Here is a 72,089-nt window from a genome sequence, read left to right on the forward strand (position 1 = left end):
CGTTCCATCTTTCGAATATTATCGGAGGAACGAATACTCGTATTCCAAAAATATTCTCAAGAGAAACTCTTATGAGTGTAGTATCGCATGACAATCGCATCAGAACTTACATCTGAACGATCTCCGCACTACGTCCTAAAAAATAGGCCAAGATGGGTTTGGTAAACTATGGTCCTTGGCTTCTGCGGCACATGATTGAAAGAATAATTCCTAACCACAAATAACTTGTGTGACATTATTAATCCAACATGACCTCCACCAAGTGAATGGGCTCGCAAGTCAACTGGCTAAGGAATACTCCACACCAGTTAACAAGACTATGCCATTCTCCTATCCTAGAGTGCACTCGAGTTCGGGTATAGAACTCATCTCACAGATCACCAAAGCAAACAACAATTGTATATCAAGCAATTCAAACATTACAATCAATACAGTTATCCCAAATTGTACAAAAATATGTCATATAACAAATAACAATATATCACACAACAAGGGTGAAAAGTAGGCAATACCACCATTCATTCCATCCCCAGCAGAGTCGCCACTTTTCTGTAGCGGTGTATTCGTCGCTATATGATTTATTGATTAAACCATAAGCAAAGCATACAATGAATTCGAGTCGCCACCGCACTTTTATTTATCCAAAGGATTGGCTAAAAAGCGAACAAAAGCCTAAGAAGTTTTACGCGTAGAAAACTAATGAAAAGATCAGAGAGTCTGGGTAAGGGGTAAAGTACGCAATGGGAAGGTGTTAGGCACCCATCACGTCCTAGGTACTCCTAGGGAGCCCTTTTCACACTTGTTGTATAAAATTGTTATTTGTTATGAAATATTTATTGTGCAAACATGATTGGGATGATGGGAAAAGAATATACAATTTTATTGTTTTTGTGTTCGAACGGATGAACCCGTTGCCTACGTACCTTCCATCAATGGTAAGGATCAAAACGCCGTAGTTCGGCTAAAAGATTTCCAAAAGTTAGTGGATTCAATTTTAAACACAAGCCCTAAGGTCTTACGTTATCCACCGGAGAAAACTCAACCTTATACAAACAACAAGTCCACCATGTGAGAACAGCTTCAACTTGCTAGTGAGGGGTTAACCCTATAATAAGCAAGGAAGACTTACAATTCAATCAACTAAGGACAAATAGGTGAGATTGACATCAACCAACTAGGATAAATCAAACCTATGACTAATGTATGAAAACTTAACAAGAATGGACAAAGCCACAAAACGATTGAATGGGTGAAGTTAATTGATTATGATTATTCACAAAAGGAGGGTCAAAGTATGATTAAGATTGATTCAAAAGAAGTATTATGAAATGGAGTTTGAAAAAAGTCAAGGACTTGGGGTCCAGGTTTTTAATTTGAAAGCATGAAGATGTTTGCACAATATTTATCTCAGGTTTTAAAAGTAATGTGTGAAAAGGTTTAGGACCAAATGGGATGAATGGATGAAGATGGAGTGTAAAACTTCCTAGAAGGTTCACCTCTTGAAATCATATAGAAGATGACTCAAGTGTGTCCTTTGGAATAGACAATGAGCAACAACAAACAAATAAAGCAAAGGAAGAAAAGTCAACAAAAGCGGATACCGGATGCCAATCACTGGACTTATACCAATTGTCGCATCACGCGAAAAACCGGCGGGAAAAGAAAGAAACAACAGAGCCGCCACCGTGCGTTATTTATCCCAAAAGATAGAAAGGAAACGCTCGAAGTAAACCTGGGAAAGAACATGGTCTCGCGACCAAAGAGGATGGGTTCGGGAGTCGGTTATGCGAAGGGAAGGTGTTAGGCACCCTACACATCCGTAGTACTCTACGGGATCCACGCACAAAAGGAAAGAATATTGGTTGCTAAACACTGCTCAAACTCACACACACTGGCTGAAAGAGACAAAAGAAACTGACTGAAACTGACTCGGCAGGATGTCGCATCCTGGGCCTACTTAGTCTATCAGGCATAGACATCAGAGTCGAAGTAGTTCGGACTGGGGAGACGACACATGCTCGCTAGGATGTCGCATCCTACGCATACGTATCTTCTCGGACGAGAGAAGAATCAGAGCATTCGTAGCTCGGCTGACACGCACACAAACAAACAAAACACAAGCAAACATGGAGCCCGACTGCCAATCACTGGACTTATGTCAGCATCCGAACCTAAAACACACACAAAGATAGATAGGGAGTCGGGGACTCAGCCTATAACTGGCAAACAAAACACAAAAAGAAAAGAAAGGCGCCCGGAGAGATCAGCTCAATCTCCTGCCTACATACTTCACCTGGTGTGAAGATCAGGGCGATGTAGTTCCCCTACGCAGGGACAAGGATCTAGCCTAACCAGATAACAGAGGGAGACACAACTCTAGGGAGACTACGACTCGAGCCTAGACGTTGTCATGCAAAAGTCAACCCTAAGTTAAGGTTTCTAGCTAGATGGCACAAGGGCCAACCTATCCTAAGCAGACATAGGAAGAAGCAAAGTCTCGATTGCAACTAGGGCAAGAGAAGAGGGATATCTCAATCACAACAGGGGTGAGAGAAAGGAAATCAGTGTTAGTGGTTAGTCAAACTCGGCAAGACATCGCGTCTCGTGCCTACGTATCTCATCTGAACATGAGAATCAGAGTTGCCGTAGTTCGGCTAAACAACTCTAAGCATGGCTCACACAGGGAGTAAGCCACACAGACTTGACTTGCACAGGAAGCAAGTCAAGCACAACCTACCTTGCACAAGGGCAAGTCCAAACTACACCTAAAGAGGCAAAGCAAACAGGCAATCACAGGAAGCACACTCTATATGCATACAAGAGGCTCACACAAGGGTTAGGCACTAGGGCCAACTGGGATAGGGTAAGTGTGCTCTTAACCTTGCCATTGAGAGGCTAAGGTGAAGCAGATGAAAGGAGATGAAGGGTGTGCCTCATTGCTTCTATCCCTGGCCTGGGAGAGCATTTGACAAGAATGTGTGGGTTCAGAAAGTGGGAACCCTTCTACACATTTGATACTGACTCAACTGTGCAATTGCACAAGATCTTGGGTTTTTATCTGAAATGCATCAACACAGTAGTGTGAGCAAGACAGAAGACACACTGAATAGCAGGGGATAGATTGCATATCCCTTGGTTCTGCCAATTGCCTCTTCACTTAGGAGGTCTTTGACTCTGTACAAGGACAAATTAAACATACACAAGCATCGCCTCTTAAGGAGGACTTCAGACAGTTTGCCCGGCCAAGTAACAGGCCGGGTCTCCAGACTACATGAAGAAGAAGTAATTATACCTCAAGCAAGTTGCTAAAAAGCAAAGCAAAGCAAGTTCGAAGAACTTAAGCAACTAAAGTACCTGAAAAAGTCAAAACAATCAGCAAACAGTTCAAAAGTTTAAATCAAAAGGAATTGGTAAACAGTCAACACAGATGGTCAACTGTGCAAGGCACAAGACTCAAACACATGAGTCAAACCTACAAAACAAAGGTTAGCATATGATAAACAATCAAGTTCAAACAAGTTTGAATGATCTTTGAGGCATTGGTGCTTAACCTGAAACATTAACTCAATTGTAAGTCCAAAAGACCCCTAGGACAAGCCTAGGGTCAAAAACAAATGAAAAAAGTCAAAACAGCAAAGAAAAGTCAACCAAAGTTAAATTCAAACATTTAAGAATCAATCTCAATTGGTCTCACATTCAAATCATGCATTATTATCATTTCATGAACATTTGAAGTCAAAGTAAGGCAAATGCAAGCTCAAAGAAGTCAACAGAATGACTTGCATCAAAAGTCAACCCAAACATTTTCAAAAATCATCAAATAAATCACACTCAATCCTAACATCTAGCATGGTAAGCATGTCAAATTTCATGGCATTTGGATGAGAGGAAGGCAGTCAATTAAAATCAAGAAGTTAAACCAAATTCAAGCATGCACAATGAAGGTCAACAAACATGAGTCAACTTCAAAAAATTAAAACAAAATGAAAACAGATGAGAAATGAATGAGATTAACACCAATGCAAAGCTTAAGATGTCTAGTTATCACATATGAATTTTCATGATCATACAATATGGTATGAGAATTTCCCAAAGGATTTGGCAACATGTATCACATAAAGTCAACATTTGACTAGGCAGGGAAGAAAATTCACAAAAAAATAGGAAATGGCATGATTAATTCCAGGAAAATTCATACACAAACTAGACATATGAGAGATCATTCATGCAAAATTTCAAGTTATTTGAAGGCCAGGAAACATGTGTACAAAAATCAAGAAAATGCACATCATTGGTGTGACACAAATTGTCACACCCTACTTCAAAAAATCATAACTCACACACCACAAATGATAAATCCACAAACTTTATACCAAAACAAAGATGAATGCGTCTAGTTTCAGCACAAAAAATTTCAGAACCAATGGATGCAACATGATTATTTCACAATGGTTTTGGCAACATGTACAACTTTTGGTCACATTTCACAAACCCTAGAGCCATTTAAAATCCAATGATCAGAAAAAATATTAAAAATCATGGTAAAATACTAGACATCCAACAGGTCATAATGCAAAAAATACCACAATTTTTGGAGTTGAAATGAGTTAGAAATGAATTGTTGAAGTTGATGAACAAATTGGATGAAACATGAATACATGGCATGAAAGGAAAGTCAAACGCGGTTGACCTGGTGGCATATTGGTAAATACGCGCTTCATGTGAAAGAATTCTTTAACTTGAATTAACTTTTAATGATAGCAAATTGTGTGATCATCATCCAAATTGATTGTGCATTGCATTACATGATATATTTGTGTTCTTATTTTGTCCATCATCCCACTTTATTGTTGCATAAACATACATATAAATCTACATTGAAAATTCCCTTAAAATAACTATTAAAATGCATTTTATAACAGTATGTATCAATACATGAGCCTTTGCATCGATACATGTAACCTGTGATTAATTACAAAACAATTTCTGCTCAGTATGCATCGATGCATACGAGCCATGCATCAATACATGGAAGGTCAAAAACTCCATGTATCGATACACACGATTCCTGCATCGATACAGGACTACTTGAGACTGCCTGTGCATCAATACATGAGCATTCAGCATCGATACATATCAGTGTAAAAATCACATGCATCGATACACACGATTTATGCATCGATACATGAGTAATTAATTTCACCAAATATTCACACAACTTACAGTATGCATCGATACACACTGTTATGCATCAATACACAAAGTTGTTTTAAGTCATAACAGCAACTGTTTTGCAGCATATAAGTACAGGTTTTCATAGCAGGTAGCAGACACGAATTCATTGAGCAAAAAGACAATTGAACACAAGATCAAAGAAGTGTTGGAGCAATTGTCAGTGAGCACATAGAAACCTGAAAGAGACTTCATCTTCTTCATCTTCTCAATCACTTTCTTTCAAGAACATCTACACATAACAATTCTTGTTCGTTGGATCAAAGAAGCATTGAGATAACATTCAGTGGTGTGATCAAGGATCTAGCTGTGGGTTGCAGTGGAACGATCGAGGATCTAGCTGAGTCGAAGATTGAAGGGGTTTCTAGGAAAAACCTACTGGTTTGTCCTTCAAGAACTGGTGTGTTCTTGAGGGTTTCGGAGTCACATTTGCAGAACAGATTCAGCCGCAGCGTTGCGTTTGGAGATCGGGGGATTTCGCAAGCAGGTCGTGGAACCGGTGAATTGTTTGCAACTTTGTGCAGGAAAATCTTGATCGAGCTCAGATCAAGTGAAGGTTTATACAAGAAGAGGTTCTTGGAGTTTAGAAATTCTGTCTTTGTATCAAAACCTTGTATCAACGGATTCGGCAATAATTGATAATCAAAGTTCTCAATTTCATTTGAAATTGAGAGGGAGACGTACCCACACGCGAGGACGACGTGGGGAACTTCCTTAACAAATCTCTGCGTATCGTACTCTTACCTTAATCTTCTTTACGTTTCAAAACTGTTTTGCAATTTCTGTTAGTGTGTGGTGATTGATCATAATTCTGGACAGCAGTGATAATAAAACCTTTAATCATACACCATTGCTGTTTATCATCAAACACTCACACACCAACTGTTTGACAAAACGGTTAACTAAATTGTGTTCATTGGAAATAGTATTTGAGGATAAGCGCATTCAATCTGTTAATATTCTGTGTGTATTATTTCTGTCATTCTCATTAAAATCCAGCAACTGCACTTGCGTGTCCGGCTTTCTAGTAGCAGTTCAGAATAGACGGAAGTCGATTCGGGACTGCTTTTTCCGCTGTTTTTGAAAACTCTGATTAAACGTTAAATCCGTTAAATTTTAAAGAGGTGATCTATTCACCCCCCCTCTCGATCACTAGCCACACCGTCTAACAAGTGGTATCAGAGCGCCGGTTCGCTGGTGCTCTGTGGCTGCCTGTAACAGTATGGATTCTGAACCAAAGGGGGCGTATAATAGAGCGCCTATTTTCAACCGTGAAAATTACGGCTACTGGAAAGACTGCATGCGAGTTCATATAAATTCTGTGGATAGGTTAGTATGGGCTGCCATTGAAAACGGTCCGTTTCAAATTACAATGACTAATGCGGCTGGCGCCATAGTACCTAAACCAGAAGATGATTGGAATGAGAAAGATGAGAAAAAGTGGTCGTGTGATTGGAGAGCTCGAAACATGTTAATTTCAGCACTTGGTGTTGATGAGTATTATCGAGTATCACATTGCACGACAGCTAAAGAAATGTGGGACGCTTTAGAAGTTGCCCATGAGGGTACTACTGAAGTAAAACAGTCCCGCATTAACACACTCAATCAAGAATTTGAGCTCTTTCGCATGAAACAAGGAGAATCCATCTCCGACATGCAAAAGAGATTCACCCATCTAACTAACCGATTGAATGCTCTTGGAAAACCTATTTCCAATGAAATTGCTACTAACAAAATTCTCAGGTGTCTTAGCAGGGAGTGGCAACCTAAAGTTACAGCAATCAAGGAAGCCAACGATCTTACAAGACTTACAGTTACAACACTGTTTGGAAAGCTGGAAGAACATCAGCAAGCTTTGGAAAGTCTTGAAAAATATGAGAATAAAAGTAAGAAGGAGAAGGAAAAGAAAAGAGACAAAGAGGGAGAGAAGAAGCCAATAGCTCTTGTGGCTTCTAGCTCTAAGTTCTCACGAAAAGAGCAAAGCGACAATGATTCAAGTAGTGACAAAGACTCGGATGATGAGGAAATGGGACTGTTTGTAAGGAGATACAATAGATTCATTCGAAAGAATGGAGTCAAGCATTCCGACAAAAATCTCATGAAGTTTCGAAGACAATCCATAAATTCGAAACAAGAAGAAAACAAGAAGAGTAGAGGAAGAGGATCATGCTTTAATTGTGGTAAATCCGGACACTTTAAAACGGAATGCCCTATGAAGTATAAGGACCAAAGAAAAGACTCACCAAAAGGTCACAGCAAGCAAAGGAGAGCGTATATTGCATGGGAAAGTGATAGTGAGTCATCAAACACACAAAGCTCAAGTGATGATGATGAAGCTGCAAATCTGTGCCTTATGGCTCACTCAAAAATTCAGTCCTACCACAAGAAGAAAAGCAATGACAAAAAGGTAAAACAAGCTTACTTCAATAACTTCTCCTCTATGTCTTTTTCGGAATTAAAAATAGCTTTTGAAAAACTGCATAACGAAGCTGTAGATGCTTTTAAACGACTTGCTTCCGACAAACATATCTTCTCCTTTTTGGAAGGAAAAGTGAACAAAGCTAAAATTGATTTAGAAGCATTGAAAACTAGTATTGCAGAAAATTCAAAAACTATTGACACTGACGGATGTAGTAGAGTTAGGTATTGTGACGCTTGTTATGTTTGGCAAAAAGAGGTAAACACTCTTAAGGCCAAATTAGAGAAAGCGCTACAACCTAAAATTACTTATGCCGTTGACCCCAAGTTGTTTAAGAAGTCATTGAATCCTCCATATGCAAAATACTCTTTTATTCTAAAGGATTCAATGAACAAGAAACAACAAACACATCATCATGGTTTATGTCATTATTGTTGTCATGCTGGCCATACCATTGAAAAATGCAAATTTAGGAGATTTCTAGTCCCTAAAGGTATTTATCAATGGAAGCCAAAAGGCAACCATGTTAACACTTACCCTCTTGGACCCAATGAAAATTGGGGACCAACTTCTCTCTTTTGATGTTGTAGGATGAGTGCCTTGCCTCCGTAGATAGAAGGTGGTTTCTTGACAGCGGCTGCTCAAGGCACATGACCGGTGACATATCGCTTTTTATAGACTTCAAGGCGAAGAAAAAGGGATATGTTACTTATGGAGACAACAACAAAGGAGCTATACTCGGCAAAGGTAGTGTAGGTAATCCCTCCACCACTACTATTTCAAATGTCCATTTAGTTGAGGGACTTAAACACAACTTGTTAAGCATAAGTCAACTATGCGACATGGGCTATAAAGTTTCGTTTACAAAAACTTGCTGCATAATTGAACATGCTGAACAAAACATTGTGTTTAAGGGTGTAAGAGTAAACAACATCTATATGCTTGACTTGTTTGATGTACCGTTAACAAACACTAAATGTCTAGTCACCTTGAATGATGATTCTTGGCTTTGGCATAGACGTTTAGCTCATGTTAACTTCGATTTGCTAAACAAGGTTGTATCTAAGGATCTAGTAGTTGGTCTACCAAAAATAAAATTTTCAAAAGACCACCTATGTGACGCGTGCCAAATGGGAAAGCAAACAAGGGTGTCTTTTAAATCTAAAAATGTAATTTCAACCTCACGACCCCTTGAGCTTCTCCATATGGACCTCTTTGGACCTTCTAGGACAAAGAGCCTAGGTGGAAACTACTATGGCTTTGTAATAGTTGATGACTACTCTAGATTCACTTGGACTATATTCCTTTATAGCAAAGATGAAACTTTTTCTGCTTTTAAAAATTTTGCAAATCTGTCCCAAAACAAAATGAATTCCAAAATAGTTACAATTCGTAGCGATCATGGTGGTGAGTTTCAAAATTATCACTTTGAGAAGTTTTGTGACAAGTATGGCATTGAGCATAACTTTTCAGCCCCTCGCACTCCACAACAAAATGGCGTTGTGGAGCGTAAAAATCGTGTTTTAGAGGAGTTGGCAAGAACAATGCTTAATGAGGGTGGATTACCAAAATACTTTTGGGCTGATGCTGTTAGCACAGCCTGTTATGTCCTAAACAGAATTTTAATTCGCCCTATTTTGAACAAAACTCCTTATGAACTTTTGAAAGGAAGAAAACCAAACTTGTCACATCTTCACGTATTCGGTTGTAAATGTTTTGTTTTGAATAACGGTAAGGAAAACATTGGGAAGTTTGATGCAAAAGCGGATGAAGGTATTTTTCTTGGTTACTCAATGTCAAGTAAAGCATATAGAGTGTATAATAAGCGTTTACTTACTATTGAAGAGTCGGTTCATGTTTCTTTTGATGAGTCTTATCCGAAAAATGTCGGAAAAGGTATTTCTTTTGATGACGCAGGTGTATCTACAGAAGACATACTCAAGGAAGCTGTTGAGGAAATTGATCAGTCCAAAACAGCTGCCCATGAGAAGGAGGAAGATACAAGTCATGAAGAAATTGAGGAAGAAAAGACAGCTGAAGTGAATGATCTTCCAACAGCTTGGAGATCCTCAAAAGACCATCCCATCGACAACATTTTGGGAGACATTTCAAAGGGAGTAATGACCCGGTCTAAGATAAGTAACTTTTGTTCTCACTTCGCGTTTGTTTCACAAGTTGAGCCTAAAAATGCCAAAGAGGCCTTGATTGATGAGTTTTGGCTAATGGCCATGCAAGAAGAGCTTAATCAATTTAAAAGAAATGACGTTTGGGAACTTGTCCCTCGTCCGCGAGATCATCATATCATAGGCACTAAGTGGGTTTTTAGAAACAAACTTGATGAAAACGGAGTGATTACTAGGAACAAGGCACGCTTAGTAGCACAAGGATATAACCAAGAGGAGGGCATAGACTATGAGGAAACTTATGCTCCAGTTGCTCGCCTCGAAGCTATACGTCTTTTGCTCGCCTATGCGTGTTCTAAGGATTTTAAGCTTTACCAAATGGACGTAAAGAGTGCCTTTCTTAATGGTGTCATAAATGAAGAAGTGTATGTTTCACAACCTCCCGGTTTTGAAAATGCTGAAAATCCAGATCATGTTTACAAATTAAAAAGAGCTTTGTATGGTCTTAAACAAGCCCCTCGGGTTTGGTATGAAAGGCTTAGCAAATTCCTAATTGATCATGGATATTCAAGAGGTAAAGTGGACAATACTCTCTTTATTAAACACAAAGGGAAGCACATTCTTTTAGTTCAAGTTTATGTCGACGACATCATATTTGGTTCAACTAACATACACTTGGTCGAAGAATTTTCTAAGGTTATGCAGGGTGAATTTGAGATGAGTCTAATGGGGGAGCTAAACTACTTCCTAGGACTGCAAATAAAGCAACTTGATGAAGGTACTGCAGTATGTCAAACAAAATACTGCAGAGAACTACTCAAGCGCTTTGGAATGAATGACTCAAAATCAATCGACACTCCAATGCCTACCAACGGAAATCTAGAAAAGGATGAGCACGGTAAGTGTGTAGATGTCAAAAGATTCAGAGGTATGATCGGATCTCTCTTGTATCTTTCTGCTTCTAGACCTGACATCATGTTTAGTGTTTGCATGTGTGCACGCTATCAATCAAATCCTAAAGAATCGCACCTAAAAGCGGTGAAGCGCATATTCAGATACCTTCATGGAACATCTAAATATGGGCTTTGGTATTCTAAAGGAAGTGATTGTAGCCTAGTAGGGTACTCCGATTCTGATTTTGCTGGCTACAAATCAGATAGGAAAAGTACAAGTGGTACGTGTCACCTATTTTCAAACTCCTTGGTCAGTTGGCACAGCAAAAAGCAAGTTTCTGTGGCTTTGTCAACTGCAGAGGCTGAATACGTTGCAGCCGGTAGTTGTTGCGCTCAGATTTTATGGCTTAAGCAGCAACTACAAGACTTCAACATTCAACTCAAACGTATTCCTATCAAATGTGACAACACTAGTGCCATAAACCTCACTAAAAACCCTGTTTTACACTCACGCACTAAACACATAGAGATTAGACATCATTTCCTTCGCGATCATGTTGAAAAAGAAGACGTTGTCTTTGAGCACGTTGACTCCAAAAATCAGCTTGCTGATATTTTCACTAAACCATTGGCAACGGAACCTTTCTTCAACATACGTCGTGAATTAGGAATCTTAGATCTATCTCATTTGATGTCATAAGCATGTTACATCTTAATTATATTATGCCTCACCGTGTGTGACAAGCACTGTTTTAGATGTCAATTATCCTTCACAAGATCTCTCCAACAGAGGTAATATCAAACCTTTCTACAATTTTCTTATTGATGAGTGATTGTGTTTGTTACAACAAATATGCTTACTCTAGTTGATGTAAAGTTTGCTTGAATATACTTCCTGTCTATAATGTGTGCTCATTAAAAATCTGATTTCTGAGCAAAATTATCATGACATAGTGCAACTGCATAATCATACTGCATAAAAACTCATTAAAAACCAGTTCAGCATCAGTATGTATCGACACATACGAAGCCTGCATCGATACATATGCTCTGAAATTAAATTTTTTGAAAAACTGATTCAGTATGCATCGATGCATCTATCGCATGTATCGATACACAAGGCAATTGAAAACACTAGGCATCGACGCATCCATCGCATGTATCGATACACATGATAATTTTGAAATACTTGGCATCGACGCATAACTCTCTGCATCGATACTTACTGCTGTCATCTGAATTAAATGCATTCTTTTTCTCTCTCATGCATCGACACATCAACCAATCATATCATCTCTTATCTCATTACTTCATCTCATCTGCCCTCAAAAACCCCAAAACCAGTGGCTAACCCTAATCCTTCTCATCTTCACTCTCTCACAAACTTGGTAAAACCCTAAATCTCATATCACCATGCCTCCACGCACCATTCCAGCCAGAGCCAAAGGAAAAGGAAAGGGAAAGGAAGCAGCCGGTACGTCTCAGCAACCACCAGATGTTCCTTCAAATGCCTTAGACATTCTTCATCCTACCATTGCTGCTGAATTTGAGGAATCCTTCAAGGCCAGGTTGGTAATGAAACCTCATATCTTTGATAAAACAGATGCTGTTCACCTGCACCTAAATGAAGTAGTTGAACTGTTACATGCACAAAAACTTGGGTCCTTTCTATCTACAAAAGATGACTATCATGAGGATTTCATCCGGGCCTTTTATGCTGGTTTACACACTGGTCCAGGCTATATGTTCCGGTGTTCTATCGAAGTCAGAACATATACCTTTGAAGCCTCTGATTGGGAAACGGTGTTTCAAATGCCGCTTCCGTCGATGGCTTTCAAGTCCTGGCATGACCTGCACTTTGATCCTGAATTTGACCTGAAGGACTTTACAACTTCTATCCTAAAGATTGATAGACCGTTGAGTGAGGACGAACACGTCACGTCAGGTATGATCAAACAAACTTCGCGTATTCTACACTGGATCATTACACACATTCTGCGTCCAACCAACAGTGGCCACTCTCGGTTGGATAGGCCTAGCATACATCTTCTCTACATTCTGCAAAATAAGATTCACTTAAATTGGGCGAACTACTTTGTAAAACGTCTATTTTATGTGCGAGACAGCAAAACTGTAGCGCTAGGGTATGCCTCTCAAGTCATGAAAATTCTAAAGTTTTGGAAAGTTACAATACCTATTGTGCCTCTCCTATCTCCATCTGCAGCTCAAGAATTTGATTCTGCCACTCTATCGCATATGGGATATCGATGGGACAAAGACCGCAAATGCTTCTACTTTTTTGAAAGAAAATCCAAAACCAGAATTTACAACTTTGACGTGCCTTCTGAACGCATCCATGTTGCTGAAGAACAACCTGATGAAGAAATGCAGGATGCGCCTGAAACAGATGTGCCTCAAGCTGAGGCCAATACTGGTTGGGGTGAGTGGGTGCCACGAAGGTGGTCTCCCACCAACTACGTACCTGAACCTACAGCCCCTCCATTCGCCGGTGGTACTTCAGCCTCAACACCAAATGCGGACATCACTCACATGCTTCAACAGATGGAAATCGTCAACAAAGAACGCCATGAAGAAGCACGGTACTGGCATGTCCAACAAACTGAATGGCACAACGAGCATCGGGACTGGCATGATGAGCATACACGGATGTATCACAATCAACACGCCTGGCACCAAGACTTGGTTAAATGGCATCAGGTTTTCTATAACGAAATGGCCGGCTTTATGGATGATTGCCGTGCAAACCCTGGGATTATGGACAGCTTTAGAAGCACTGAAGTTCAGAATCGATTTAGGCGATACTCCTTCATGGGCCAAAATCCAGACACAATGCCTCCTCCTCCGCCTCCGCCAAGCTACCGAGATCCTGACAGACATGATGAGGAGTCCTGTGGTGGCAACAATCCAAATTAACTAACCACTCTTTCATCTCACTGCATTTCATTTCATATTGCTCATGTTTTATTTTGTTGCACATTATATGGTTTAGCTTATGTAACTCTTAAACCTGTTCGCACACTTAAAATGCTTTTCAATTTCTGTTTACCTCTATTTTGTTATTACCCTTACTGTTTGAATGATTCTTTGTGAATGATTCTTTAACTTGCAGCTTCTTTCTATGTGATTGATAGCCTATTATCCATTCTTGCCATGCCCTGCTTCACTTTCTGCTTGATAACTATGGTTCTTCCTCTTTTTGATGTTGACAAAGGGGGAGAAAAATGCAGATATGCACAAACTCAGGGGGAGTATCACACATCTTGCCAAGAATTTGCCATCATCAAAAAGGGGGAGTTTGTGAAAGAATTCTTTAACTTGAATTAACTTTTAATGATAGCAAATTGTGTGATCATCATCCAAATTGATTGTGCATTGCATTACATGATATATTTGTGTTCTTATTTTGTCCATCATCCCACTTTATTGTTGCATAAACATACATATAAATCTACATTGAAAATTCCCTTAAAATAACTATTAAAATGCATTTTATAACAGTATGTATCAATACATGAGCCTTTGCATCGATACATGTAACCTGTGATTAATTACAAAACAATTTCTACTCAGTATGCATCGATGCATACGAGCCATGCATCAATACATGGAAGGTCAAAAACTCCATGTATCGATACACACGATTCCTGCATCGATACAGGACTACTTGAGACTGCCTGTGCATCAATACATGAGCATTCAGCATCGATACATATCAGTGTAAAAATCACATGCATCGATACACACGATTTATGCATCGATACATGAGTAATTAATTTCACCAAATATTCACACAACTTACAGTATGCATCGATACACACTGATATGCATCAATACACAAAGTTGTTTTAAGTCATAACAGCAACTGTTTTGCAGCATATAAGTACAGGTTTTCATAGCAGGTAGCAGACACGAATTCATTGAGCAAAAAGACAATTGAACACAAGATCAAAGAAGTGTTGGAGCAATTGTCAGTGAGCACATAGAAACCTGAAAGAGACTTCATCTTCTTCATCTTCTCAATCACTTTCTTTCAAGAACATCTACACATAACAATTCTTGTTCGTTGGATCAAAGAAGCATTGAGATAACATTCAGTGGTGTGATCAAGGATCTAGCTGTGGGTTGCAGTGGAACGATCGAGGATCTAGCTGAGTCGAAGATTGAAGGGGGTTTCTAGGAAAAACCTACTGGTTTGTCCTTCAAGAACTGGTGTGTTCTTGAGGGTTTCGGAGTCACATTTGCAGAACAGATTCAGCCGCAGCGTTGCGTTTGGAGATCGGGGGATTTCGCAAGCAGGTCGTGGAACCGGTGAATTGTTTGCAACTTTGTGCAGGAAAATCTTGATCGAGCTCAGATCAAGTGAAGGTTTATACAAGAAGAGGTTCTTGGAGTTTAGAAATTCTGTCTTTGTATCAAAACCTTGTATCAACGGATTCGGCAATAATTGATAATCAAAGTTCTCAATTTCATTTGAAATTGAGAGGGAGACGTACCCACACGCGAGGACGACGTGGGGAACTTCCTTAACAAATCTCTGCGTATCGTACTCTTACCTTAATCTTCTTTACGTTTCAAAACTGTTTTGCAATTTCTGTTAGTGTGTGGTGATTGATCATAATTCTGGACAGCAGTGATAATAAAACCTTTAATCATACACCATTGCTGTTTATCATCAAACACTCACACACCAACTGTTTGACAAAACGATTAACTAAATTGTGTTCATTGGAAATAGTATTTGAGGATAAGCGCATTCAATCTGTTAATATTCTGTGTGTATTATTTCTGTCATTCTCATTAAAATCCAGCAACTGCACTTGCGTGTCCGGCTTTCTAGTAGCAGTTCAGAATAGACGGAAGTCGATTCGGGACTGCTTTTTCCGCTGTTTTTGAAAACTCTGATTAAACGTTAAATCCGTTAAATTTTAAAGAGGTGATCTATTCACCCCCCTCTCGATCACTAGCCACACCGTCTAACACTTCATTTAACTAAACACTGCGTTTTGGAGAGGCTCATGAAATAACGTGATTGGTCCACTTCCAATGGAACAGTACCTATGCAGCAAAACAAAACATACAGACCAATGGCATTTGTGATTTCTGGGCAACGACCAACAGGTTTCATGCAACCTAGGGTTTTAATAATGGCAGGGCATTCTCATGCAAACGAAATTCAACATTATCATACAAATAGCATGGCCTTGGTGTAGTATGTTCATGCAGCATCTAATCAACAACACTCTAAACACGATCCTGTGGAATTTTCTGGGCAGGTGGTTCTAGGGTTTAAACAGGGTATTCATCATCAACAATCCATCATGAACGAATTTCCCAGAAAATAAAATCGAGCATGGCAATTGAATCTTCAAACAACAAGCATCACATATTCAGCAATCAAAATCATTAGAACAAGCTCACAAAAGAGAAATCGAAGGAAACAAGTTTGAACATAGAAATTCAAAGCCAGATTTCTCCTAACTCAGTCAATCATTTTCAATGGTTTAAGGTTTATTGGAATGAGCATACAAAGACCTTCATTAAACATGGCATAGCTTGGCAAAAAGAGCAAGTCGAAAAACTAACCAAAATGATGAGCAGTGAAGATTCAGCCACCTTTTGCTTGTAAATGCTTGAGACAGATGACCACAAAGTCCTCAAGTGCTGCATGAATGAAGTTGCTTAGCTCGAGGTAGCTTGGTTTGGCTTTAATCTTGAGCTGCCATGGATGATACCTTGAAGAACACAGTCGGGAAATAGAACTTCCAGCAGGGTTTTGAGGCTTTAGAATGCTTTCAAATGCTGGCCAAGTGATGATGGAAACAAGGAATGCTCGAGGTTTTTGAGAATTTGAGCAGAAAGTGCAATTGTGCAAAAATGCAAGAAGAGAGCATGAGATGTATTCTGATGTGCAAAGGCTGCTATTAGGGTTGTGAAATGGCAGAAAATGACCTTTATATTGTCTGTTTTAACTCTACTAATCCATGTGCTAACCAAAAATTAACTTAGTGAAACCATTTGCAATTTGCTAACTTTTGAAAAGATGAGAGTGGAGGTGTATGTCTGCCACGAAAATGGGCCTTGGCAAGCTGCAAATAACACTTACATCATCTGTTTTTGGTCTGCTCATGAAGTGCTTAGCTTGGATTTACTTAAATGAACCAAAATGCATCATTTTCCACTTGTGAACCAAAGGTGTATATGGAGGGGATATGATGGAATGCTGCTCAATTTAGGGCTTGGAACATCTTGCAAATATCATTTAAAATGAATCCCAATTGGCCAATTGTGTAAAAGATGCTTAAATCAAAAAGTCAAACTTGAGTCAAACTTGATTTTTAAATGGAACAAGTCAAAAAATGCCATTTTGATTGGCAAGGTTTTGGTTCATGAAACTTATATTTTTGGAAAGAGGAGGAAAAATGTGGTTTGTAGGAAAAAACCCCACCAAATTTGGCCTTATGGTTCATGAGATATGGCTTGTTGAAGTTCAAGATTTTGTGAAAATGATTTGATCATATCTTGACAACCATGCATGGGATTTGAGAGTTCTTGGACTTTTTGAAAATGGGAGAACAAGATCTTCAACTTTCATGTTGGGCAAAAATTCATTTGAAGCTTGTATCATGATGCAAGTTGAGGATCAAGAAGTTTCCATTTTTGGCAGTTGAAATTACAGGTCCACTTTCTATTTTGGGAAATTTCCTGATTGGCTTCAAATTCTTCAATGAGGTTGATTGCCATGACATATGAGGCCTATTAGGACATGAATAAGCTCTCTCAAACCATTTCCATCCATCAAATCCACAAAATCAACCACAGTTGACCAACTTTGACTTTTCTAGGGTTTTTGCCTGACTGTGCATGAACTGATGGCTTCTGAACATCCAACCCTTGACTTGAACACTTCAAATGGACCTCCAAGTCATGTGAAATTGGTGGACAAACCCTAGGGCTTTGATCCTTGAGAAACACCTTTGCTTGATTGGTTGACTGATCTCCTGATCAGTTTGACCTAATTCTTGCTTGCTTGCTCTTGAGGCAACTGAGGACAATGCAATGCTATGCAATGGATTCATGATATGCTATGACCTAATATGAGAATGGTATGTATAATGATAGGTGCAAATTTGAGGTGCTACACCAATCTCCTAAAACAAAACTGGATATCAGAGGCCACTCTATGGACTTATACTAATCTCCTCAACAAAGAAATAAAAAGTGGATACCGGATGCCAACCTATCTGGGCTTATACCAATCTCCAACAACAAAGCAACACTTGGATGTCAGATGCCAATCTATCTGGGCTTACTCTAACCTCCAACATATGATCATAGGAAAACAAATGCCAAATTACATGGACTTACAATTGTATTCTCACACACAAAAAACAAATGCATCAAGCAAAGAGAAGATGAGTGGCCAATGAAATGGTCTTATACTCACTTCCATATCATAGGAAACAATGGCCAATGAATGGTCTTACAATTGTCCTCAATGGGCAAACAACAAAGACATGTCACAAAGACATATGAAATGATCATGCATTAATGAGCAATTAATGATGATAAATGCATAAAGCATATAAGCAAACATGTGCATAAGAAGTAAGAAATCAATCAAATGAAGTCATTCGGCACACACTATAACCAAGCAATAAGGCTCATACAAAAGGGTTAGGCATTGAAGCCAACTGGAATAGGGTTAATGGTGCTCTTAACCTTGACATTGAGAGCCAAGGTGAAGCAGTTGAAAGGATATGAGGGGTGTGCCTCATGCTCTTATCCCTGGTCAGGGAGAGCTTTGAATATCAGAAAGTGTGGGAGTTCAGAAAGTAGGAACTCTCTCCACAAGTTAGACTCGATAGATCTTGGGTTTTTTACTCACTATGCATCAACACATGTGGTGTGAGCAAGGTGAGTGACTCACAGAATAGTAGGAGATAGGTTACATATCTCTTTTGTCTACCAATTGCCTCAAATGAGGACTTTTTTTGCTTGGGACAAAAGTAAACAAGCACAGACATTGCCTCTTAAGGAGGACTTCAGACAGTTGCCTGGCCAAGTAACAGGCCAGGTCTTCCAGACTACATGAAGAAAAAGGGTTCTACCTCAATGCAAATGCTATCAAGCAAAGCAAAGCAAGTTCTTAAAAGAACTGAGCAACTAATGGTACCTGAAATCAATCAAGTAAAATCAGTATACAACTCAAATTCAAAACCAATATAAGATAAGGATCAACACAATCAGTCAAATGTGCAATGCACAAAGCTCAAAGCACATGAGCTAAGCATTCTACAAAACAAACAAGTTATTTCATGATAATCAATCAAACTTAATAAACTTGCATAAGTCTCTTTAAGGCATTTGCTTCTTAACCTGAAAAGCAAACTTAAACATGAGAAACAAGACCACTAGGACAAGCCTAGGGTCAAAAGGGGATAAAAAATCCAAAACAGCAAGTGAAAGCTATCCAAAATCAAGTTCAAACAATTAATAAACAAACCCAAGTGGTTTCATGTTCATATCATTCATCATTATCATTTCACAAACAAATTAGGTCAAAGCATGTCATATAGAACCACAAAGAAGTCAACAGAATGATTCAACTCAAATCCAATCACAAACATTTCAATAAATTCTCAAATAAATCATGATCAAACATAATCCATAACATGCTAAGCATACCAAATTTCAGCTCATTTGGATCAAAGGAAGTAGGTCAATGAAAATCAGAAAGTCAAAGCAAGTTTAAGCAAACTCATACAAAGCATCAAAACATGCACCAACTTCAATAAATCATAAAGCAGTGACAACACATGATAAATGAATGGGACTAAAACCATGACAAGCATCAAGATGTCTACAAATCACATGTCAAATTTCAAGTCCATCCAATTAAGCATTAGCATTTCACAAATCATATACAAACATGTATCACAAGAAGTCAACAAATGACCAAACAGGGGAGAAAATTCCAATCAAATAGGAAATGACATCAATAATTCCAGAAAAATTCACATGTATTCTCAACATCCACAAGTATGTTCATGCAAAAATCCAGACCAATTTGAGTTCAATAAGCATGGAAAATAAAATCATGAAGTTGGACATGAATGGTGTGACACAAATTGTCACACCCCTAATCAAAAAATCATATCTCAATAACCAGCAATGATAAATTCACAAACTCTACACCAAAATCACCATGAACATGTTTAGTTTAAGCACAAAAAATTTCAGCCTTATTGGATTAAGTGTCATCATTTCACAAACAATTTGGCAAGGCATACATAAAATGGACAACATGAACAAACCCTAGCATATTTTAAAATCCACACATGCAAAAAATCTGGAAAAATCATCATAAAAAACTACGGATCATGAGGAGCATTCCACAAAAAATCCCATCAAATTTGGATTAAAATTGAAGCACTTATGATTTTTGGAAGATTGGCAATCAAAATGAAATAAAAAATGAAATAAGAAATGATTTAAATAAATATTAAGCACGACAGTGGCATTATGGTAATATGTTGGTCCCTTAAGTGAAACTTTGCGTTTCACTTAAGGAGGTGTCGCGCACGGATTGGTTCATGGCCAATAAAACAGTAAACACATGCAAAACAAAAAAAAACTCAGCAGCCACACGTGAATTCTGGAAACATGAAATTAGGGTTTTGGCTACAGTGCATCATGTTCATCTTGTTCATCATTTCCAAATTTGCAGCAAGAACAAAATGCAACGAAACTCAAAAATCGACATACCATTCAAACCAGCAAACCATGTACATCAATAATCCAACATTAATTTTCACTAAACCATGCTGAAATACAAGAATCGAGCAAAGTAAAGTTTAAACATCAAATTTCATTTCAACATAACTCTCTTAATACTCAACCATTTGCCACGATTTAAAGCTCAATGTAATCAGCATGGAAAGACCTTCAAGAAGCATAGCATGATTTGGAAAATAAAGAGATTCGAAATCTTACTTGATTTGGAGGGCAGTGATGAAATGAGGTTGTTTGGCTATGTTGAGCTAAAACAGATGCGCATGGAGGTTGGTATTGATGAATAGAAACAAGACTTGAAGCTCAGCTAGCACGATTCAGCTCCAACACAAAGCTGCCATGGAAGAAGTTCAATGGAACAGTGGTGCTTTTCTTGCTTACAGTTGTGAAATGATACTTGCTACAGCTTCCAAAAGGATGGCATATGATGAAACAATCAACCCAAGCTCGAGCTCTTTGAAGATTTTCAGCAAAAAGTTCAAGTGAAGCAAATGAGAGTTTTAGAGAGAATGAAATTTTGATCTGTTTTCTGAAGTGTGGCTAGGGTTTTCAGACCAGAAAATGATCCATATATACTCTGTTTAACATCCTTAAGTGTGGTTAGTGGAAGTGTAATCCAATTTGGCTTAAATGAAGTGTTTTTACCAATTTTGCTAAAACCACTCAAAAATGCATGGGGTGCATGTGAATGCACTAAAATGGGCCTTGAGCACATCCAAAATATAATTTCTGAACATTATCAATTGATAGAATGCATTGGAAATGATTATTTTGAAAGGTCATTTTTCACCTCCCTCATTTTTAATTCAAGCCACTTGAAAAAGGCCATTTTGATTGGTTGATTTTTGGTGAATTGTGATGAAGGATTTGGATAGAGCACATCAAATATGACTTGTAGCAAAAAACCTCACTCAATTTGGCCAAATGGTTTGGAAGATATGCCACTTTGAAGTTCAAAATTTTTGAGAATGATTTGATCATAACTCGCCAACCACACATGAGAAATGAGTGTTCTTGGACTTTTTGGAAATGGGAGAACAATATCTTCAACTTTCATGTTGGACAAAAATTTATTTGAAGCTTGTATGATGATGTAATTTTAGGGAGAAGAACTTTCCATTTTTGGCAAATTCCAATTACAGGTCAACTTACTATTTTTGGAAATTTCTTGTCTGACTTCAAATTCTTCACTGTGGATGTTTGACATGCTATATGAGGCTTGTATGGACATGAATGAGACCTCTCAAACCAATTCCCACCATCAAATCACTGATTAAATGCACATTTGACCACAGTTGACTTTACTAGGGTTTTGGTTGACTGAACCATGTTCTGATGAATTCCAAACCCTAACCACTTGAGATCTTGATTCAAAATGATGTCACAAATCAAATGAACTCTTGATGAATGATCATGGTGCCCAAATTCTTCAAGAATGGTCACCATCTATTGCTCAATGACTGATTTGACTGTTTTGACCTAGCTGGCTTCATCTGCAAGTAACATGGTTAGATGACAATATTTTTGTACTTTTGGTTAGTAAACATATGAAAAGCAATGATATATAAGTGCAAGACATGTTTGGTGATCAAGAACCACACTCACAAGATAACCCACCCACTAGGAGGGAAGCTAAGGTGCACAATGATCCTTGAGGCCATGATTTGGTATGATATGATGCCATGAGGGATCTTAGGGACAAAATTGGGGTCTTACAACGACATACATTCTGTGCTTTACGGTTCTTCTTCACATGAATACTTAGTAAATTTACAGAATTTTGTACATAATTTGACACACACTTTTATAACCGCTTTATGATTCTTCAATCATGTCGAGACACCTGGAGCCTTGCATGCGCGCATTCATCCACTATGCTCCACGTGTGCTCTCACGGTTTCCGACGAAGGCAAAATTCCCTCCCTTATTTGAATTTTGAATATTTGATCGAAAACCGTTTTCGTTTTTTTGAAGAACCCCTCTGGAGTCTCAGTTGTATGCTTGATCTTTATTCACCTGGCCAAGTCGACTCACCTCTAGCTGGTCGAATACTACTTCCTGGTCGAAAACAGTTGTGCATATAATTTCTAATTTTGGTAATTCTTAATGGGCTTCGAAAATATGAGCCAACAGAGAGCTTCTAGAAACTTTATTTGGAACAATTCTATTGATAAAAGTAAAATGGTTTTGTCTCTTGGAAGAAAGTCTACCAACCTATTTTCAAAGGTGGATTAGGATTAAGATCTTTAACGTCCCTCAATGAAGCCTCAAACATGAAGTTGTGTTTTGATTTTGATAAATCTGATGAAGATTGGGCCTTTGTTGTCAGGCATAAAGTTATGAGATCATATGGAAGAATCTCACACCATATTCCCTCTTTAATCTGGATGGAATCAAGTCTGATTTTACTATGGTGAAGGACAACTCTAGATGAATCTTAGGCCAAGGAACATACGTATATTTCTTGAAGGACAATTGGTATGATGGGCCTTTGGTTGATTGCATTAACATAAATTCCTCCATGTATAGTTCCATCAATTTCAACTATAAAGTGGCTGATTTTTATCTCTAACTATGTATGGAATTTTCCTGATGTTTGACATGATTTATTTCCATTCTTAGAAGAGAAACTAAGAGACATGGTTTTGAATGATACTAGCAGTTGGGACCAGTTGGTATGGAAACATGTGGACAATGATATTCTATCTTTGAAAGAGGAATATTCCTTCAAACATCCCAATCAATATAACAAACCTTGGGCTCAAATTATTTGGAGCAATCACATTCATCCCTCTAAGTCTGTCCTTCTGTGGAGGATGATTCAAAACAAGCTTTCCACTGATGAGAAAATGCAACACATAAGATACACATTGGTTTCAATGTGTTCAATCTGTAAATGTCATCTGAAAAACATTGATTACATCTTCTTCTCTTGTCCGTTTTCAGTTAAACTTTGGTAGTGACTCTGTAAGATTCTCAATCTCAACAATCACATCTCAAGCTCTGCTAAGGCTATTCAAACCCGCTCTACAAGCAGATCCCCTCAAAGCTCACTATTGATCAAATCTTCTTGTATCTTCTTTATCAATTCTATTTGGAGTGCTAGGAACATGGCCAAATTCAAAGAGAAATTGCCTCAATTCAACTCTGCTTGTGCGGACATTATGGCCCAGGTTCATTTATCTGTTTATAATTCCAAGCTCACTTACAAACACTCTTGGGATGATTTCTAACTAATGAAAAAATTTGATATTGCCATTAATCCTCCCCATCAGACAATATCCTCTGAAATTATCTAGGACCCTCTTAATGATGATTGGCTGAAATGTAATGTTGATGGGACTGCCTGTGCTAACTCTGGTGCTGGTGGTTGTGGAGGTATCTTTCGTGATAGGAAGGGTTGTTTCATTTTGACTTTTGCGGAATCGTTAAGTTGGTCTCAGCCCATCTTGGCAGAGTTTTGTGGAATTTTTAGAAGGATTGAGATTGCTAAGGATAAATATTGGAAGAAGTTATGGTTTGAATATGACTCCCTCATTGTTGTCAAAGCTTTCTCCTCACTTGATTTGACGTATGTCCTCTGACAACTCAGACGCATATGACATAGATGCATCAATATTATCTCCAATTTGAATTTCATCATTTTGCACATGTACATAAGAGGAAATAGTTGTACGGATTTTTTTTGCTCATATATGCCGCACATCTACCTCCTTTATTTTTTTTGATTTTTTACCTCATGACACTGGGAAGAATTATGTAAAGAATAAGTTAGGTTAGCCTTTTTTTAAAATCAAATAAATTTTTGTGGATTCTTGCCTAATCCCCACCTTTTTATGCTCCAATTTTCTTTACAATATATTTTGATTTATAAAATAAACAACTTACATAATTAATAAAAAAGAATGCAACCATAGTAATAGATTAAATCGAATGTGTAAGGTTAGATTAAAAACAAATTCAATTCTGTTTTACTCTTGAAACTAAAATAACTGATTATAAATATCTGATAATCAATTACAATACTTGAACTATATTTTTTACTACCGAGTGGTCTTGATTTGAAAATGATATTTATAGTTTAAGGATATGATAAAAAGTTCTTTAAATAATATAGCAACCAATAAATAATATAGCAACCAACTATAAGGTACTAGAATTTGAAACTCATGTTTAATATCATCAATAGAAATTAAGGACTATAGATTGAGTACTATATAGTGTATCAATTATTATCTCGAAACCAATGCTTATATGAGATAAAAACAGAGGAGTATCAAAAGGTCCATTTGAACAGAACGAGAAAACAAAAGTTAAGTTTAATGTTGCATCATCATAAATTGAATAATTTATTTACAAAAAACAAGATCTATTTTTTTTTGCGTGTTACTTTTAGTTATTCCAATTAGTATGTCCCTAGTGAGAACGTTAATATTGGACCATGTGGCGTCACATTTCTTTTTATATTTCGCAATCAAATTGTCCGTTGACATCAAAACTACCTTATACAATTCATGTTTCATAATCAAGTCATTTCAATGGATTAGAAATTTCATTGAGTCTAATTACTAGTTGAATATAGATACTTATATGCAATAGGTAAATCTTTTTCTTTCTTTTCTTTTATAAAAATTTAACATTAAAAAAATGAAGTAACATTAACAAAATAAGTAAATACAATAACCAAAATTTATTCTACTCGATAGAATATTATAAGATATTTTAAATATTTGAGATTCAAAATCATGAAACACTAAAAATACGAAAATATTGATTTAAGTTGAGACAAAATTCATCTCTAATAGAGATGGTGCAAGACATATGCATACCATATGGTGTAACAACAACAATATATATATATACACGAATGATGATCAACTTATTTTAAGAGTAAATTTTTTAAATTTATTCCAAATCATAGCTTTTGAATTGAATCTAATTTAATGATTAATTTTTTTTTATTTAATTAATTATTAGATTAGATTCAATTCAAAAATTATGATTTAGAATAAGCTAAAAAAACTTACCCTTAGAGTAAGTTGATCCCCCATATATATATATATATATATATATATATATATATATATATATATATATATATATATATATATATATATATATATATATATATATGTATATGTATATGTGAACTTCGCCATTGTAATCAAACTAACTTCAATTCGTTTGCCATTATGGTATCATTTCCTTTGTCGATCCCTTCAACTTCTAACAATTTTTTAACTGGTTTGCGTGGCACTCGATTGTTGTAACTGTTTTTTCTTCTTCTTCGCTCATCCATGGCTGAAGCTTTCGAGCCTTCGCTTTCATCGACAACAATGGTGTTGCAGTTTCAACTGCTTGCCTTCACTACGCCATATTCTTTATCTTCGCATCATTTCGATCCTAAGTTCTCCATCAAACTTCAATCTAACAATTACTTGTGATGGAATGAACAAGTTGAGAGTGTCATACTTGCTCAAAAAGTGCACAAAGTTGCAGTCAATCGTCACCTTCCTCTGAAGTTCAAAATGGTGCAAGATCAAGAGATCTTTATCTGGATTCTCTCCACAATCTTAGAATCTATGCCACCTTGAGTTTTTTGTTGCAAGCATGCATTTGAGTTGTGGGACAAGATCCATAAGTATTTCAACGCCCACATGAAAGCTTGAGTAAGGCAATTTCGCGTTGAACTCAAATCACTCAAGAAAGGTAACAATTCAATCACTGAATATGTTCTTCGTGTCAAAGCTATTGCAAATTCGTTGTTAGCTGTTGGTGACACTGTTACAGAACAAGATCAAATTTACTCAATCCTTGATGGATTTCCTGAAGAATATAATCCATTTGTGATGAAAATTTATGGTACCATGGAGTCTTTCTCACTCTATGATGTTAAGGAATTGCTTTATGTTCAAGAAGCGCAATTGGACAAGTTCAGGCAAGAGTTAGTTGTAGCAAATGTTTCAACAAATGTGGCTCAGGCAAATCATCAAACATGTGGTGTGCGTGATCAACACACAAATTCTTCTGGAAAAATTTGTGTGTCTCATGGAAGAGGACTTGGTAGAGGCCACACCGTGCCTGGTACTCGACCTACAGGTCAGCTGTGTGGAAAATATGGCCATGTTATTGTAGATTGCTGGCACAGGTTTGATGAGACCTACACCTTTACACCAGCTCAAACAAATGACATTGAATCATCGGCTGCCTCAACTGACAAACATGTTGAAGTGACTACATATCCTCAAGCCATGGCCTTAATGGCTCATGCTCATGAATACTCATTACCTACGGACTTGAAGAGTCGAGCTTGTTTTCCAAACACAGGTGCATCACACCATCTAACCTTTAATCCTTGTTTCTTACATTCTAAGAAAGTTTATAATGGTATGAGCCATGTCAATGTAGCCAATGGTCGATCTTTACCAATTACATGTGTGGGGTCTGCTAATGTTTCTTCACTTTCTTGTCTTTCATTTGGTACGATCCTTAATGATATTATTCTAGTTCCTTGCGTTACACACAACCTGTTATCTTATTCCGAATTCTCAAAAGATAACAAAGTTGTATTTGAATTTTATGCTAATAAGTGTTTGGTCAAATATCAGGTTTCTAAAGTCATCCTACTTGAAGGCTTTCTAGATTCACGTGGACTCTATTATTTCCCACATCTGGTTATGGACCCTTCAAGATATCAGTCACCACATGCTTCAAACTCAAGTTATTTGTGTTCTACTGTTAATTCCATTTCATGTTATGTCATTTCTGATGTAAATAAGTATAACTCTAGTCTCTCGTGGCATCATAGACTAGGCCATGCAAACTTTTAAGTTATTCAAATGGCTCTTAAACATTGTAATGTGTAAATTGTCAATAAAACAAGTTCTTTAATTTGCAAGCCATGTTGCATAGGAAAGTCTCATAAAATACATGCTCTTTTATCTTCCACCAGTTACAATGCTCCATTTGATGTGATTCACACTGTCCTTTGGGTACCTACCCCATTTCCCTCTACTTCATTTTACCTCTATTATGTTTCTTTTGTAGATTCCTTTATTAAATTTACTTGGATATACTTTACCAAGAACAAATCATAGGCTCTATATGCTTTCAAACTCTATGCAAGCTTTGTTCAAGCACAATTTTACACAACTATTAAGGCAGTGCAATCTAATTATGGGGGAGAGTCTAGGCCCTTCACAAAATATATAACCGAATTATGCATCCAACATAGATTCACTTGTTCTTACTCATCCCACCAGATTGACACGGTGGAAAGGAAGCATAAGCACATTGTTGAAATGGGACTTACCATGTTTTCACATGTCTCTATGTATCTTCATCTCAGGGTTCATAACTTTTCCACATTAATACATGAGATTAACAAAATTTCTTCCACTGGTGCTCAAAAGTTTCAGTCACCATACTATACCTTGTACCACAAGCTTCCCAATTATGACTCACTAAAGGTATTTGGTTGTGCTTGCTTCCCTCACACTAGGCCCTACAACAAGCACAAACTTGATTTTAGGAGTCAAGAATGTGTATTCTTAGGCACATCCTCTCAACACAAAGGTTTCAAGTGCTTAACCAAGACCAGAAGGATTTACATCTCAAAGGATGTCATATTTCATGAAAGCACATCTCCTTACTCCATATTGTTTCCATCTAAGTATGGTAAATCAGAAGCTCAACTAAGCTTAATTGAGTCACTTTCCTTTCCTACATCAATACATGGACGTGTGGGTCAAAAATTAACTACTAACACTACAAGAAGTCTTTCTAAACATGGCACACCTAACATTGACAACTCTCTAGTCAGTGTTGCTAAAAGCATTTCACATGCCTCAACACCTCTCAGTGCATTGGGCTATCACTCAACCATGGATCCTCGCTTAGCTAGGACTCTTAGTCAAGGTTCCATCCCCTCGTCACCTATACTAGTTACTGCAACCCAATAAGCATTACCTCCTATTGACAACTCACCAGTCAGTGTTGTTTAAAGTGCTTCACATGCCTCAGTACCTAGTAATGCTTTGAGATTTTCCTTAGCCATGAATCCTCGCTCAACCAGGACTACCAGTCAAGTTTCGAGTCCCTCATCACATATACCAGTTAGAGAAATCCTCAAAGCATTACCTCTTAGCTTTATCCACACAAGTTTATAGATTACCAGCTCCACTGATACAAGATCTCCCTCCATTCATAGCTTTGCAGCTCCATAGGTTAACTAACTTAATGAGCATCACATGTTAACTAAAGCTAAAATAGACCACTCAAAGCGCAAAACACTTCTTGCACATGTTAAGTCAACCTCATTCAAACAAGCTCTAACTCATCCAAATTGAACATGAAACACTTCTAGCCAATCACACGTGGTCACTGACATCTCTTCCACCTCATAGGAGACTTGTGGTATGTAAGTGGATATTCAAGATAAAAGAGAACCCTGATGGCACTGTCAACAAGTACAAATCTCGCCTCGTGGCCAAAGAAAGCAATTTGGATTTGATTTCAATTTGAATTTCATGCCTGTGGTTTAATAGGCCATAATTCTTGTCATAGTCACACTAGATCTCACTAACAAGTGGGAACTTCAACAAATAGATGTGAACAATATGTTTTTAAAAGGATCATTTCAAGAAGACATCTATATGATCCAACCACCTGGCTTTAAAACTCGTGACTTCTCACTTGTTTGCAAACTCCATAAGGCATTGTATGGAGTTAAACAAGCCCATTGTGCTTGGTATGAGAAGCTCACTCATGCACTTGTCCATTTTGTCTTCACACATTATATATGTATCACTCATTGTTCATCTAGAATCATCAAGGTATCACTGTCTTTGACCTGGTCTATTGAATGATATCCTAATCACTGGCTCATCATCAGTCCTGATTCATAAACTAATTTACTCACACCATGAAAAATTTTCTATAAAAAAGCTTGGGCCTCCTGAATATATTTTGATCATTGAGATCAAACACTGATATTCTAGTTGTCTCATTCTTTCACAAACCAAATACATATGTGATCTTCTAAATCGTTCCACCATGAATCATGCCAATGGAGTTTCCACCAAACTAAATACGTATTCTTTCACAAACCAAATACATACGTGTCCTTTTAAAATTTTGTGGCCTTCTACCAAACTAAGTTAATAAGCCTGCCACCGATTTTTATGTTGTCCATCTCTTCATTTTTTTAAAATTATGAGTAATAAATTTTTAACGAGTGTCTTAATTAAATATTTAAAAGACCGTTATATGACCAAGTCAATTGTATTTATATTTTTAAAATAAAATATAAAATATAATATTTATGGTTTGATTTTTTTTAATATATATATATATATATATATATATATATATATATATTAAAGAATCATTTTTAATTTTATTTTATAATAATATTCTTAAAAATTTAATAAACTTATTATTTTGAATTAAATCATTAAATTTAAATTGATAAAAAAATTAAAAATTAAGTTATTAGATTTATTTTTAAAAATTAAATAATCTAGCTTAGTCTAATCTAACATAGCATAATAAATTTTCTCATTAGTTTAACTTCTTTGATATATAAATTTTTAATAAAATCTTTATTTGTTTATTTTAAATAGAAATGAAGCAAATAAATGAAATATTTTGGAGAAGAACAACAACCAAATAGATGTACCATCATAAAGAGAACTAATGGGATACTCGTGAGTTTGCACGCTATCATACCTTAAATTTTAACCCTAAGATCGCACACATCATTTGCATCATTGCACACAAACAAGGTCACATCTTGGTCATTCCCCATATCCATCTTTGGGTTTACTTCTTGCAGAGATCACCAAATACCTTTTTGTTGGTTTGTGTTACCTCTGTGTTTATATGATTAATTGCTTATCTAACCACTAATCAAAATAACAAAAATATGTTTTTTTCCTTAAGTTTATGTTGCAAGATAGGGATTTTCAATCAATAGCATATCAAAGTTTTATGGCTTACTTCTCAAGGAAAGTCAAATGTTCACGTGTTTATTTCCATGCTTTCTTCAACAAGAAACTTCAAGCTTTGAGCAATTTACTCAATAGAAAATTAAGTACACCTTATTTAGAGTTCATATAATCACCCATGTGCTTTGAAATGCAAATAAATTTCAAGTACACAAGCTTGTTCCAAGTGGTTTGACAAAAAAGTAAACATTTTGAAGTCAAGGTTCCAAAGATCACAACTCCTTCAATTCTCAATATTTTTGAATTCTTCTTTTTGCATATGAATCTTCTCAACATCCTCTACAACTTCTCTTTTATTGACAAGAGCCAATTATGCTTGGAGGATCATCAAAAGTTTGGAGACATTATAGGTCATTTGCTGACTTGAGATCCCCCACTTAGTGGAGGCCCCTTTGAGATTACTGATGTCACACGAGTAGTCGTAGTTGGCATTAATTTTTTCGACCTGGGAGCCCGGTGAGTTTAGGACCTTATAACCCTTAACCCATCTTGGCCTTTTAGGATGTAGTGCGGTGGCTATTTAGGTGTAGACTTGAATTAGTTGTTACACGATACTACACTTTGTAGCACCTCAAATTTGCACCTATCATTGTACATACATTTTCATATTTGGTCATAACATAACATGGTCCACTGCATAACATTGCATTGTCCCCTTTGCCTCAAGTGCAAGTCATTAGAAGAATTAGGTCAAACTGGTCAGGAGATCAGTCAATCAAGCAAGCAAGTGCAATTCTCATTGAGCCAAGGCCCTAGGGTTTGTCCAACATGTTCACATGACCTAGGGGTCATTTTGAAGTATTTTGGTCAAGGATTGGATGTTCAGAAGTCATCAGTCATGGCTCAGTTCACCAGAAACCCTAAAAAGTCAACTGTTGGTCAACTGTGCATTTAATCAGTGATTTGATGGTGGAAATTGGGTTGAGAGGTCTCATTCATGTCCATATAGTCTTCATATAACATGTCAAACATCATCATGGAAGAATTTGAAGCCAGATCAGAAATTTCCAAAAATAGAAACTGGACCTGTAATTGAAACCTGCCAAAAATGGAAACTTCTTGATCCCAAACTTACATCATGATACAAGCTTCAAATGAATTTTTGCCCAACATGAAAGTTGAAGATCTTGTTCTCCCATTTCCAAAAAGTCCAAGAACTCTCAATTCCCATGTATGGTTGGCAAGTTATGATCAATTCATTTTCAAAAATTCTTGAACTTCAAAAGGCCATATCTCTCAAACCATTTGGCCAAATTGGGTGGGGTTTTTTGCAACAAGTCACATTTGATCCCCTCTTTACAAATATGCAACCATCATGCACCAAAACATTACAAATCAAAATGGCTTTTTTTCACTTACATGAATTATTTCAAGTGTGGTACAAAAGTGAATTTTTGAGATAACCATTTCTAATCAATTTGGCCATTCAAACATGTTCTGAAATTGCATTTTGGTCATGTTACAAAGCCCATTTTCGTGCTACAGCCCTTACACCTCACCATTCAAGCCAAAGTGGTCATTTAGCAAAACTTACAATTAAACTAATTTATGTTTAGCATTCAATTAGAAAACCATAAACAGAAGTATATAGGTTCATTTTCTGCCAAAAGAAACCCTAGCAGCCAACAAAAACCAACAGAACTCTCACTCTCTCAAATGCTCATCTTCTTCCATTCTTGAAAATTCTGTCAAAAAACCTCAAGGACCCGACCTGGCCTTGGTTGCTCCATCATCCATCACCCTTGTTGAGCTGATTCCAACCCTCACACACCAACTGTAAGGCCTGTTTACACGACTGCTACATCAAGCTTCACTCATGGCAGATTGGGATGGAAGCAAAACCAGGCACTCTTGAGCAAAATTTCTTCAAGCATTCATCATTGGGAAGCTGGGTGAGCAACTGTTTTGAGCCAACATCACCAAATCCCAACTGTTTCACCATTTTCTTCAAGAACAAGTAAGATTTCGACCTCCTTATTTTGCTAAACTATGCCATGCTTCTAATAGATCTCACTTTGCTGGTTTCATTAAGCTTTGAATCGTGCATTTTGGTTGCTTGTGCTGAGAGAAATCTGATTTTAAAGTTTCATGTTCAAACTTGTTTTTGCTTATATCTCATGTGATAGCTTGAGTTGATGAAAATAAATGGTAGAATGTTGATTTGTGTTCTTAGATGTTTCGTTTGATATGTTGGATTTCATTTTCTGGGCACAAAAGTTCATTCACGATTTTGGAAGTGATGATGATGTTACTGTAGCGTACGAACCCTAATTTCCTGCCCAGAACACGTTTCGCCCTTGCATTGCATGTTCCTCCCAACTTCTGGGCCATGAAACCAATGACCGGACGCCACCTCACTAAGTGAAACGCGGCGTTTCACTTAGTGACTCCCTTATTTACCGTTTTGCCATTCCCGGTTTTATTATTTAATTAAATCATTTCATTTTTCAATTTTTATTTCACTTGGCATGGCAAACTTAGGAAAATCATAAGTCACTCAATTTTAATCCAAATTGGATGGGATTTTTTGTGAAATGTTCATCTTGACCTCTAGTTTTTATGATATTTTTTCCAGAATTTTTGCATGGATAGATTTTAATTGGTGCTAGGGTTTATGACATGTGCTCATATTTTGTACACTTTGCCAAAACATTTGTGAAATAATGATGCTTTATCCAATGGCTCCCAAATTTTTTGTGCTTAAACTAGACACATTCATGGTGATTTTGGTTTAGAGTTTGTGAATTTATCTTATCTGGTTGTTGAGTTATGATTTTTTGAATTAGGGTGTGACAATTTGTGTCACACCAATGATGTGCAACTTCTTGATTTTCTTTACCATGCCTCTTGACCTCAAATTGGATTGAATTTTTGCATGAAAGTACTTGAGTATGTCTTGTTTACATGTGATTTTTCTTGGAATTATTTGTGGCATTTCCTAATTGTTTGAGATTTTTCTCCCCTGTTTGGTCATATGTTGACTTTTTGTGATACATGTTCCCATTTCATTTGTGAAATTCTCATACTTTATTAGATGGACATGAAATTTGACATGTGATTATTAGACATCTTAAGGTTTATCATGGTGTTGATCCCATTCATTTCTCATATGCTATCACTGAGTTATGATTTTTTGAAGTTGATACATGTTTGGTTGACTTCTCTGAGCATGTTTGAACTTGCCTTGCCTTTCTGATTTTCATTGACCTACTTCCCATGATCCAATTGAGCTGAAATTTGGTGTGCTTACCATGCTATGGATTATGTTTGATCATGATTTATTTGATGATTTTTGGAATTGTTTATGATTGGTTTTGAGTTGAGTCTTGCTGTTGACTTCTATGGGCTTCTAAATGCCATGCTTTGACCTAATCTGTTCATGAAATGATGATGATGATTGATATGAACATGAAACCAATTGAGTTTGCTTCTTGATTGCTTGAACTTGATTTTGATTGAAATTCATTTGCTGTTTTGACTTTCTTATCTCTTTTTGACCCTAGGCTCGTCCTAGTGGTCATGTTGCTCATGTTTAAGTTTGTTGTTTCAGGTTAAGCAACAAATACCCAAAGAGATCAATACAAATTGATTGAGCTTGATTGAATATCATGACTAACTTGTTTTGTCTTGTAGGTTGCTTGACTCACATGCCTTGAGCCTTGTGCATTGCACATTTATCTGCTTGTGTTGACTGTTGACTTTTGTTTCATTTTGATTTAACTTTGACTTGTGTACTAATGTTGTCTGACTGGTTTCAGGTATCTTTAGTTGCTTTTAGTTCCTTGTGAACTTTGCTTTGCTTTGCTTGAGTAGCAATTTGCATTGAGGTATATTTCCTTACTCCATGTAGTCTGGAAGACCTGGCCGGTTACTTGGCCAGGCACCTGTCTGAAGTCCTCCTTAAGAGGCAATGTTTGTGACTGTTTACATTTGTCCTTGTATAGAGTCAAAGACCTCCTAAGTGAAGAGGCAATTGGCAGACACAAGGGATGTGCAATCCATCCCCTGCTATTCTGTGTGTCATCTGCTTTGCTCACACCACTGTGTTGATGCATTGCAGATACAAACCCAAGATCTTGTACAATTGTACAGTTGAGTCAGTTTCAAATGTGTAGGAGGGTTCCCACCTTCTGAACCCACACATTCTTGTCTTAAGCTCTCCCAGGTGTAGCGGTGTATTCGTCGCTATATGATCTATCGATTAAATCATAAGCAAAGCATACATTGAAATTTCGAGTCGCCACCGCACTTTTATTTATCCAAAGGACTGGCTAAAAAGCGAACAAAAGCCTAAGAAGTTTTACACGTAGAAAACTAATAAAAAGATCAGAGAGTCTGGGTAAGGGGTAAATTACGCAATGGGAAGGTGTTAGGCACCCACTACGTCCTAGGTACTCCTAGGGAGCCCTTTTCACACTTGTTGTATTAAATTGTTATTTGTTATGACATAAGTATTGTGCAAACATGATTGGGATGATGAGAAAAGAATATACAATTTTTATTGGGTTTGAACGGATGAACCCGCTGCCTACGTACCTTCCATCAAAGGTAAGGATCAAAACGCCGTAGTTCGGCTAAGAGATTTCCAAAAGTGGGTTGGGTTCAATTTTAAACACAAACCCTAGGTCTTACGTTATCCACGGGAGAAAACTCAACCTTATACAAACAACAACGTCCACCATGTGAGAACAGCTTCAACTTGCCAGGGAGGGGTTAACCCTATAATAGGCAAGGAAGACTTACAATTCAATCACTAAAGACAGAAGGTGAGATTAACATCAACCACTAAGATAAATCAAACCTCTAGCTCATGTATGAAAAGATTAACAATGGACAAAGCCAAAACAATTGAGTGGGTGAAGTTAACTGATTATGATTATGAAAATGAAGTCAAAGTATGATTAAGATTAATTCAAAGAAGTATTATGAAATGGAGTTTGAAAAAAAAAGTCAAGGACTTGAGTCCAGGTTTTTAGTTTGAAAAAACATGAAGATGTTTGCACAATATCTATGTCAAGTTTGAAATCAAAGTGTGAAAAGGTTTAGGACACAATGAGAGATGAATGGAGGAATATGGATTGTAAAACCTCTTAGAAGGTTCACTTCTTGAAATCATATGGGAGATGATTCAAGTGTGTCCTCTGGAATAGCAATAAGCAATAACAAACAAACAAAGCAAAAGAAAGGCGGATACCGGATGCCAATCACTGGGCTTATACCAATCTCCTAAAATAAAACTGGATATCAGATGCCACTCAATGGTCTTACACTAATCTCCTCAAAAGAAAGAAATAAAAGGCGGATACCGGATACCAATAGATGGATTTACACCAGTCTCCTAAAACAGAAATGGACATCAGATGCCACTCAATGGTCTTACACTAATCTCCTCAGAAGGAAACAAGAATGAAATATGGAAGTCAACTGCCAATCTATCTGGACTTAGGTTAACTCCACACATATGATCATAGGAAAACCAATGCCACATTACTGGGACTTATAATGGATCCTCACATACAAGAACAAAAGCAACCAATGATCACAGGAAAGCAAATGCCAACTTACAGGGACTTACAGTTGCAACCTCTCATACAGACAAACAAAACAAATTAGGATCACAGGAAAGCAGATGCCAACTTACAGGGACTTATAACTGCAACCTCACATACAAATCAAACAGATCAAATTATGATCACAGGACAACAGATGCCAACTTACAGGGACTTATAACTGTATCCTCACATACAAACAGACCAAGCAACAGAAGATATGAGTGACCAATGAGGTCTTACACTCTATCCTTCCATATCATAGGAACAATGGCCAAAGAGATGGACTTACAATTGTCCTCAATGGGCAAACAACAAATGACAATATCACAAAGACAAATGAGATGATTGTGCATTAATGAGCAATTAATGATGATGATAGATGCATAAAGCAATGCAAGCAAACATGTGTATATGAAGCAATCAATCAATCAATCAATATCAAACAGCACACTCTATAGCCAAACAAGGAGGCTCACACAAGAGGGTTAGGCACTGAGGCCAACTGGAATAGGGTAAAAAGTTGCTCTTAACCTTGCCATTGAGGGACTAAGGTGAAGCGGATGAAAGGAGATGAGGGGTGTGCCTCATTGCTTCTATCCCTGATCAGGGAGAGCATCAAATAATAGAATGTGGGGGAGTTCAGAAAGATGGAACTCTCTCCCCATTATTGACTCGATAGATCTTGGGTTTTTATCTCAATGCTACAACCATGTAATGGGAGCAAGGAGAGGACACACTGAATAGTAGGGGATAGGCTACTTATCCCTTTGATCTACCAATTGCCTTACTTGAAGGACTTTTCCTGCTTGGGACAATTTTAAACACACACAAGCATTGCCTCTTAAGGAGGACTTCAGACAGTTTGCCCGGCCAAATAACAAGCCGGGTCTCCAGACTACATGAAGAAGAAGTAATTATACCTCAAAGCAAATTGCTAAATAGCAAAGCAAAGCAAGTTCAAAGAACTTAAGCAACTAAAGTACCTGAAAAAATCAAACCAATTAGTAAACAGTTCAACAGTTTAAAACAAAAGGAATGGATAAACAACAGTCAACCACAGAGGGACCAATGTGCAAAGCACAAGACTCAACTATATGAGTCACACCTACAAAACAAGGGTTAGCACATGATATATAATCAACTCAACCAAATTGGCAAGGTTTCTTTGAAGCACTATGCTCAACCTGAAACAGATGAACTCGACATAAGTCCAAAGGACCACTAGGGCAAGCCTAGGGTCAAAAACAAATAAGAAATCCAAAACAGCAAGCCACATTCAATCAAAATCAAAATCAATCATTTAAGAAGCAAGCACAATTGGATTCAAACTCATATCATGCATCATTGTCATTTCATATACCAAAGAAGTCAAAACATGGCAAGAGGGAGCACACAAAAGGTCAACAGCAAGACCAAGCTCAAAAGCAATCAAAAACAATTCCAAAAATTATGAAATAATTCATACTCAATCACAATCCATAACATAGCATGCATATGAAATTTCAGCTCAATTGGATCATGGGAAGATGGTCAATTAAAATCAAGAAGTCAACACAATTTCAAATGTGCACAAAGAAGTCAACAAAACATGTATCAACTTCAAAAAATCATAACAAATTGGAAACAGATGAGAAATGGATGGGATTAACACCAATGCAAAGCTCAAGATGTCTAGTATGCACATATGAAATTTCATGATCATACAATAAGGCATGAGGATTTCCCAAATGAAATGGCAACATGTATCACATAAAGTCAACAATTGACCAGGCAGGGAAGAAAAATTCACAAACAAATAGGAAATGGCATGATTAATTCCAGGAAAATTCATACACAAACTAAACATATGAGAGAACAATCATGCAAAATTTCACATTATTTGGAAGCCAGGAAGCATGTGAACAAAAATCATGAATTTGCATAACATTGGTGTGACACAAATTGTCACACCCCACTTCAAAAATTTGTATCTAGCAAACCACAAATGATAAATGCACAAACTTTACATCAAAACAAAGATGAATGAGTCTAGTTTCACCACAAAAATTTTCAGCTCAAATGGATGCAACATGATCATTTCACAAAAAGATTGGCAAAAGGTATCAAATAAGCATACATGTTAAGAACCCTAGAGCCATTTAAAATCCAGCCAACCAAAAACTCAATAAAAATCATGATAAAAAAGTAGACATTCAACAGGTCATAATGCAAAAAATCCCATGATTTTTGGATGAATAATGAAGATGTTATGAATTTTCAAAGTTGTGTAACAATTTGGAATGAACATGAGCAACATAACATGAAATGGTGGTCAAACACGGTTGACCGATGGCAATGTGGTAAATACCACCTACACTTAACTAAACGCAGCGTACAGGCTCAAGAAACCAAATGTTTTCATTGGTTGGTTCCTCAATGGAACAGTACCAGAGCCAATCGATGCTCATGTTTCTGGGCAGGCTAGGGTTTTGTTCAACAGCATCATGTGATCATCTTCATGGTTCATCATCATCAAACAAATTTCAAATAACAATGTACAAATCGCATGGCAGTGATATGGTGGTGTTCATGCAACGAAAACAACAACAGCCAAACACAATTTCACATGAATTTCTGGGTTTTATCTTAGGGTTTATGAACAGGGTATTCATCATCTTCATCAAAATCATCAAGAACAAGTGCACCCAGAAAATGATAACAAGCATATCAAATGATTCAGCAAACCAAGCACGTGCATAATATAACAATCATCATCATTAATTTGAACACACAAAAGAGAAATCAACCAAAACAAGTTTGAACATAGAACTTCAAAACCAGATTTCTCTTAACATAGTGAATCATTTTCGATGGTTTAAGGTTCATTGGAATCAGCAAGTCAAGAGCTATCTAAAACATAGCATGGCATAGCAAATGGTTAAGGTCGAATCCTTACTTGTTTTTGAAGAAAAATGAGATGCAGTGGTTATTTGGTGGATGCAGCTCGAAACAGACCTTCCTTGTGCTTAAGAATGATGGATGCTTGAAGGAAATGAGCTCAGCAATGCTTGGATTCCTTCAAAACTCGATTTGCCATTGTTGGTCCATGGAGAAAACAGAGCTCAGTGCTGCAGTTACAGTTGAGATTTCATGCTGGAAATGAACTTACAATGATGGCTAGGTGATGAAAAATACAAAGGGTGCTCGAGGGTTTTGGAGATTTGGCAGAAAATGCAATATGTGCAAAAATGCAAAAGTGAGAGGAGAAGGAATTCTGTCGTGTGTCCAGCTGCTACTAGGGTTGTGAAATGGCAGAAAAGTTGATTTTATATGACTGTTTAAGGTCCACTAATGAAATGCTAAACTTGTTTTGTTTTAATGAAGTGATTTGCATTTTGCTAAGTTTTGCACAAGTGGATATGGAGGTGTGGTGTGGTACACGAATTGGGCCTTTGGACAGGCTGCAAATGACCTTTATGCTTGCTGTTTTAGGTCTGCTCATGAATTGCTAACAAGGATTTGCTCTAAGGAATCCATTTGCAAAATTGCCAATTTCCACATATGCACATGGAGGTGCATGCTTATGACCAAGTTAGGGCTCTAGACAAGTTGCAAATAACATATTAAACACATCCCAATTGGTCAAAAGTGTTAAAACTTGCCAAATCAAAAAGTCAAACTTTAGTCAAACTTGAATTTAAATGAAACAAGTCAAAAAATGCCATTTTGATTGGCAAGGTTTTGGTTCATGAAATTTATATTTTTGGAAAGAGGGGATGAAATGTGGTTTGTAGGAAAAAACCCCACCAAATTTGGCCTTATGGTTCATGAGATATGGCTTGTTGAAGTTCACAAATTTTTGAAATTGAATTGATCATATCTTGCAAACCATGCATGGGATTTGGGTGTTCTTGGACTTTTTGAAAATGGGAGAACAAGATCTTCAACTTTCATGTTTGGCAAAAATTCATTTGAAGCTTGTATCATGATGTAAGTTTAAGATCAAGAAGTTTCCATTTTTGGCAGTTAAAATTACAGGTCCACTTTCTATTTTGGGAAATTTCTGATTTTGCTTCAAATTCTTCCATGATGAGGTTTGACATGATAGATGAGGCTTGTATGAGCATGAATGAACTCCTTCAAATCAATTCTATCCATCAAATCACTGATTAAATCAACAGTTGACCAAGTTTGACTTTCTGTTGACTTTTCTAGGGTTTTGGATGACTGGAGCATTTCTGATGAATTCCAAACCCTAATTCCTTGAGAACTTGATTTCAAATGATGTCCCAAGTTATATGAACTCTTGATTATTGATCATGGTGTCCAAATTCTGCAAGAATGGCCACCATCCACTGCTTTGACTGACTGTTGACTGTCTTTGACCTAATTGCTGATGATTGCTTCAACTGCAAGCAAAAAAGGTTAGACTGACAATATTTTTGTACTTTTTGGTTAATAAACATATGAAAGGCAAAGATATACAAATGCAAGACATGCTTGGTGATCAAGAATCAACCCACAAGGCAAACCACCCACTAGGAGGGGAACTAGGGCATGCAATGATCCTCGAGGCCATGATATGATATGATATGGGCCATGAGGGATCTTAGGGCCAAAATTGGGGTCTTACAGATGCCCCTATTTAAGGTCATTCTAGCCGGAGAAGTGAAGTTTAGAAATCTTCATCTCGACGCGGTAGAATGGGCTTAAATAACAGTAATGAGACAAATTTTGGTCCCTAAGAGACCTCATGATGCAAATGTATGCATGCAAAAGACACAAACTCTGTGGGGAATATGATTCACACAGAAGAAAAGACGATCCATCGGAGTAATGCACTCACCAGGAACAGAGACTCTAACAAGACTCTAGTTGGGGATAAACAAAACTGACACAGCGTGAACAAGACACGACTCTGATTAGAGAAAAACAGGAAAACAGACTGGAGGCCTCACTGGGGAGTGAAGGACTCACACTGGGGAAAAGAAAACTCCAAAGGAAAAACATCCATTGGAAAGACACAAGCTGACTCCTGGGGAGATGCAACAAGAAAACTTCACTAAGGAAGCACCAAAGAAAATGAGATGTTACCGGGTATAAGGGTAACAAAAATCAGGAAAATCTGACTCCACAGGGGGACCGAGGTCATAATAGGGAGCAGAAAGGAGGGAACACCAAGGATACCGGTTACTGGGTATATAATAGGTGACCGACCAAAGCGTGAATTGGATTTCACTTCCAATACACTCATCATCCTGAAGAGAGCGAAAGCAAACTTGTTTAGGATGGATATTTGATTCTTCAAAGAATACGAATCTTACTCTGAGGGGAAAGCAACAAAGGATTGACCCAAGAGCGCATGAGACATATTATTCATTACCGGCAGACCGTGAATAATATACTCGAAAGGAAAATTATCCTGAACCGGTTACTGGGTTGTTTATAGGATAAGATCCGAAGACGTGAATTGGTTTTCACTTCCAAAACACTCATCATCCGAAACACAAACTGGTTAAAGGATGGATATTCGATTCCACAAGGAATGCGAATCTTACTCGACTGGGGAAGATCAACAAAGGACTCCAACCAAAGAGCGCATGAGACATATTATTCATTACCGGCAGACCGTGAATAATACACTCGCATGGTAAGAAACACCAGGGATACCGGTTACTGGGTATATAATAGGTGATCTACCGAAAACGTGAATTGGTTTCCACTTCCAAAACACTCATCATCCGGAAGGAGGGCTTGAAAAAGCAAATCGACTTACAGGATGGGCATTCGAATCCACAACGGGAAAACGAATCTTACTCAACTGGGGACACAAACCCAAAGAGTGCATGAGATATAATATCCATTACCGGCAGACCGTGGATAAGATACTCGCATGAGATATATTATCTATTACCGTCAGAACGTAGATAATAAACTCGCATGGTAAGAAACACCAGAGATACCGGTTACTGGGTATATAATAGGTGATCTACCAAAAACGTGAATTGGTTTTCACTTCCAAAACACTCATCATCCAAAACACAAACTGGTTAAAGGATGGCTATTCGATTCTACAAAGAATACGAATCTTGCTCAGTCGGGGAAAATCAACAAAGGATTCCAACTAAAGAGCGCATGAGATACATTATTCATTACCGGCAGACCGTGAATAATATACTCGCATGGAAGATTATCCACAACCGGGTTGTAGGTTGTTTATAGGATAAAATCAACCGAAAAGAAAGGCATCGGGATACCAAACTAGGTATATAATGATGACCAATCAAAAGGAAGCAACAGACATTACCAACAAAAGGGTAAATGAAAGGCGGTCTGCTGAGGATAAATTGCAAGCATCCGGCAATTATCCACAGGGACTAGCTGGAGATGCATTGGTATACAACCAATGATCCGGGGAACACAATCACTAGCAAACGGTGAAAGGACCCACTGGGGATAAAATTGCTAGCATACGGCAATTATCCACAAAAGACTTGCTAAGGATATAAGTGCTGATCTGAGCAACTTATACAAGCAAAGGAAAATCAACATCAAGGACTAGATGAAGTTAACCACAACATTAGGGTTTACATCTACCGAATACGGGGTAGAAGACCAAGAACTCCGCGTGGGGATAGAACAAATCACAAATCCGCACGGGAAACAAGATAGGGTTTATAACAAACCACAAACTGCTGAAGAGCAGGAAAATAGGATTTACAACTACCGACTGTTAGGTAGAAAACCAAAAACTCTGGCTGGAGAATAAAAGGTGTATAACCACAAATTCTGTCAAGAAAGCCAGGAAAAGTAGGACTTATAACTACCGGTTATGAGGGTAGAGGCCCAAAAACATTCCGCTGGGGAACAACCCACTGGGAAGCACAAGACATCTGACAAATAGCCCATTCGGGAATAATCCGAAAAGACAGACTGAATCAAGACATGTCCTAATGAGGATGTAACTCAAATAGGAAAATCCATCCCAATATATGTGTTGGGAGGAAACGGAAGAAACCGTCATCCACGAGGGTATATCTCAGTGGGGAACTGCAGAAGGAAAGACAACATTTTCTGCTTATGGGGTTGACTCTATATGGAGAGATTTAAAACACCCGACATCTGCTTGGGGAGATCTATAAAGAGATCTACATCACCATAGCAGGAGACACGACAAACAAAGGATACATGGCGAGAAATGCGACATGAATATCTGAATGTTTATGAATATGCATGAATATGCGTGATTTATGTTTGATGAATGCTGACAAAACAGACAATACAAACAGGTTCAGGAACCAAACGTCCGGTATTATATTTCTAGGGGAAAAAACCAGCTGGAGAGCCAATCTGCGGAGATCTATATGCTGTAAAGCAAAGATCTGCAGGTACTGCTGTAGAAGCAGAGGATCAGAAATATCAGGAAACAACCCAATCAGGGTACAGAAAGTCACAACGGGCAAAACAACCACCAAGACGAATCTGTAGGGGAACAAGAGAAGACCCAAAATATCCGCAGGGGATCCCAGTGTCAACTGAAAAACAAGAAGTGCGTAAGCACGAACTGCTGTAGAAGCAAATCCACATAACTCCGCTGGGGAACAACCCACTGAGGGAGAATGATATCATCCAAATAGAATCTGACTGCATAAGCAACTCTACTGGGGAAAACTGTCGGCTACTCTCTTGGGGAACAACCCACTGAGGGAGGACAGATCAAACAAGTAGATTCTGCAACGAACCACTCCACTTGGGGAGAATATACAGCAAACTGATCGCAACAGGTAGATTCTACAACATAAGCCACTCTACTGAGGATCACAAACAGTCAGGAAGTTAATCCGTTCTCTGGAGGCTAGAGCCATCATCCAAACATACTGGGGATTGAAAGAGTATTCAACAGGCAAAACTGTCACAACAAACAATCTGCAGACTATGCTGAGGAAAAGATGGTTGAAACACTGGGATGTCAACCCAAATCAACCACTGAGTAGGAAAATAAATCCTGCTCGGCTGAAGAGAATAACTCTGATGGAGAGATAGCAACAATTCCGCAGACGACTTCGCCGGGGAGAAGGTAAAGTACCGGGTATCAAACCGCTGACTTACCGAGTCTTCAAAAAGAAAACGATCGTGCTGAGGAAACAGACAAATCCGCTGGCAACTGCACTGGGAATAGCGATAACAACTCTACTCGCAAATCCGATGGGGATATCAACAACAGCTCTACCCATGACTGTGAGGGGAATATCAATCAATCAGTTATACTCATGACTGCTGAGGAGACCAATAAAGTCTGGGGCAGACGACCCACTGGAGAAAGTGACGGGGCACCAAGATGACAAACCATCCACCACCGAAACTTCTACAAGAAAACACCCATGCTAGGGGAAAACTGCTTCTGGAGAAACGAAGTCTTCAACAACACTCTGCTTGCGACTATACTGGGGAACAACCCCAACAACAACTCTGTTTGAGGAACAACCCCAACAAAGATCTGAAGAAAGAAGATACCACCAAACCAGGAATATGAACCAATGTCTTACCTGTTGGAAATCATGTCACCCTCGGGAGAGCACTGAGATATTCTTGAGTATCCTTTCAATCTTGTGAATGTTCACTTTGTTTAAAACAACAATTTTGAAAAATTTGAATTGTTTAAAACAATGACATTTTATCAATTTAAAACAATGCAAAACATTTGTTGAATTGAAACAAATAAGAGTGCAAATAATTGGATAAAAGCTCAAATTGATTTGATAGAATGGTAGTCTGCAAATGGCAAGACTCCATAGATCTGTACAAATTTGAAATCAGTGATATATATTGGAAGAGGGCTACATTGAACATAATGATCCTTTCTCTACCAATTTGAATCTCGATGTATCCGAAGCTTCGGTTGACGACGAATCGAGAATCTTCTGACGAAATGACGACTGGTGAATCAGAAAGTCTTGTCAGGATGCAGTTACTTGCCAAATCCCTAATTTTTGCCTAGATTGCCCCAGGGTGAGGTACTCAATCTAGCGGGATGCAAATATTCTTTTTTTTTCAAGTCTCTAATTTTTGCCTGGATTACCCTTACGGGTTCTCCACCGAGACGCTCATTTTTGCCTAAGCCGCCCTTTCGGGTTTTCAACTTAGCGAGCTATTCTGTTTTTTTCATTTGCATATACTTTTTTTTTTAGGCAAAGTATCTCTTGACTGCATCTGAATTCACAGGACGAGTGAAATCCTCCCCATCCATTGTTGTAAGCATCAAAGCACCGCCTGAAAAGGCTCTCTTGACAACATATGGACCCTCGTAGTTTGGAGTCCACTTGCCCCTGGAATCGGGCGCGAAAGACAAAACTTTCTTGAGCACGAGGTCACCTTCTCGGAACACACGAGGCTTGACCTTCTTGTCGAATGCTTTCTTCATTCTCTGCTGATATAACTGACCATGGCACATGGCAGTTAATCTCTTCTCTTCGATCAAATTCAATTGGTCATAACGACTCTGAATCCATTCAGCATCAGTCAACTTGGCTTCCATCAAGACTCGCATTGATGGGATCTCCACCTCTACTGGGAGAACGACTTCCATGCCATAAACAAGAGAGAAAGGGGTTGCCCCTGTTGAAGTGCGTACAGACGTACGATATCCATGTAAAGCAAATGGCAGCATCTCATGCCAATCTTTGTACGTGACAGTCATCTTCTGGATAATCCTCTTGATATTCTTGTTAGCAGCTTCAACAGCCCCATTCATCTTAGGTCTGTAGGGAGAGGAATTATGGTGTGCAATCTTGAATTCAGCGCACAACTCATCCATCATCTTGTTATTCAGATTGGATCCATTATCAGTAATGATCCTCTCTAGTACACCATAACGGCAAATCAGCTGGTTCTTGATAAACTTCACAACCACCTGTCTGGTTACATTTGCGTACGAAGCGGCTTCAACCCATTTGGTGAAGTAATCAATTGCTACGAGAATAAACCGATGTCCATTGGACGCTTTCGGCTCAATCATGCCAATCATGTCGATTCCCCACATAGAGAAAGGCCATGGTGATGAAATCACATTCAGGAGTGTCGGAGGAATATGAATCTTATCCGCATAGATTTGACACTTGTGACATTTCTTCACATACTTGCAACAGTCAGACTCCATTGTCAGCCAATAGTAGCCTGCTCTCAGCATCTTCTTAGCCATGGCATGTCCATTGGAATGAGTACCAAATGAACCCTCACGGACCTCAGTCATCAATAGGTTTGCTTCGTGTCTATCCACGCATCTGAGCAAAACCATATCAAAATTTCTTTTGTACAGCACTTCACCACTGAGGTAGAAACTGCCTGACAACCTTCTTAAAGTTTTCCTATCTTTCACAGATGCCCCAGGCGGGTAGACCTGGTTCTGGAGGAAATTCTTGATATCAAAATACCAAGGCTTGTCATCTTTCACGTCTTCGATTGCAAATATGTGAGCTGGTCTATCCAAGCGCATCACAGTAATATTGGGAACATCATTCCACCATCTGACTACAATCATGGAAGCAAGTGTAGCAAGGGCATCTGCCATCCGATTATCCTCTCGAGGAATATGATAAAATTCCACTTCTGTGAAGAAAGTTGAAATCCGTCTTGCATAATCTCTGTACGGGATGAGACTTGGCTGATTCGTCTCCCATTCACCCTTGATCTGATTGACAACCAAGGCCGAATCACCATAGACATCAAGGTACTTGATTCTTAAATCAATGCATTCTTCAAGTCCCATAATACAGGCTTCATACTCCACCATATTGTTCGTGCATTTGAAAGTTAGCCTTGCTGTAAACGGAATGTGTGAACCTTGAGGAGTAATGATCACTGCCCCAATTCCATTCCCATATTGATTAACAGCGCCATCAAACACCATCGTCCATCTGGAACCAGGTTCTGGACCTTCATCAAGTGTAGGCTCATCGCAATCTTTCATCTTCAAATACAGAATTTCCTCGTCAGGGAAGTCATACTGAACAGACTGATGATCTTCAATTGGCTGGTGCGCTAGGTGGTCAGCCAAGATACTACCTTTGATAGCTTTCTGAGCTCGATACTCGATATCATACTCAGACAACAACATCTGCCAACGGGCAATCCTCCCAGTTAAAGCAGGCTTCTCGAAAATATACTTAATTGGATCTATTCTGGATATCAACCAAGTTGTATGATTTATCATGTATTGGCGCAAACGCTTAGCTGCCCAGGCTAAAGCACAGCACGTCTTCTCAAGCATAGAGTACCGAGACTCACAGTCAGTAAACTTCTTACTGAGGTAGTATATAGCAAACTCCTTCTTCCCTGATTCATCTTGTTGACCGAGTACACAACCCATCGAGTCTTCAAGAACTGTTAAATACATAATCAGAGGTCTTCCTTCCACAGGCGGAGACAAAATTGGAGGTTCAGACAGATAATCTTTGATACTGTCGAAAGCTTTCTGGCAGTCCTCGGTCCAATCATGAGACTGATCTTTCCGGAGGAGCTTGAATATCGGCGCACATGTGGCAGTCATGTGGGATATAAATCTGGAAATGTAATTCAAGCGGCCAAGAAAACCTCGGACTTGCTTCTCAGTTTTGGGTGCAGGCATCTCTTGTATTGCTTTGACCTTTGCAGGATCAACCTCAATACCTCTTTCACTTACCACAAAACCCAACAACTTGCCGGAACGGACTCCAAAAGTACATTTGTTCGGATTCAGGCGAAGTTTGAACTTCCTCAAACGTTGGAAAAGCTTCAACAAATGCTCAATATGCTCAACTTCCGTTCGGGACTTAGCAATCATATCATCAACATAGACTTCTATCTCCTTGTGCATCATATCGTGAAACAAGGTAGTCATAGCTCGTTGATACGTGGCTCCGGCGTTCTTCAAACCGAAGGGCATCACTCGATAACAGAATGTTCCCCAAGGTGTGATGAATGTTGTCTTCTCCATATCCTCTGGTGCCATCTTGATTTGATTATATCCGGAAAATCCGTCCATAAAGGAAAAGACTTTGAATTTGGCTGTATTGTCTACCAACATGTCAATGTGTGGTAGAGGAAAATCATCTTTCGGGCTAGCCTTATTCAAATCTCTGTAGTCTACGCACATACGGACTTTTCCGTCCTTCTTAGGAACAGGCACAATGTTGGCCACCCATAGAGGATATGTCGAAGTCACCAGAAACCCCGCATCAATTTGCTTCTGAACTTCCTCTTTGATCTTCACTGCCATATCTGGATGAGTTCTTCTGAGCTTCTGCTTCACAGGCACGCACTCAGGCTTCAAAGGCAGGAAATGTTGCACAATATCTGTATCTAAACCCGGCATGTCTTCATAGGACCAAGCAAAGATATCTGAATATTCTCGTAGCAAATTGATCAAATCTTCCTTGACAGACCCTTCAAGAAGTGCCCCAATCTTCACCAGGCGAACACAATCCTCAGACCCCAAGTTGACTGTTTCCAAGTCTTCGAGATGCGGCTGAATGATCTTCTCTTCGTGCTCAAGGAGACGGGTGATCTCATCAGGAATCTCTTCAACGTCATCTTCCTCTGCCTCAAATACAGGGAATTCAAAATTGGGAGATGGCGTTGGATCATTATGTTCAATGGGTTTTAGGATCAACCTGCATAATGATTTTAGTTAATGAAAAACTTCAGAATTTTAAACAAGCAAATCATTATGCAGATGAAAAATGTTTGCTTTTATTTTTTGTTTTTATGGTTTTTTGTGATCACTGATTTCATGAAGAAAAGCAAAAAGTGAAAACAAAGGAAAAACAAATGTTTGACAATGCGAAAATTGAATGAAAATATCATTGTATATATGCTTTGCCAACAATGTCATCACTTCTCCTTTCGGCATGGGAGAAGGGTTTTAAACAAAGTGAACAATTTACTCTGATCTATGGATAACTGTAGGAACATCCACAGCGACCCAATTGTGGCAGACACCACCAGGAATAACAAAATTGCTCAAGTCTTCTGCATCTTCTTCTTCAATGATAGCAGCAGCTTCCTCTTCAGGTTGATCAGCATGGATGAATCCTCCACTTGTGAACAAACCTTGCTCATTGCATGCCCCAGAACCATAGCCAATGCCAGCCCGGGATCGGTTATCTTCGAGTTCAAGCACTTTCCCTAATCCAGCAACTGCACCACATTCAATGGCCAGCTTCGCATCACGGTAGGAAGTGAATGAAGGAGACTTCTTCTCGATTGGTTCATCAATAGATAAAGCTTGAAACTGAGTTCCAACTTCATCCTCTGCGTCAATGTACGAGAAAGAAGACAAATGGCTGACCAGGAGAGCCTTTTCTCCCCCTACTACAACCAATTTCTTGTTTTTGACAAACTTCAGCTTTTGGTGTAGGGTAGATGTCACGGCGCCAGCCTCGTGAATCCATGGTCTGCCTAAGAGACAGCTGTAAGATGGGTGGATATCCATTACTTGGAAAGTAACCTGGAAATCACTTGGTCCTATCTTGATTGGGAGATCAACTTCCCCAATCACGGTCTTGCGCGACCCATCAAAGGCTTTCACAACAACCCCACTCTGCCTCATAGGAGGACCTTGATATGACAATCGAGAGAGTGTGGATTTCGGCAATACATTAAGGGATGATCCAGTGTCCACCAACACATTGGACATTGCATCAGATTTGCAATTCATAGAGATGTGTAAAGCCATGTTGTGGTCTCTTCCCTCCTCAGGGAGATCAGCGTCACAAAAACTCAAAGTGTTGCAAGCGGTGATGTTTGCAACGATGCTATCAAATTGTTCCAGGGTGACATCGTGATCAACGTACGCCAAGTCCAAGACTTTCTGCAGAGACTCCCTATGAGGTTCTGAATTCAGCAACAGAGAAAGAATAGAAATCTTGGAGGGCGTGTGTAGAAGCTGGTCTACAATGTTGTACTCACTCTTTCTGATGAGCCTCAGCATCTCATCAGATTCTTCATCAACAATGCCACTCGGGCCACCTGAAGAAACAGGAGTCTTTTGTACAGACGAGGAGGGTTTGGCAACATCAAGTGCCGGATTCTGAACATTCACAGCGGTCCCCACAGGGCGCTCAACAGTATCAGAAACAGTAGCCTTTGGAGGTGCAGAAAATACACGACCACTTCGGGTCAACCCACTGACATCAGCAACAGTGGTCACAGAAGTTGAAGGTAAAGGAACCTCTACTCCATCTTGGACAGCAACAGGATTGTACCGGAAAGGCACAGCTCGGTCAGATGTATAAGGCACAGGGCCAGCTGGTTTAATAATCAAAGAAGGGGAAGCCTTCGACTTGTTGCTATTGTAGCGAATAACAACTGGTTCAGGTAGCTTGAACACTGGTGATATGACATTCACTTCAGGTTCAACTGTATCAACATTGCGATTCTGGAGAATCTCAATGGTACCCTCATTCAACAGCTTCTGAAGTTCTCTGCGGACTTGGTCACAACCCAAGCGGTTGACCGAGCAGACGCGGCACTTATCGTGGTTATGCTCCAAATAGCTATGCTGACACAGCATCTTATGTAAATCAACCAACGACTGCCTGATGTGGCTGACATACTTAACCTTGTATTTCCCAAGGCATTCCTGAATCATATTCACAGACTTCCCATGCGAAGGCAATGGGTTCTTGGTGACGTTCGGGTTTGAGTCTTCAAAACTCAGAATTCCACTTCTCATAAGGTCTTGAACCTTATTCTTCAATGGAAAGCAGTTTTCTACATTGTGGCCCGGAGCACCGGAATGGTAGACACAATGCTGGTCTGGTTTGTACCACCATTGCGGGTTTGCAGGAATAGCAGGAGGATCCTTGGGAGAAACCAATTTCCTCTCCAACAAGGAGGGATAAAGCTCTGCATATGTCATAGGAATTGGATCAAAACTGATCTTCTTCCTATCATAATTCATGTTAGCTTGATTGGTTGTACTTCCACGAGGCTGGTAAGCCTGTTGCTGTGGACGCTGCTGTTGTTGTTGGTACTGCGGTTGTGGATATTGCTGTTGATGCTGATACTGTTGAGCATTATCTTTGAATACAGGCGTTACATGAGCCACCTGGTGCTGATGACTGGAATGTCGTGCAGGCTTCCTCTGAACAGAGGGTCTTCTATGCTTCGGCTGAGATTGCACGGCATGGGCTTCACCTTCTTTCCTCTTAAACGCTCCATATCGCTTAGAGGAAGAACCATCATCTTTAGCTAACCGTCCCTCGCGGACACCTTCTTCAAGACGCATCCCCATGTTCACCATCTCGGTGAAATCAGAGGGAGCGCTTGCCACCATTCGTTCATAGTAAAATGAACCAAGAGTTTTCAGAAAAATCTTGGTCATCTCTTTCTCTTCCAACGGTGGAGTGATTTGAGCTGCCAGCTCACGCCATCTCTGGGCGTACTCCTTGAACGATTCCTTGTCTTTCTGTGACATGGACCTGAGTTGATCTCGGTCAGGCGCCATATCGACATTGTACTTGTATTGCTTGACGAAAGCTTCGCCAAGGTCGTTGAAAGATCGGATGTTGACACTGTCCAGGCTCATGTACCATCTGAGCGCGGCACCAGACAGACTATCTTGAAAATAATGAATCAGGAGTTGATCATTATCAGTCTGCGTTGACATCTTCCTGGCGTACATGACCAGGTGAGCCAATGGACAGGTGTTCCCCTTGTATTTTTCAAAGTCTGGGACCTTGAATTTGACTGGTATCTTGACACCGGGAACTAGGCAGAGTTCGGCTGCAGACTTGCCGAAGAGATATTTGCCACGCAGAGTCCTCAATTCCTTTCTCAGCTCAAGGAATTGATCGTTCATTGCATCCATCTTTTCATGAACATCTGAGCCCTCAGAAGCCTCAGAGTGATAGATGGTGTTGTCTACCCTAGGCATGGTATGCACGACAGGAGGAGCGGGAACAGGGACCGGGCTAGATGCCGGCATTTGAGCAAATGTTGGAGCTGGCAGATCAGGCATAAAGCCTGGAGGCATCCCCCAAGGAAAACCGGGAGGCATGGCATTGGGCTGATGGGCACTGACAGGCACCGTTGAAGTAGCCACTTCTGAAATAACCGTCCGCTGAACGGGAGTTGCTGGCTGTGGAGCAGGCTGATTCTGAGCAGCAAGGAGTTGCTCCATCAAAGCGCCAAGTCTGGCGACCTCTTCTCTTAGACTTTGGTTCTCTTGCTCCAACTGTTCCATGATTCTGGCAGAGTTGACCCTTGTATAATACCGGTGAGTCAGCTTGTCTTCAAAATAAATGAAGAACAGAGGTTAGAACCAAGAAGACCAGAAACAAAGGGGTACCTGCTTATGCAAGAATGATGCATGAAATGCTTGTGCAAATGCTTTGTTTTCAAGGAACCCTTAGGGTGTTGTTTGCAATATCTTGAATATTTAACATTTTAATTGCTCATGGAAAATATTTCATTCAAAATATTAAGACAAAGCAGTACAGCATTTTTGATTCAATTATTACAAAGAGAAAAGGTAAATGACATCCTATGGATCCCTATTAGCTCGGGATGCTGGAAGACGAGAAGTGCACAACTTCTTGATCTCTCTCTCATAGGCAGCCTCCATATCAGCTTTCTCTTTAGCAAGTCGATCATACCTCCTCTTCCAGAATTTGGATGACTGAGGAAGCAGAGAAGTCCAAGTGTCGTTCGGATCGTCGATCACTCGGTGCTCGAGAAATTCAATCATAGCATCCTTCTCCTTGAGCTGCTGCAGCAATTCCTCCCTTTCACGGATCCAAGCACGCGAAAGGTCTTCTTCTCTCAACTCCTCTACACGTTGGGTAGGGAGGGTTGAAGGCCCAGCCACATCCAACAGTGTAGGTCTCGGATGATCGTACGGCATCAGGTAGGTGGCAGCTCTCTGTCTGACCCAAGAGGTGTAGGGCTCCAAAGCAATGCAGTTCTTCGGACCCAATTCATTCCTACTCTTCTTGTGAATATTGCGCCAAGCGCGGACAAGTCTGGCTTTCAGGCCTTGGGGATCTTTACCCTCCTGGAAGAACACACCTTCTAACAGGATGTTATTAGGTTTATCCTTTAGGGGGAACCCAAGCTGACGACGTGCAAGAATAGGATTGTAGGTAATCCCACCACATGTACCAAGAAGAGGCACATTCGGGAATTCACCACAATAATCGATGATCTGAACGGTATCATACACGCGATCATACCAGGTGATATCATCATTGGTGAGAGACATGAGTCTCTGAGACCACCATAGACATCCCTTGTTCTCCTTGAAAGCAACTGTCTGTGGCAAGTGCGAAATAAACCACTTGTATAGCAGGGGTAAACAGCAGACAATGACTCCTCCATTCTTCATATTCCTCAGGTGCAAGGAGACATACGCATCACCCAACAAGGTCGGAACTGGATTAAGAACTGAAAAGATCCTAATAGCGTTCATGTCCACGAACTTGTCGAAGTTGGGAAACAGCACCAATCCATAGATGAGTAACACAAATAGAGCCTCAAAGGCATCCTCACTCATGGCCTTCCCATAAAAGGTAGCTTGGGCAATGAGGAACTCGGAAGGAAAACCCTGAATTCCGCCTTTGGTAGTCAAATGAGCTCTAATCAGATCTTCATCTATATGCAACAAGCTAGCAATCTCTCGAGCAGATGGAATACTCTCTAGGCCACTGAACGGCACTTGATCCAGAATCGGAATCCCAATAAGATGAGAGTATTCTTCCAAAGTCGGCAACAACTGGAAATCCGGAAATAAGAAGCAATGATGCAACGGATCGTAGAACTGAGCCAAGGTACTCATCAATCCTTCGTCAACCTGAGTGGTGAGCAGAGGTAGAAGCTTCCCATATCGAGCTTTGAAACCCAAAGGATCTAATACATACGATGTCAGATTCCTTAACTCTTTTACATCGGGCTGCTTAAAGCTGTACTTCTTTGTATGCCTTTTTGGTCTTTCCATGTCTGCAAATTTTGCAAATAACCCTTTAAGTTCCTTGAAAATTTCTCTTTTTTGATGACATGGATGCGGATGAATGCGTGAATGCATGAATGCAACAAACACACTCAAGGATCAAGCAAAGCACACCAAACAAAGGTCGTGGGAAAGCTCATTGTATCCCTAATATCAATCATCCATTTTGGTGGATTTAGGTTTTCACCTTATCGACACCCAAGTTCCATTGATATTAACGGTACATGAACCGGTTCAGACATTCTTAATATCAACCAGCCGCTTTGGTGGATTTTAGGTTTTACACCTGATCCGGGATCCATTGATATTAACAATGTTTGAACGACTCAACCACGAATCATGGGTTTGTTGAGAGTCACGAGCATGGAGTCTCGGTTAAGAACCACCCAAAGGGAGTGTACTAGGGTTTAAACCTGCCAGACATGTTCTATCAGAGGTTCCCATAATCATCGTTCCATCTTTCGAATATTATCGGAGGAACGAATACTCGTATTCCAAGAATATTCTCAAGAGAAACTCTCATGAGTGTAGTATCGCGTAACAATCGTATCAGAACTGACATCTGAACGACCTCCGCACTACGGTCCTAAAAATAGGCCAAGATGGGTTTGGTAAACTAAGGTCCTTGGCTTCTGCGGAACATGATTGAAAGAATAATGCCTAACCACAAATAACTTGTGTGACATTATTAATTCAACATGACCTCCACCAAGTGAATGGACTCGCAAGTCAATTGGCTAAGGAATACTCCACACCAGTCAACAAGACTATGCCATTCTCCTATCCTAGAGTGCACTCGAGTTCGGGTATAGAACTCATCTCACAGATCACCAAAGCACACAGCAAATGTATATCAAGCAATTCACACATTACAATCAATACAGTTATCCCAAATTGTACAAAAATATGTCAAATAACAAATGATAATATAGCACAACAAGGGTGAAAAGTAGGCAATACCACCAAGGACTTATATCCCCAGCAGAGTCGCCACTTTTCTGTAGCGGTGTATTCGTCGCTATATGATCTATCGATTAAATCATAAGCAAAGCATACATTGAAATTTCGAGTCGCCACCGCACTTTTATTTATCCAAAGGACTGGCTAAAAAGCGAACAAAAGCCTAAGAAGTTTTACACGTAGAAAACTAATAAAAAGATCAGAGAGTCTGGGTAAGGGGTAAATTACGCAATGGGAAGGTGTTAGGCACCCACTACGTCCTAGGTACTCCTAGGGAGCCCTTTTCACACTTGTTGTATTAAATTGTTATTTGTTATGACATAAGTATTGTGCAAACATGATTGGGATGATGAGAAAAGAATATACAATTTTTATTGGGTTTGAACGGATGAACCCGCTGCCTACGTACCTTCCATCAAAGGTAAGGATCAAAACGCCGTAGTTCGGCTAAGAGATTTCCAAAAGTGGGTTGGGTTCAATTTTAAACACAAACCCTAGGTCTTACGTTATCCACGGGAGAAAACTCAACCTTATACAAACAACAACGTCCACCATGTGAGAACAGCTTCAACTTGCCAGGGAGGGTTAACCCTATAATAGGCAAGGAAGACTTACAATTCAATCACTAAAGACAGAAGGTGAGATTAACATCAACCACTAAGATAAATCAAACCTCTAGCTCATGTATGAAAAGATTAACAATGGACAAAGCCAAAACAATTGAGTGGGTGAAGTTAACTGATTATGATTATGAAAATGAAGTCAAAGTATGATTAAGATTAATTCAAAGAAGTATTATGAAATGGAGTTTGAAAAAAAAAGTCAAGGACTTGAGTCCAGGTTTTTAGTTTGAAAAAACATGAAGATGTTTGCACAATATCTATGTCAAGTTTGAAATCAAAGTGTGAAAAGGTTTAGGACACAATGAGAGATGAATGGAGGAATATGGATTGTAAAACCTCTTAGAAGGTTCACTTCTTGAAATCATATGGGAGATGATTCAAGTGTGTCCTCTGGAATAGCAATAAGCAATAACAAACAAACAAAGCAAAAGAAAGGCGGATACCGGATGCCAATCACTGGGCTTATACCAATCTCCTAAAATAAAACTGGATATCAGATGCCACTCAATGGTCTTACACTAATCTCCTCAAAAGAAAGAAATAAAAGGCGGATACCGGATACCAATAGATGGATTTACACCAGTCTCCTAAAACAGAAATGGACATCAGATGCCACTCAATGGTCTTACACTAATCTCCTCAGAAGGAAACAAGAATGAAATATGGAAGTCAACTGCCAATCTATCTGGACTTAGGTTAACTCCACACATATGATCATAGGAAAACCAATGCCACATTACTGGGACTTATAATGGATCCTCACATACAAGAACAAAAGCAACCAATGATCACAGGAAAGCAAATGCCAACTTACAGGGACTTACAGTTGCAACCTCTCATACAGACAAACAAAACAAATTAGGATCACAGGAAAGCAGATGCCAACTTACAGGGACTTATAACTGCAACCTCACATACAAATCAAACAGATCAAATTATGATCACAGGACAACAGATGCCAACTTACAGGGACTTATAACTGTATCCTCACATACAAACAGACCAAGCAACAGAAGATATGAGTGACCAATGAGGTCTTACACTCTATCCTTCCATATCATAGGAACAATGGCCAAAGAGATGGACTTACAATTGTCCTCAATGGGCAAACAACAAATGACAATATCACAAAGACAAATGAGATGATTGTGCATTAATGAGCAATTAATGATGATGATAGATGCATAAAGCAATGCAAGCAAACATGTGTATATGAAGCAATCAATCAATCAATCAATATCAAACAGCACACTCTATAGCCAAACAAGGAGGCTCACACAAGAGGGTTAGGCACTGAGGCCAACTGGAATAGGGTAAAAAGTTGCTCTTAACCTTGCCATTGAGGGACTAAGGTGAAGCGGATGAAAGGAGATGAGGGGTGTGCCTCATTGCTTCTATCCCTGATCAGGGAGAGCATCAAATAATAGAATGTGGGGGAGTTCAGAAAGATGGAACTCTCTCCCCATTATTGACTCGATAGATCTTGGGTTTTTATCTCAATGCTACAACCATGTAATGGGAGCAAGGAGAGGACACACTGAATAGTAGGGGATAGGCTACTTATCCCTTTGATCTACCAATTGCCTTACTTGAAGGACTTTTCCTGCTTGGGACAATTTTAAACACACACAAGCATTGCCTCTTAAGGAGGACTTCAGACAGTTTGCCCGGCCAAATAACAAGCCGGGTCTCCAGACTACATGAAGAAGAAGTAATTATACCTCAAAGCAAATTGCTAAATAGCAAAGAAAAGCAAGTTCAAAGAACTTAAGCAACTAAAGTACCTGAAAAAATCAAACCAATTAGTAAACAGTTCAACAATTTAAAACAAAAGGAATGGATAAACAACAGTCAACCACAGAGGGACCAATGTGCAAAGCACAAGACTCAACTATATGAGTCACACCTACAAAACAAGGGTTAGCACATGATATATAATCAACTCAACCAAATTGGCAAGGTTTCTTTGAAGCACTATGCTCAACCTGAAACAGATGAACTCGACATAAGTCCAAAGGACCACTAGGGCAAGCCTAGGGTCAAAAACAAATAAGAAATCCAAAACAGCAAGCCACATTCAATCAAAATCAAAATCAATCATTTAAGAAGCAAGCACAATTGGATTCAAACTCATATCATGCATCATTGTCATTTCATATACCAAAGAAGTCAAAACATGGCAAGAGGGAGCACATAAAAGGTCAACAGCAAGACCAAGCTCAAAAGCAATCAAAAACAATTCCAAAAATTATGAAATAATTCATACTCAATCACAATCCATAACATAGCATGCATATGAAATTTCAGCTCAATTGGATCATGGGAAGATGGTCAATTAAAATCAAGAAGTCAACACAATTTCAAATGTGCACAAAGAAGTCAACAAAACATGTATCAACTTCAAAAAATCATAACAAATTGGAAACAGATGAGAAATGGATGGGATTAACACCAATGCAAAGCTCAAGATGTCTAGTATGCACATATGAAATTTCATGATCATACAATAAGGCATGAGGATTTCCCAAATGAAATGGCAACATGTATCACATAAAGTCAACAATTGACCAGGCAGGGAAGAAAAATTCACAAACAAATAGGAAATGGCATGATTAATTCCAGGAAAATTCATACACAAACTAAACATATGAGAGAACAATCATGCAAAATTTCACATTATTTGGAAGCCAGGAAGCATGTGAACAAAAATCATGAATTTGCATAACATTGGTGTGACACAAATTGTCACACCCCACTTCAAAAATTTGTATCTAGCAAACCACAAATGATAAATGCACAAACTTTACATCAAAACAAAGATGAATGAGTCTAGTTTCACCACAAAAATTTTCAGCTCAAATGGATGCAACATGATCATTTCACAAAAAGATTGGCAAAAGGTATCAAATAAGCATACATGTTAAGAACCCTAGAGCCATTTAAAATCCAGCCAACCAAAAACTCAATAAAAATCATGATAAAAAAGTAGACATTCAACAGGTCATAATGCAAAAAATCCCATGATTTTTGGATGAATAATGAAGATGTTATGAATTTTCAAAGTTGTGTAACAATTTGGAATGAACATGAGCAACATAACATGAAATGGTGGTCAAACACGGTTGACCGATGGCAATGTGGTAAATACCACCTACACTTAACTAAACGCAGCGTACAGGCTCAAGAAACCAAATGTTTTCATTGGTTGGTTCCTCAATGGAACAGTACCAGAGCCAATCGATGCTCATGTTTCTGGGCAGGCTAGGGTTTTGTTCAACAGCATCATGTGATCATCTTCATGGTTCATCATCATCAAACAAATTTCAAATAACAATGTACAAATCGCATGGCAGTGATATGGTGGTGTTCATGCAACGAAAACAACAACAGCCAAACACAATTTCACATGAATTTCTGGGTTTTATCTTAGGGTTTATGAACAGGGTATTCATCATCTTCATCAAAATCATCAAGAACAAGTGCACCCAGAAAATGATAACAAGCATATCAAATGATTCAGCAAACCAAGCACGTGCATAATATAACAATCATCATCATTAATTTGAACACACAAAAGAGAAATCAACCAAAACAAGTTTGAACATAGAACTTCAAAACCAGATTTCTCTTAACATAGTGAATCATTTTCGATGGTTTAAGGTTCATTGGAATCAGCAAGTCAAGAGCTATCTAAAACATAGCATGACATAGCAAATGGTTAAGGTCGAATCCTTACTTGTTTTTGAAGAAAAATGAGATGCAGTGGTTATTTGGTGGATGCAGCTCGAAACAGACCTTCCTTGTGCTTAAGAATGATGGATGCTTGAAGGAAATGAGCTCAGCAATGCTTGGATTCCTTCAAAACTCGATTTGCCATTGTTGGTCCATGGAGAAAACAGAGCTCAGTGCTGCAGTTACAGTTGAGATTTCATGCTGGAAATGAACTTACAATGATGGCTAGGTGATGAAAAATACAAAGGGTGCTCGAGGGTTTTGGAGATTTGGCAGAAAATGCAATATGTGCAAAAATGCAAAAGTGAGAGGAGAAGGAATTCTGTCGTGTGTCCAGCTGCTACTAGGGTTGTGAAATGGCAGAAAAGTTGATTTTATATGACTGTTTAAGGTCCACTAATGAAATGCTAAACTTGTTTTGTTTTAATGAAGTGATTTGCATTTTGCTAAGTTTTGCACAAGTGGATATGGAGGTGTGGTGTGGTACACGAATTGGGCCTTTGGACAGGCTGCAAATGACCTTTATGCTTGCTGTTTTAGGTATGCTCATGAATTGCTAACAAGGATTTGCTCTAAGGAATCCATTTGCAAAATTGCCAATTTCCACATATGCACATGGAGGTGCATGCTTCTGACCAAGTTAGGGCTCTAGACAAGTTGAAAATAACATATTAAACACATCCCAATTGGTCAAAAGTGTTAAAACTTGCCAAATCAAAAAGTCAAACTTTAGTCAAACTTGAATTTAAATGAAACAAGTCAAAAAATGCCATTTTGATTGGAAAGGTTTTGGTTCATGAAATTTATATTTTTGGAAAGAGGGGATGAAATGTGGTTTGCAGGAAAAAACCCCACCAAATTTGGCCTTATGGTTCATGAGATATGGCTTGTTGAAGTTCACAAATTTTTGAAATTGAATTGATCATATCTTGCAAACCATGCATGGGATTTGGGTGTTCTTGGACTTTTTGAAAATGGGAGAACAAGATCTTCAACTTTCATGTTTGGCAAAAATTCATTTGAAGCTTGTATCATGATGTAAGTTTAAGATCAAGAAGTTTCCATTTTTGGCAGTTAAAATTACAGGTCCACTTTCTATTTTAGGAAATTTCTGATTTTGCTTCAAATTCTTCCATGATGAGGTTTGACATGATAGATGAGGCTTGTATGAGCATGAATGAACTCCTTCAAATCAATTCTATCCATCAAATCACTGATTAAATCAACAGTTGACCAAGTTTGACTTTCTGTTGACTTTTCTAGGGTTTTGGATGACTGGAGCATTTCTGATGAATTCCAAACCCTAATTCCTTGAGAACTTGATTTCAAATGATGTCCCAAGTTATATGAACTCTTGATTATTGATCATGGTGTCCAAATTCTGCAAGAATGGCCACCATCCACTGCTTTGACTGACTGTTGACTGTCTTTGACCTAATTGCTGATGATTGCTTCAACTGCAAGCAAAAAAGGTTAGACTGACAATATTTTTGTACTTTTTGGTTAATAAACATATGAAAGGCAAAGATATACAAATGCAAGACATGCTTGGTGATCAAGAATCAACCCACAAGGCAAACCACCCACTAGGAGGGGAACTAGGGCATGCAATGATCCTCGAGGCCATGATATGATATGATATGGGCCATGAGGGATCTTAGGGCCAAAATTGGGGTCTTACACCAGGCCAGGGATAAGAACTGTGAAGTCCTATCTCCACTCACCTTCCATCTGCTTCACCTTAGCCCCTCAATGGCAAGGTTAAGAGCTAACACTACCCAGTTCCAGTGGTTTGTTTGTTGAGGTTGATATGACCCCTCGACTAAAACCTGACCTTGTTTGAGCCCATTGCTTGCATATAGTGTGTGCTACTTGTGCTTGTGTGATTGCTTTAGCTTGCTTCCTGTGCAAGTCAGGTTTAGTTTAGCTTGCTTCCTGTGCAAGTTAGGTGTGGCTTGCTTCCCGTGCAAGTCATATTTAGGATAGGCTTGCTCCCTGTGCAAGTTAGCTAGAAACCTTAACTTAGGGATGGTTTTGCATGATAACATCTAGGCTCGAGCCGTAGTCTCCCTAGTTGTGTCTCCCTCTGTTATCTAGTTAGGCTAGTCCTTTATCCCTCCGTAGGGGAACTACGTCGCCCTGATCCTCATACCAGATGAGGTACGTAGGCAGGAGATGAGCTGATCTCTCCGGGCGCCTGTGTCTTTGTTTTGTCTTGTTGTGTGCTTGGAAGCTGATGTAAGTCCATCGAGTGGCATTTGGGTTCCAGTGTGGGTTTGTTGGTTCGGATGCTGATGTAAGTCCAGTGATTGGCATTCAGGCTCCACGTTTGCCTCTTTGTGTGTGTTTTGGTTCGGATGCTGATGTAAGTCCAGTGATTGGCATACAGGCTCCACGTTTGCCTTTGCCAGTGTTTGTTTGTGTGTGTGTCAGCCGAGCTACGAATGCTCTGATTCTTCTCTCGTCCGAGGAGATACGTATGCATAGGATGCGATATCCTAGCGAGCATGTGTCGTTTCCCCAGTCCGAACTACTTTGACTCTGATGTCTATGCCTGATAGACTAAGTAGGCCCAGGATGCGATATTCTGCCGAGTCAGTCTCTTTTGTTTTCTTGTGTCTCTTTCAGCCAGTTGTGTGTGTGTGAGCAGTTTTTTTAGCAACCATTTTTCCTTCCTATTGTGCGTGGATCCCGTCGAGTACGACGGATGCGTAGGGGTGCTAATACCTTCCCTTCGCATAACCGACTCCCGATCCCATTCTCTCTGGTCGCGAGACCATGTCTTTTCCCAGGTTTACTCTGAGCGTTTCCTTTCCCTCTTTTGGGATAAATAACGCACGGTGGCGGCTCTGTTGTTCTTGTTTTCCCGCCGGTTTTTCGCGTGATGCGACACACTTGGACGAGTTTCTCTTGAGAATATTATTGGTTGATTAGTAGTCGTTTAAGTCGACAATATCAAAAAGTTAGGATTATGACTCTGGGAACTTTTTAGAACGTTGTTCTATAGGTGATTATACCCTTAGTACATACATTGTGGGTTGGTTCTTACCCTTGGCTCCATGCTCATGACTTTGAATCTCTGGACCTTGTTTGTGTGCCTTGTGTGATCTTGTTTATGATTGTTGTATCATGCACTCATTGCATTCATGAGATTTTTTTTCCAATTTTCAAGAAACTTAGAGACTCTTTCTACAAACATCGCATATATTTTGATCATGCGAGAAGGAATACATGGAAATACAGTTTCAGATATCCCAATCTCATGGAATCCGGTTCCAACTTTGCTCGGTGACACTTACTTCTCCATTCATCATAGGACTTCTAACGGAGGTGGAACTATCGTCTATTGTGCGCCTTTACTATACAAGTGGTTTATTTTTCACTTGCCATAGTATCCCATCTTCAAATAAAACAAGGGTTGTTTAAGGTGGTCCCAAAGACTTATGTCTCTTACCAATTATGACATAGCCTGGTATTCTTCTATTTACGAAGACGTTGATATCATTGATAGTTGTGGGGAGTTCTCTAATGTGCCTCTTCTTGGTACACAAGGAGGAATCAACTACCATCTAGCTTTGGCAAGACGTCAACTTAGGTTCTCCATGAAGGACAAACCTAATAACACTATGTTAGAAGGTTTATTTTTCCAAGAGGGGAAATACACCCAAGGATTGAAAGCTAGGATGATATGTGCTTGGCACAATGTTCATAGGAAAGGAAAATGTGAGCTTGGATTTAAGAATTGTATAGCTTTGGAGCCTTACACTATTTTGGTGAAGAAGAGAGCAAAGGAATTCAAGATTCCATACGCTTATGAAAGACCTATGTCCTTGGTAATAGTCAAATCACCCACTATCAAAGGCATAAAGTTGTTGTAAGAGGTGTTGGATAGGATGAAGCAAGAGAGGGATGATTGGGAGGACAAGTTTCATAGCTCACACCTTGAGAAAGTAGAATTGCAGAAGCAGCTGAAGGAAAAAGACAAGTTGATAGAATAGTTTGAGCAACATGCTGTGAAGAGATCAAAAGACCAGGAGGATTTATTTTCCTCTAACAGTTCATCATCTAATCGTCTTTCTACTTCCGATGTTTGGAAGGGAATTGTAGACCAGCTCGTGATAGAGAAGGATGCTATGAAAAGAGGTTATGAAAGAGAGATCAAAAGGCTTCACAAGAAGTATCAACTTGGAGTTGGTTCGTCATCGGACATGATTCCATATATCTAGTTTCTTTCCGTTTATGATCATTGAAATTGTATTTCTGATTGTAATCCTTTATATTATTAATAAAATGAGATTTTTCAGTACTTTAAAATGTGTTATTCTTATTATCATGTTTGCAATTTATGTCTTAGAGTTCCTTGAAAAATTATAATAATAATATTCACATTTGCATTTGCATATCATGCATCATGTTGCATCTTGATCTTGCTTTGAGCAAGTTCACCAGAGGTCTTATTTTATTCTTGGTCTTCATCCAGAAAAGTTGTCTCACCGGTATAATACTCGAGCTAATCAGTTGAAGAAGATGGACCTCCTATAGCAAGACAATCATGAACTTCGTGAAGAGGTAATAGCTTTGAGGGATGGTTATGAGAGGCTTACTTATATAATGGAAGCTTTTGCGGCTGCTTAGAATCATCCTCCACCTCCTCCTCAAACTCCACTTCATAGGACCGTGATTTCTGAAATTGTCTCTACACCAATCTCCGTGGGTCCAGTCAGGGCTCCACAACACCATATGCCTTCTGGTTTCCCTTGGGGCATGCATCCTAACTTCGTGCCTGAGGGGTATCACCCTGTTGTTAAAGTTCCTATGGCTCAACCTGTGATGTCAATACCACCTTCCATGGTTCACGTTGTTCCTTATGTCGAAGAACCTATTTTTCATGCTGACCAGAGCAAAACTGTTGGTGTTTATGAAGGAATGGACGAATTCCAAGATCAGTTTCAGGCTATGCAGAAAGAAATTCGGGCTTTGAGGGGGAAAGATCTGTTTGGGAAGAATGCTCATGATTTGTGTTTAGTGCCTAATGTGAAGATTCTGCACAAGTTCAAGGTTCCAGATTTCAAAAAGTATAAAGGAAAATCTTGTCCTCTGAGTCATCTGGTGATGTACGCTCGTAAGATGTTGACTCAGATTGACAACCATCAATTGTTGATCCATTACTTTCAATACAGTTTGATTTGTGCTGCTCTAAAATGGTATATGGGACTCGATAGCACTCAGATCTGAACGTTCAATTACCTAGGTGAGGCTTTTGTTCGTCAGTACAAATATAATGTCGACATGGTACTAGACAAGGATCAACTTCGTGCTATGTCGCGAAAAGATAAAGAAACTTTCAAGGAATACGCGCAAAGATGGCACGAGATCGCTACACAGGTTAGTACTTCGTTGGAAGAAAAGGAAATGATAAAACTGTTTTTGAAGACGTTGAGTTCGTTCTATTATGACAGAATAGTTGCAAGTGCGCCTAATGACTTTACTAAAATGGAATATATGGGCTTGAGATTAGAAGAAGGTGTTTGTGAAAGACGATTGAAAAATGGTGGTTCGGTCGATAATTCCAGAAAGTATGGGAATGGGTTACCCAAGAAGAAGGAACACGATGCAAATGCTATCTCACAAGAGAAACATATCTGGCTTCCGAGGAACAGTCAACGTCATCAACATGTGGCGTATGTAACTCCAGTTATTAATTATGCTCTGGTTGCTTAAGTAGCACCGAGTTATCAACCGCATTTTCAGCAACGAACGAGTCAACAAAACCAACAGAATCGTGTTGTAGCAGTAAATTCGTGATCATCAAGCTATGGATAAACTTGACATCAGTAAAACCAGAGTCGCCACCGCACTTTTATTATTTCCAAAGGAAAAGGGAAAAGTACGAACAAAACCCAAAGATAAGAAGTTTTCAAATAAAAAATAATAAAATACCAGAGATTACGGGTAAGGGGGTTGGTTACACAAAGGGAAGGTGTTAGCATCCAAAGTGACCTAGGTACTTCTAGGGAGCCCTTTTTTATGTGCAAGTGATTTGGTCTAAATGATTTTTGATAAAAATATGGATGAGGGGATGAGAAAATAATTCATTAATTATATTTTTGGGTTTGACAAGTAATTCGATCTCATTCCTACGTACCAATATAAAAATGAGGGATCAAAACCCCGTAGTTCATGGTAAAAATTTCAAATAGGTTGGTGAATTGATTTTCACAAAGGTTTAAATGAAAAGGCACAAAGGGCCAAAGATTTGAATGGGTTTGTTATTTCTTTTTGTCTTTTTGAAATTAAAGTCAATATGGTTAAGTTTATTTATAATTTTGATTTAAGAAAAAGTTTTAAAATTCAATGGCCTAAGGCCAAGGTTTCTAATCATTAAAACATGTCTAAGTTTGAAATCACAAGAAAACAAAGTTTTTGAAAAGAGGGAGAGATTTTGAAAATTTAAGAAGTGGGAGGAGATGAAGAGACTATCCTTGACAAAATTAAAAGTTAAGAGTTGAAAAGATCTGACAAATGGGATGCAATCCAATAGACAAGAATGTCATATAGAAACCCATTTTCCTTCGGACTTTAGGAAGCAACAAGCATAAGCAATCCAAGAAATTTTAGGAAGGCCAAGGCATCAAATAAAGATAGCCATAATATTAAAGCAAGCATTCCAATAGTTAGAAATCTTCGATGTCTTCCAATATCAGATGAAATATTCCTTGATCAACTCAGAACAATCATCAGACATATACAATAATAATATGATAATTAAACACAGAGGAAGAGTAACAGATAAATCAAGGGCACTCAAGGTCTTGCATCAGATGAATGGCATTATCAACGATAGATCGGTCTCAAATAGTGGCATTGGCCAAGTCCTTTAGCATAAAGATTGTTACCTAATTTTAAGTCCAAAAGTTCAGATCAAGTCCAATAGTCCACCAACATATTTTTTAGGGTTTTTGTAGTTATTAAGTATTTTAAGGTCCTAAGACCACAAACAAAAACAAAGACAAGCAAACAATATACACAATTACAAGATATGGCTCAAATGAGCAAAGTGAAAATAACTTGAAACATAAACAAGTTGCATGAAATGTAAAATGGCAATGAATGATAAAGGTACTGGAATTTAAAGTGCATAAAAAATGACTTGAAAGTAAAGCAACATGTATAAAAGTTAGTCAATGGTTAGTCAAATGTTAGTAAAGAGTTTAATTGGTTAAATAATCCTTTTGATAACACTCAATCATTCATTCACAAGTATGAATTATTGAACCAAGACATCATCCATGAGAAGGGCTCCAACCTGGATAAAACAACAGGTATGCCACTAGCTCTCATGAAAGGAAAAAAGGTCAAGCTTCCACATAATGCCATGAAGAATGGGAGACTTACAATCTCACTTACTAGAATGCTATGCCTTGAGGGACAAATTTAGCTCTATGTTAAGAAATCGAAATTGGACTTATGTAGAAGTCATAACCATTTGAGCCGGGGCAATAAGTGAAGGAGAATGGCGATCCAAAATGCAGCGGAAATTAAAATTTTCTCCTTTAGTGATCCTTACGAATGGGCATGATCAAGTATAGAAATCATAACCTCTTGTGGAAATTGAAACCTTTGATACAGATCTAAGGAGTGATCACGAATGTTGAATGGTGACAATGCCTCTACTAGTCCATACGAACGAATTCCTTCAGTCTTAGTGCTAGCTGCTATGAATGAAGGATTTGAGAGAGAGAGAGAGAAAAACAAAATGCTATCTAATAAAATGCTTCTGCACAAGGATTCTATTTATAGAACCACTTGTGTGGGATGCAAGCTAAAAAACCCACTCAAGTGTATCTGGCCCATATCTTATGGTATACCAAAAAATCACTTAAGCGCGTGGTACCTTGCCACATTTCATATTTTACTTAAGTGCATTGTACCTTACGATGTTCCAAAATTCACTTAAGTGCATCGTACCTTACGGTGTTCCTTATTTACTCTATCTCTCATCAATCCGTCCTTTTGTGTGTGACCCTATAGGTTTTCGTAACATTGACAATTATATTAAATCATGTATTTAACATAATAAACATTGAGCGGTATCTAGCAACACATTACGGCTACCCAAGGCACGAAAATGTCATGTGATCTGACAAATCCCTTTTTGTGATAATACTTATATGTATAATTACCATTTTCCCCTTATGTCTATATTGAACACAAGACATAGACCGTGTCATCCTTGTCTAGTTCAATATTGGATCCTTAGACATTTATCCTGTTATGCAGGATGGGAAAATTCCATCTAGGTCACTCATGTCCCTTAGCATGCTTCGTGGAGTACACATCAACTGTCTTTATGGTCATCTAGTTATGGATAATGTTTGATCAGTAGTAAAGCACTCGATTGTACATCTAGGGTCCATAGTGGTTTCAGGTCGAAGGGTGGTATACACCACTATCACCATGAGAATAACTTATGACACTTTGTATAACATTCTATATAGTATTCTCATAGCGGATCAATCCAGTATAAATATTACTCCTAATATTCATACCTATGTTTAAGACTTGATAACTCCTTATCCATGATCCATGAGGTGTGATCATCAGTCTATACACATAATAGTCTTAATTCTTTAATGCTATCCCACATCACAAAAAATCTCGACTACAGATACTTTAAGAATATCGTCCTTATGTTTAATGGGATCTCATGATTAAGTCACACTTGATACATTAAACGGACTAGCTATTCTAGGGACTTTATTAAACAAACATAATAAAGAAAAAAAATCCTTTTTATTATTAATAAATAATTTGATACAAGTACCAAAAGTATTTGCCTCTAGGGATTACACCAACAATCTCCCACTAGCACTAGAGCCAATCATGCATACCCCTAATATCCATAGATCTAGTATGGCTATTATACTTATGCTGCGTAAGAGGCTTTGTCAAGGGTCAACAATATTTTCAAGTGTAGGTACTCTGCATATTTTCACATCTCCTCTATCTATTATCTCTCAAATGAGGTGATAACACCTAAGTATATGTTTGGATCATTGGCAAGATTAGGCTCCTTAGCTTGTGCGATAGCACCATTATTATCATAATAGAGATCAATGGATCCACAATGCTAAGAACTATGCCAAGTTCACTAATGAACTTTTTGATCTAAACAACTTCCTTTGCTGCACTAGAGGCGGCAATGTACTCGACCTCGGTTGTAGAATCAACAACTGTATATTGCTTTGACCTTTTCCACCTCACAGCACCACCGTTTAAGCAAAACACATAACCAGATTGCGATCTAAAATCATGCTTATCTATCTGGAAGCTAGCATCGGTGTATCCATTTATCAAGAATAAGTCCTTATTCCTTCTCAAATACTTAAGGATATTATTGACAACTACACAATGAGCATCACCGGGATTAGATTAGTACCTACTCGTTGCACTTAAAGCATACGAGACATCTGGTCGAGTACATAACATGACATACATGATAGATCCTATTATAGATGCATATGTGTAGCGGTAAATTCATGACCCTCAAGCTATGGATAAACTTGACGTCAATAAAACCAGAGTCGCCACTGTGCTTTTATTGTTTCCAAAGAAAAAGGGAAAAGTACGAACAAAACGCAAAGATAAGAAGTTTTCAAGTCAAAACTAATAAAATTCCAGAGATAACAGGTAAGGGGGTTGGTTACACAGAGGGAAGGTGTTAGCACCCAAAGTGTCCTAGGTACTCCTAGGGATCCCTTTTTTATGTGTGCATGTGTTTTTGGTACAAATGATGTTTGAGAAAAATAGTGTGGGGATGAGAAAAGAATTTATTGATTATATTTTTGTGTTTGACAAGACCTTCGGTCTTGTGCCTACATACCAACATAAAAATGAGGGATCAAAACCTCGTTGTTCGTGGTAAAAGTTTCAAATGAGTTGGTGAATTGCTTTTAAAAAAAGTTTAATAAGAAAAGGCACAAAGGGAGAAAATTTTGAATGGGGTTATTAGTTCTTTTTGTCTTTTTAAATTTAAATCAATATGGCTAAGTTTATTTACAAGTTTGTTAAGAAAATAAGTTCAAAAATTCAATGGCATAAGGCCAAAGTTTCTAATCATTAAAACAATGTCTAAATTTGAAATCACAAGAAAAGAAAAGTTTTTGAAAAGAGGGAGAGAGATTTTGAAATTCAAGAAGTGGAAGGAGATGAAGAGGCTATCCTAAGTGTCGCAACCTGAAAAATACAGTGCGAAAAAAAAAACAACCGGCGAAAGGAAAAGACAGAAGAGTCGCCACCGCGCGTTATTCATCCCAAAGGAGGGAAAGGAAATGCTCGAAGTAAACCTGAAAAAAGGAAAGGACAAGGCGGGGTCTCGCAACCAAATCTTGGGTTCGGGAGTCGGTTATGCGAAGGGAAGGTATTAGCACCCCTACGCATCCGTAGTACTCTATGGGATCCACTTTTGTAGTTCTTGTCTAAAGGTTGTGGGTTTATCTTGTGCTGTTTGCCAAAAAAAAGGGTTAAATGAAAATGACTCGCGCGGATGTCGCATCCACTGCATACGTATCTCATATGAATATGAGAATCAGAGTCTTCGTAGCTCGGCTGACCTATGGGTTGGGGGATGTGTGCTCGCTAAGACATCGCGTCTTATGCCTACATATCTCATCTGACCTGAGAATCAGAGCAAAACGTAGTTCGGCTAACTACGGGGTTATGGATTGGGTTTTGGACGAACGACGTTACTACGCAATCTACCGGATGCTCGACCTTTGGAGACTTACTCGCCTGTAGTAGAAGGAGTTAACGTGTTGCTTTGGGTTTTAGGGTTTGGGATGCTCGAGGGCAAAAAGGCAGTCTTTGACGAAGGAACCGCGCTACCTGCAGGGATATGAATACAAAACACAAAACATGTATCTCAAAGTAAAATGCCACCAAGGGGCTCAAACGTTGCCTCCTATCGAGGTCTTCCAGCTAGGAAAGCAGTAAAATGCGGGAAAAATGTAAAAGTACCACGCGGATAAAGATCCGAAGTAACAGCAATTAGAGGAATGGGAAACCCTGAGATCCTTCCAAGCTAATGCCATCAAAGAAAAGTGAGTCAGTACAGGTAATCAGAAAGAACCTCCAGGGGTTATCCCACAAATAAAGTGGGAAACCACGCAAGTTATCCCTGCAAAAGTCATGTGAGCCCTCACAAAAATTCAACAAAAGGGTTAGTGAAACACCATAAGCATTTTCTTCATGATCAACAGTATGGTTTCAAAAAAACTCAAACCCTGTGGCATACATTTCAGAAATTAAACGGTTAAACATTCAAGGCATTGTTTATACATTCATATACATATTAAACCCATGGGCAAAGGTAATGGGAATAATGGAAAACCTGATTGGAGAACTTGATTGAAATTGAGTTGCACCCGTGAGGTTTACAAAACAATCTTCAGGGTTTATGTGAGGCAGAGGTGATTCTGTGTAGTTGAGTTCCCTTCGGGGTTTGGAGGCTGCTCTGAACTCCGTTAGGTCTTCTCTCACTATCTTTTTCCTCAGGGTTTTGTTCCAAGGAAACCTCAGAGTATTTTGCTTCTCTTCAAAATCCCCCTTTGTTCTGTGTTCTCTCAAGTGAAGCCTTGGTATTTATAGACTGAATTTCATGGTTTTGTGGGCTCAAATGAGAGAGACCCAAGTCCAATTTTTTTTATTATATTTCATTTATTTAATTATTTATTTAATTAATTAATTAAAAAAATTTTATTTTATTTTTTATTTTTTATTTTTTTCGTTTTTATTTATTTATTTATTTTTTCGTTTTTTTTTTTTTTTTTTTGGATCTAATTCTGATTGACATGATGAAATGCAATATGAAATGCTAAATGAATGCATGAATGAGGAGGGCAAATTTTGGGGTGTTACAGCTGCCCCTATTCAAACATCAGCTAACCCGAGTAGGATGAAAGCGAACAACTTATCAGACAAACGGGGTGAGCTGTGATTGAATACCAAAGACAAACCGAAAATTTGTGCTCCCAGAATACCACAAAAACGCGGAAATACACCGTGCTGTTTATCTTTCTTCCGATCCTCTGGCTTAATCTGGAGTTTCGATCCTCTGGCTGAACCTATACTCAATTTAGTCCTCTGGTTGGATATTAATTTTGATCCTCGGGCTGGATACGATTTTGATCTTCTGGCTAGATCTTCTTCGTTTCGATTCTCTGACTGAATCTATTTCCTTTGATTCTCTGGCTGAATCCATTTTCGGTCTTCGGGCTAGACCTGACTTTGATCTTCTGGCTAGATCTGGAGTGTCGATCCTCTGGCTGAATCTGAACTTAATTTGATTCTCTGGCTGAATCTACTTCGATCTTCTGGATAGATCTGAATTGTTTCGATTCTCTGGCTGAATCTATTTCCGGTCTTCGGGCTAGACCTGACTTCGATCTTCTGGCTAGATCTTCTTCGATCTTCTGGCTAGATCTCCTTTGTTTCGATTCTCTGGCTGAATCTACTTTGATCTTCTGGCTAAATCTGGATTGTTTTGATGATAAATTCCCGTCATTAGGATCCCGCATTTGAGGCATGCGCTGGTTGACCCTCTTTTGAAATCTCCACCCAACCTTCATATTAGATATACAACTTCGAGAATATTCCACTTTTGGGCTTCGTACATATTCTTCGGGCTAGAACATGTTGTAACGACTCCTCAATTAGACTTGCTGGGGAAATAAAGCTTGTAGGCGACTTCACTAGGGAATCTTCAAATTGAGCCT

Source organism: Lathyrus oleraceus, chromosome 2 (genome assembly GCF_024323335.1).
Source record: "Lathyrus oleraceus cultivar Zhongwan6 chromosome 2, CAAS_Psat_ZW6_1.0, whole genome shotgun sequence".
Taxonomy (NCBI): Eukaryota; Viridiplantae; Streptophyta; class Magnoliopsida; order Fabales; family Fabaceae; genus Lathyrus; species Lathyrus oleraceus.